General features: G+C 36.6%; 1 long non-coding RNA gene across 1 annotated transcript; it reads left to right on the top strand.

Annotated features, from left to right (window-relative positions):
* The first annotated feature begins 48,948 nt into the window (after window positions 1–48,948).
* Window positions 48,949–52,321, top strand: LOC136200789 (uncharacterized). Its single transcript, XR_010673513.1, has 3 exons — window positions 48,949–49,229; window positions 51,475–51,576; window positions 51,668–52,321. It is a non-coding gene; the product is annotated as an uncharacterized lncRNA (long non-coding RNA).
* The last annotated feature ends 19,768 nt before the right edge of the window (window positions 52,322–72,089 follow it).

Below are 72,089 nucleotides of genomic sequence, written 5' to 3'. Positions count from 1 at the left end.
TTGTTGGAGTGCTGTCACTATTCACCCTTCCTACAAGAACATTTTAATTGGGTCCCACCCATTAAGCTGTTAGAGTTAAAAAAAAATGGAACGGCGTAGTAATAGGGTCTAGTTTCCAAGAAAGCTTAAATTTATTTTTGCTATTAATAATGGAGTTTGGGGCAAACTCCAAAAATAAAAATTTATGTACATATAGTTTTATACCTTCCAAATTTCAGTGGGGCAAATGCCACTATTACAGATCCATTCCTAACCATACCATACATGTATATTAAGCAAATATTAATGTTTAACACATGGCCATACCATACATGTATATTAAGCAAATACTGATGTTTAACACATGGTTGAACATATCGTATAAGGTTATTATATGCTTTTTTATTTGTCAAATGTGACGCATTAATTTGGAGGAATTGGCTTTTCACTTTAAATATTAGGTTAGGTGGCTTTTATCTTTTTACTAGTAATATATTTGTATATTCTATTACAGGTCCTTTTCATTTCTAATATTTTTTGTTTTACAGTACATCCTTATCTTCATCACTCACTACTTCCAAAACAATTTATGGTAAAATGGAATCATAATAATGGTATTATTAATGCTTCACCAACATCATAGCTGGACAAATCCGTAGAGAATGGTTTTACTGCAGAAAAGAGAAGTTATTCAATTGGGGTAGATATGAGAATTGATTATATATAGGGGTAGATATGAGAATTGATTGCGATGGAAGAGATGGCAGAAGAGAATTGATTGTATATAGCAATAAAATAAGTATTTTCTTTCCAAGACAATAAAGAAAGAAAATCTCTCATTAAATGAATGTTGTTTGGTCAAATCTCAAGGTTCAATTGATTTTATATACCAGACTTATCAAAATAGTATCCGCTCCCACTCTTCCCTCTTCTTATCTTTTTCTTTCTTCTTATCTTTTTCTTTGAATCATTCCCGTTTCTTTCTTATCTATTTGATTTCCCCTGCTTCTTGTTTTTTGGTTGAATTAAGAGATTAGTTTAAAGCAGAGCCGTCTTAAAGATTTTCGGGGCCCTGTGCAACACTTGAATTTTTTGAATACAAGTGCAATAAAAGAATACAAATTTTAAATGCAAGTTCAATGAATACAAATTTTGAATATGAATAAATACAAATTTTGAATATGAATAAATATAAATTTTGAATAAATGTGCAATGAATAACGCTATGTTAACCAAATTTTATGTTCAAAATTGATTTTTTTAGTCATCAAGGACTTAATGTGATAAAAAAAATAAAAAATCGGAGACTTAATATATCTAAATAAAAGATCAAAGACTTAATGAACTAAAAAATAAAAGATTAGGGATCTAATGATGTTTTTTTGTCTTAATACAAATATGCAAAATCTTATATACTCAATTAAATCAAAGAAAGTACAATAAAATATTATTAAAAAAATAAAATTGGAGGCCCTCTCAGATTATGGGCCCTGTGTAGTTGAGCACCTTGCACATGCTCAACTACGGGCTTGGTTTAAAGCTTTATTTTCACAAGTAGTATACTTGAGGATACGATTTCTGGAAAAAAAAGTTCTGTTTTCACAAGTAAGTTAGGAAACAATTTCTGAGAAAAAAAATTTCTTCTACTTCTTATAGATTATTATTTTTATTCTTCATTCTTTGTTTCCTCGGACACATTTTCATTTCTTTATTTTTCGTCATCTTTTCATCAAATAATTATTTTTACTTTTATTTTATTTTTACTCTGTTCTTCTGTTTCTCATTTCTTGATTCATTTTTTTTAGCTTATAAAAAAAATGAAAAGAGTTGTACGTAGTTTTTCGGATTGTAGTAATTAGAATGTAAATAAGTTATATTCTATTTTAAAATCTAGGAAAACGAAATTATTGGCAACTCAAATCATTGAGTCAGATCCTACAATTCAACTAGATTTATTAAAACCTGAATATATAGATAACAAACCAACTCCAGACCCTCTGTACGTATTTAAAGTAAAGTATAATAAACAAAAAAAAATCTTTTATATTGGGTAGAACATTTTGAATATATTGAAATGATAAGTGATGAAAACTTCAGGAACCCGATTTCTGATGTATTCAGAGATATATTGCTGTTATCAAGGGGGATGAGAGTCAAATAAATTGATTTGAAATCCCAAGCTTGTAAAAAAATTAAACCTGAATACGTGGAACTATTTTTGAATTATTGTCAAGGTTTTACTCCAACATCTGTCGAACATACGCATTCTGAAAATCAGGAACATCAGATGCAATGTGTTGGCTTGAACTCTTTCATTTGCAAGCCATAAGACGAGAAATCGAAAACTTGAAAATTTGGTAATTTAATTTCTACTATTATATATTTATTCTTATTATATGTCATTATTATATGTATACTAAGTTTCTTTTTTCTTTTTGTTTGTAATAGTTGTTTCCACCTGATTGAAGATCAAGAAAGTAAGAAAGGTACCTCCATCTATTTGATAACAACATCCAATCTGAATATCTTTGTATATTGGACATGCTTCTTATCTTTTTCTTTCTTCTTATCTTTTTCTTTGAATCATTCCCGTTTCTTTCTTATCTATTTGATTTCCTCTACTTCTTGTTTTTTGGTTGAACTAAAAGATTAGTTTAAAGCAGGGTCGTCTTAAAGATTTTCGGGGCCCTGTGCAACACTTGAATTTTTTGAATACAAGTGAAATGAAAGAATACAAATTTTAAATGCAAGTGCAATGAATACAAATTTTGAATATGAATAAATACAAAATTTGAATATGAATAAATAAAAATTTTGAATGAATGTGCAATGAATAACGCTATGTTAACCAAATTTTATGTTCAAAATTGATTTTTTAAGTCATCCAGGACTTAATGTGACAAAAAAATAAAAAATCGGAGACTTAATATATCTAAATAAAAAATCAAAGACTTAATGAACTAAAAAATAAAAGATTAGGGATGTAATGATGTTTTTTTTTGTCTTAATACAAATATGCATAATCTTATATAGTCAATTAAATCAAAGAAAGTATAATAAAATATTATTAAAAAAAATAAATCTGGAGGCCCTCTCAGATTATGGGCCCTGTGTAGTTTAGCACCTTGCACATGTTAAACTACGGGCCTGGTTTAAAGCTTTGTTTTCACAAGTAGTATACTTGAGGATACGATTTCTAGAAAAAAAAGTTATGTTTTCACAAGTAAGTTAGGATAAAATTTCTGAGAAAAAAAATTTCTTCTACTTCTCATAGATATTATTTTTATTCTCCATTTTTTGTTTCCTCGGACACATTTTCATTTCTTTATTTTTCGTCATCTTTTCATCAAATAATTATTTTTACTTTTACTTTATTTTTACTCTGTTCTTCTGTTTCTAATTTCTTGATTCATTTTTTTTAGCTTATAAAAAAAATGAAAAGAGTTGTACGTAGTTTTTCGGATTGTAGTAATTAGAATGTAAATAAGTTATATTCTATTTTAAAATCTAGGAAAACGAAATTGTTGGCAACTCAAATCATTGAGTCAGATCCTACAATTCCACTAGATTTATTAAAACCTGAATATATAGATAACAAACCAACTCCAGACCCTCTGTACGTATTTAAAGTAAAGTATAATAAACAAAAAAATCTTTTATATTGGGTAGAACATTTTGAATATATTGATATGATAAATGATGAAAACTTCAGGAACCCGATTTCTGATGTATTCAGAGATATATTGCTGTTATCAGGGGGGATGGGAGTCAAACAAATTGATTTGAAATCCCAAGCTTGTAAAAAAATTAAACCTGAATACGTGGAACTATTTTTGAATTATTGTCAAGGTTTTACTCCAACATCTTGTCGAACATACGCATTCCGAAAATCAGGAACATCAGATGCAATGTGTTGGCTTGAACCCTTTCATTTGCAAGCCATAAGACGGGAAATCAAAAACCTGAAAATTGGGTAATTTAATTTCTACTATTATATATTTATTCTTATTATATGTCATTATTATATGTATACTAAGTTTCTTTTTTCCTTTTGTTTGTAATAGTTGTTTCCACCTGATTGAAGATCAAGAAAGTAAGAAAGGTAACTTCTGGATACCTCCATCTTCTGGTTGCATAAAAATTAATGGTGATAGCTCTTTCATTCAAGACAGAACCGGTCAAATAAGATGCACAACAACTGGAATCGTTCGTGATGAAAATGGTAAATTGTCCGAACGCTTTGAAAAAACAATTTTTATTCGACAAACTGATCTATTTGATAACAACATCCAATCTGAATATCTTTGTATATTGGACATGCTTCTTATCTTTTTCTTTCTTCTTATCTTTTTCTTTGAATCATTCCCGTTTCTTTCTTATCTATTTGATTTCCTCTACTTCTTGTTTTTTGGTTGAACTAAAAGATTAGTTTAAAGCAGGGTCGTCTTAAAGATTTTCGGGGCCCTGTGCAACACTTGAATTTTTTGAATACAAGTGAAATGAAAGAATACAAATTTTAAATGCAAGTGCAATGAATACAAATTTTGAATATGAATAAATACAAAATTTGAATATGAATAAATACAAATTTTGAATGAATGTGCAATGAATAACGCTATTTTAACCAAATTTTATGTTCAAAATTGATTTTTTAAGTCATCCAGGACTTAATGTGACAAAAAAATAAAAAATCGAAGACTTAATATATCTAAATAAAAGATCAAAGACTTAATGAACTAAAAAATAAAAGATTAGGGATCTAATGATGTTTTTTTTTGTCTTAATACAAATATGCAAAATCTTATATACTCAATTAAATCAAAGAAAGTACAATAAAATATCATTAAAAAAAATAAAATTGGAGGCTCTCTCAGATTATGGGCCATGTGTAGTTGAGCACCTTGCACATGTTCAACTACTGGCTTGGTTTAAAGCTTTGTTTTCACAAGTAGTATACTTGAGGATACGATTTCTGGAAAAAAAGTTTTGTTTTCACAAGTAAGTTAGGATAAAATTTTTGAGAAAAAAAATTTATTCTACTTCTTATAGATATTATTTTTATTCTCCATTTTTTGTTTTCTCGGACACATTTTCATTTCTTGGTTTGAGACAAAAAAGAAGAAGGTGACAGCTGGGCTGGGCATAATTTGTTTTTAAATTTGTTCAAGCTAAAATTACATCGTTTGGCCTGGAGTCCAATTCGAAAAACAAATTAAATCAGACAAGCCCACTTTGGTACATAAGCAATAAAAAAATAGAAGAAATTACACACAACCTCATTTTACTATTAAAATAGTTAGTTTTCTTTTTTTATCAATAAAACATCTATACTATATATAATTACGGAAACAGAGAGAAATGAGAAAAAGTGTTTTAGAGGTATTTTTGATGAGTTGTCAACGTAGTAAAAAATCAGATTAAAAATATTTAATTAATTAAAAATAACAAATTTATATTTATAATATATTAAATAATTACTAGCATATTAATTAAAATAATAAAAGCAAGCAACAGTTACGGAAAGATGAAAAAACACAAAGCAAAGGAAATCCAAAAGTCACAAATAAACTTCTATATAAAACATGATAGATAGTATTGCACCATTATATTCATTGGTCACGATAGATAGTATTATATTTCTGAAGGTAAATATTCGATTTTTTTCATATGTTGTAGTTATTTTGTTCTCAATTATGTTGTTGTTTTATTTTTATTAAAAATAGTTGTTATATTATTTCAATATAAATTATGTTATATTATTATTATTATTATCAAGAAGTTGTTTTTTTCTCAATTTTCTAGACAAGGAGATTGTAAGCGTCTAATACACTTGATAAGATGTTTATTCTTGAAGAATGTGGATTATGCTAGATACGAATTCAAAATCAAGGTAAACAAAAATAAATTTTGATGCTCAAAATCCTAATAATGTACATTAATTATGGATATTGAGATAATTGCTTTTGCAACATTGGCTTATATAATTTTTAACTATTATATTATGGTTCGTACAAAATTGTTAGTATTTCAAGAGTTTTTAACAGATGAAAATGAAATATGATCATAGGACAAATTATTGAAAAATATTAATTAAGAAAATATTATTATTTGAATCTCTTCAAATTCTCAAATGTTGAGCATAATGATTCTAATTAATATAATTAATTTCACATATTAATTATAAAACATTTTTTTTTGTTACTGAGTGATTACAATTGCGATTTAATTCTATTTAACTAAAATTATTTTATGGACTTAATACTTCATTAAGAAAAAATAAAATGTTTAATTAATGGGCAAAAAATATTTTCACTCTCCTCTTTATACGCTTATGTCTCGACATTCTCTCTTATTTAAAAAAAAAATCGAGAGGAAGATGGTTCTCTCCTAATTATCTTTTTCGTCCCTTCATTTTTTTTTCAATTCTTTTGTTTGTTTTTCTTACTTACAAAATTCAAGAATATATAATTATTAAAAAATATTAATGAAGTCAAATAAGTGATATCTGCGAGTATGGCTGATATTCTATATAGTGAAAGAATGAAGAACAAATTGATCGAATGTCTTGATGAGATATTACGAGATGAAAATAGGAGAAATCATCATCTTAAACTGATTCAATTAGATATATTGGGTTATTGTAGCAGAATGAATAATTGAATTCGAAAACATGGTGATCATGAAATTCCATCAACCAAAATAATTATCATCAAGATGAATTTGTGACTAATTCTTACGAATTTTATTTTTTTATATGTAACATATTGAATTGATAAAGTTTCTTCATGTGCAACATTAGAAAGTATTGATTGTAATAGTTTATAAAATAATATATTGATGTTGCTTCCATTTTAACATAGATTGTAATTCTTTTGTATCGTAGATATAATATTTAATTTTAATTGTAGTTTAATTCAATTTTTGTTTAACCTATATTGTAATTCTTTTGTATCGTAAATATAATATTTAATTTTAATTATAGTTTAATTCAATTTTTTATTTTTTTATTATATTCTAATATATTTCTTAATTAATCTGCTATTTTATTATTATTGTTTTACAAAATATTTGGAATATGAAAATATATTAAAATTCCTAAAAACTACAAATCATTGAATTTTGTAAAAATAAATAAATCATTCATCTTTAGTTAAAATTCTATAAAAAAGTAGTCAATTATTTTTAAAATTAATTTAATTTGAATTTTCATTAAAATATATATATTAATTTCAAATATACATAATATAATTTTTTTTCATAGCATGATATAAAATTATTTAAAAGTACATATGTCAATTTATTTATTTATCTAAATTATATAAAAGTTTCATACCCTGTGCATCGCACGGGTTTTCGACTAGTTTTTTTATAATAATATTATCAATAACCTACACAATATATTGCTTTTGTCAGATTCAAACAGTTATAATAATAAATATTCAAAATTAAATATTAGATAATTAGTATTTCTAGATTCACGTTCCACTTTCTTTTCTTCTGGTTTTTCATAGACATAATCAGGATCTGTTTTTTTCCACTTTCTCTTAATTTCATTCTTCCTTAATTTATTTTTGGGTAATTAATTTATTAGTCCCTATATTTTGATAAAACACATTGTTTAGTCCTTATATTTTCAAAAACACACGGTAAGGTCCCTAACCTTTTTTTCAGTGGACTGTTTAGTTATTCCGTCTGTTTGTTAGATTTTTTACCGTTTATAAATTCGTTAATGACTAAATTACCCTTTACTATTAATCAGTCAAAAGCAATTCACACCTCTATGTCTTTCTCTCACAACTCGCGCTCACAAAAAAATGGAGAAAGGATTGAATCCCTAACCCATAATCGAATCACTCATACTCACTCTTTGAATTCAAGGTAGAAATCGACTCAAATCTCTCTCGCTTACTCTTCCTGTTAGGATTGAATCCCTAATCCATAATCGAATCACTCATGCTTATTCTCAATGGTGAGTTTAATTTGACTCAAATCCAAATTGACTAACAGAATCTTCATGAGAGTCTAACGATAGGGACTAAACAGTTCATCGAGAAAAAAGTTAGGGACCTTACCGTATGTTTTTGAAAACATAGGGATTAAACAGTATGTTTTGTCAAAATATAGGGACTAATAAATTAATTAGTCTTTGTTTTTTACTCTCATTTTTTCAGTTCTTTTTCAGCTCTTATTTTATAGTTTGCTAATTTCTTCCATTTCTGACTTGTGTAATCATTTATGTTTGCAATATTTTCTACTAATCCGCTTAATCAATCTTTCTATTCTTTCTGTATCTTCTCTTTGATGGCTTTTTTTAATAGAATGGAATAAAAAGTATATTGTGCAGTAACAGAGAATACAAAAAAAAAAGATACAACTCCAATCTAATATATAAAAGTACGTTTTAACAATCTGAAACTTTAAAAAATGTTTAATTTAGTAGGAATATGAGAATGAAAAATAAGCTAAAACATCTTAAGATTTGTTAATTTTAAAGACCATCTACCTGCCATCAGATGGTATAATATAGTTAATTAACTAATAAGATTCATAAAGGTTGAAGACTATGAATTTCTACTATAAACAAAATTTCCAAATCTTTTCAAAGAAAATCTATGGTGAGGTTTATGCATAAGTGAATGGATTTGAATTTCAAGAGATCAACCATGGAGAGAAAGACAACCATGGAGTATTGTCTAGTCTTCTGTGGATTTTTTAGTCACAGGTTTCTCTTTTTTTAAGCATATTTTAATATTTATCTAAAACCTATTAACAAATAATTCTCATCCTAATTTCCAGGAAACGTGTTGCTTGACATTTTGAATATTAAGTTAGCAATGTTTGACAAGATAAGTATTAATCTTATTGGTGTGAGATAAATATATTTATTTAAAGGTATTGTGAGTTATATGCAATTTTACCCCTTATGCTATCGAAAATATCATAGACATTTTGACGAAAAAAAATTGTGATTAACTTATATGTATCAGATTTAGTTTTTAGCATTTTAACATAACTTTTGTAATTTTGTTAGTAAAACACTAAATATTTTAGCCCATGAATTTATCCAAAATTTTTTATTAGCCTCATGAACTTTTAAAGTGTCCCGATAGTCTCCTAAATTTGCATAAAATGTTCAATTAGCCTCCTGAACTTGTGTAAAATGTAATCAACCATACAATTTTAATAAGTCTAGATCTAACGGTGACTAACCATATTACAGTTTTTTATGCAATATATACATATTTGATAATATATATATATATATATTGCTGATGTATTCAGAGATATATTGCTGTTATCAGGGGGGTGAGAGTCAAACAAATTGATTTGAAATCCCAAGCTTGTAAAAAAATTAAACCTGAATACGTGGAACTGTTTTTGAATTATTGTCAAGGTTTTACTCCAACATCTTATCGAACGTACTTATTTCGAAAATCAGGAACATCAGATGCAGTGTTTTGGCTTGAACCCTTTCATTTGCAAGCCATAAGATGGGAAATCGAAAACCTGAAAATTGGGTAATTTAATTTCTACTATTATATATTTATTCTTATTATATGTCATTATCATATGTATACTAAGTTTCTTTTTTCCTTTTGTTTGTAATAGTTGTTTCCACGTGATTGAAGATCAAGAAAGTAAGAAAGGTAACTTCTGGATACCTCCATATTCTGGTTGGATAAAAATTAATGGTGATAGCTCTTTCAATCAAGACAGAACCAGTCAAATAAAATGCACAACAACTGGAGTTGTTCGTGATGAAAATGGTAAATTGTCCGAACGCTTTGAAAAAGCAATTTTTATTCGACAAACTGATGTATTTGATAACAACATCCAATCTGAATGTCTTTGTATATTGGACATGCTTAATTTTATGCTGTTGAATCATGCAACTCGTTTTATTATCGAGTCTGATTGTCTAACAGTTATAAAGACTATTACATGTCTAGAATCCCAAGTAAGTGATGATCGATTAATGATCACACTTAGCATTCTTCTTTTACTCCACCAAGAACAATGTGAAGTAATTTTTTCTTGGATTGATAGTTCTGCCAATAAACTTGCTAATAAAATATCAAAGTATGGCCAACATCTTGAAAGAGGAATCTATGAGTTTAAGGAAGCTCCAACTTCAGATATCAATGGTCTTCTCAGCTGTGAAATGAAAGTGAAGAAAGATAGATTCAATGCCAGGACATTGAAGTATCTATTCAGAGGAAATAAATAGCTTTGTACAACTTTTAGTTTTTTCATTAGTTTTATTATTTTTCTTAATTTTGTAAAATTTGAATTTTATATATATAGTCGACTTTTAGTTTTTGTATGTGTTGTGGTTTTATTTGTTTCCAGAATGGATCTCGGATTCTCAATTAGAGGGGTAAAGTATTTATTGTTGGTCCCTTATAATGTGACAAGTTAGTTCCAAGGGGGGGGGGATAGGAACTATTTAAAAAAATTTGTCCGTTGAGGCTGACTTCTTTTCTTATGAAAAGGTTTACACAGCGTCACTAAGTAGATTCAAGACACAAGCTTAGTCAACTTGTGACTAAGTCTGCTTCTTTACTTGAGTCAGGAAATAGCACTTAGAGTCTATTCCCGAACTCAGCTTCTTAGTAAACTTAACTCAGTGTGAGTTCTTTACTTAGTCAGTTTTATAGCAAGCAATATATATTAAAGGAGTTTAAGGGTTAGAAAGATGTTACTCAACAGACTTATCCTGGTTCGGCCTCTCCGCCTACGTCTAGTCCCCGGAACTCGTTCTGAGCTTTTTGAATTCTCTACTGAGCTCTTTAAAGGTAGAGCACGAAACCTTTTACAGATAGAAGCTGAGTATAACAAGAGTACCTTCCTCTATACCTCTACTCACTCCTATATCTACGCTGAGTACTATAACCGAGTACTCAACCTCTCCTTTCTATTCTTCTAGAAATGATAAAGTGTTTGTCCTAAACAACGATTGCTAAGACACTTTAGATGATTGGAAATCACTCTAGACTTTTACACAAAGATGAAGAATTGGTGTAAGGTATTTGCTTTGCTTTTCTCACAGAAACTTCAAGTATGAATTTGGTCAGCGTTTCGACTAGTTGAAGATCTGGATCGATTGAAGCAAATGGATGGCCTTTATATAGTGACACTTGAGGCACCTGGTCATTTCGAATTTCGAAATAACTGTTGGAGGGAAACGGCTTCCTGTCGTTATCACTTTGGGCGTGCTCAGCGTCGTTGGCCAATAGGATTCACGCATCTTCTGTCTTCGTCAGTCTTCGGCAGAATGTTTCGACATTTAAGGAAAAGTCCACGAGACAGCTTCCTGCGCCTTCTAAACTTTTCCCAAAGTAGAAATACTTTGTCTAGAAGTTGAACATTGTCTGCCGCTATCCAGACTGCATTGTCGTCCAACTCAGCAGCTTCCACTTGAAGCTTTTGCCTCGAAGGCTTCTCGATCCTTCTCTTGTTAAGTCGTCGTTTTACTTGATACGGCTTCGTTTTGAACTCTTGAGCCGAATGGTCTTGATGTGTTGATTTGGGCTTGACTTCCACTTTATGGGCCTTTGGGCTTTTTAATCTCAATGTCTTATAAACAATTAAACTCAACATTGAACAAACACATTAGTGTAATAAATCAAAGCATTTAAATTTAATGTGTTAGAATATTTTTATCATCATTTAAATAATTTTGTCAAATCAAAATCATGTGGAAAGGTGTTTCAACAAACTCCCCCATTTTGATGTTGGCAAAAATATTCAGTTGAAGAACTCAGTGTTGAGCTCCCCCATGATAGTTGACCTAATTTTATCAAATAACTCCCCCCGTAAGGGTTGAGCGGCTGACTTAGTTTTACTCTAAACATTTTAAGGTTTAATCGAGTAAGTCTAAGGTCAGTTTTCAGAAATAGGTCAGCTCATGGAACATATTCTATTTAACTCAGTTTTATGCGGAAGATTTATATATCAGAGAGCGTTGAGTATTTCTTTGTTCAATGTGTTTAAGAAGACATGTAAAAGCGGTCAACACAGCATGCAGTCATAAAGCAATGTAGACAGGGTTGATTTAGTGAAGATGCGATTTACTATTCAATACAAAACATAAGTAAGCATCACATAAGATTGGTTAATTTAAAAGGATAGATGCATCAAGGTTTTGTATTCAGGTCAGCACAAAAAAATACACAAGGAAAGGACTAGCAAAAAGAAATCTAGTCAGTCCTAGTAAGTAAAGCTAAAGCTATTTCTTCTTGTAGTTGAGTTGGGCTTCATGCTCTTTTAGCTTACCCTTTCCCTTGTGTCTTTGCTGACTTCCTGAAGCTTCTTCAGATTGCTGAGTTCTTCGGGCTTGTTCTTTCTCCCCCGTTTTGCCAGCATCATTTTTGGCAATGAAGGTTTCTTCAATGGCAGCTTGAGTTAGGCGTCTAGAAAAAGCCTTTAGCCTTCTTGTGCTTTCATTCATTCCGTCAAAGATTGGGACTCCCTCATCCACAATAGCTCGAGGAATTCTGACAGATGCAACACTCAGCATACTCAAAACATAGGCTTGAGACTTGCCAACCCAGTGTATGGTTTCAGTGAGCATTGCAAAAGCTTGATGAAACATCTTTAGCAAAGATGAATCAAAATACTCATGTTGAGCGTTGATTTGGTGCACATGGTTGAAAGTTACTCAAGAATACTTCAGAATCTCGTTGGTTTTAAGCTCGTCAGTTGCCATCTCTTGCCTGTTTAAGTTCAGCAGACGCACAGCCTCGCTAATTTGCTCAATGGAGCATTGAGAGGAGGTGGAAAGTTGGTGATTTGTTTTCTCCTGCTCAGAATGAAGCTGGCTGAAGAGATGATGGACTTTGGCAGAAGTGGCATATGCTGAGTTCGCAGTTGACAATTGATGAATCTGCCCTTGCATTGAGTTCATGTGGTTTACCATGGTCAGCTGGAGTTCGGCCAGCTTTGTTATAGAGTCCTGCCTGGGCTGTTGAGATTGCAATGAAGTCATGACACTCAGAAGATCCTTCAGACCTTTGATCTCAGTTAGAAGCTGAGTGACAGACGAAAGTGGAGTTGTCTCAACATTAGTAGACCCAGCGGCATTGGTACCGGTTTGATGGAGGTCCTGGATAAGAGCTTGGGCTGAGTCAACGATTCTTCGACCAGACTCAGAGGCATTCAAATAGCTTAAGGATCCATCATTTGTTGACCCAGATGCCGGAGGAGGAGTAGAATTGAATGAAGGCGGTGTTTGGTTCTGCTCATCATTAGAAGGCCCATTATTGTCAGCGGCTGGCCTGGAATTTGGATTGTTAGTAGAAACTGACTGGATTTGATTCTGCACATTGAGTTATAGAAGTGGAGGATCGGCAGAAAGTGTTGCTTGCTCAGGGTCAGGCTGAAGCTGACTAGGTGTTGGAAGTTAAGGAAGTTCAGTGTTCACCTGAGCAGGTAATTCCGTAGCTTGCTCAACATGTTGAGGAGCGGAATCTTCGAGCACTTGCTCAACATTACTTTGGCTGGCAGAAGCATTTAAGTCGGCATGTTCCTTCGGTTGAGAAACAGAGGCTTGATTTTCTTGTTGCTCTAGTTGAGACTCAAGAGGGATTGAGAAGTACCGAAGATGTACATCTGTAAGGTCAGAGATCTCATCCCTTAGCGGTGAGTCACCCATGAGGTCAATGACGGGTGCTTGAAAAGCCTTCTTCTTCCTCAGTCTCTTTAGCTTTGGAGGAGTAGGGTCACAAGGAATGGACTCAATAGAGTCAGTGGGTGAAGCTTCCCTTTGAACAGCGGGAGCATTTGATGTGTGCTCAGTTTCTTCTTCGTCAACTGATAGGGGTCAAAAACCCCTATCTTTGGGTACGGTTTTAGGACGGGTTTTAGCTTTATTTAGTCAATAAGCGAGCAATTCTCGCATCTAAATGCTTTTGTGTGAGTTAGTTAGAAATTGGAAACGTTTAATTTACTTTTCGTTGTTTAGGCTCGTTTTATGATCAATTTGGGCAAATACGGCCAAAATGGCATGCGTGTTATAATTCCGTTATCTTTTGAAGCTAATTGATCCGTCAAAAGTCGCACCGAATGAAGCGTTTGCTCAAAATAAGCGATTGGCGGGTCAATTTAGCCTTTGGACTAATGTTATCTGGAGTTTTTGTGCATGCACAGGGATAAGTTTGGGCGAAGAAACACATGTTTGGCATTCGGCGACCGCACGGGGGCGTATCGGGCAAGACTGCTCGACGAACTGGCCTTCGTAGGCCAGCTCGCCGAGCAGGGCCTCAGAGGCCTGCTCGGGCGAGCAGGCCATGCCCGCTCGCTGAGCAGGCCCTCAGAGGCCTGCTCGCGACGAGCAGTGCCTGCTCGGCGAGCAGACCTGCGGGAATTGGTCAAAAAGACCAATTCCGCCCCCACGACTCCACGACCGGTCCCACGACTTCCCACCTGCATAAGGACACGAAATAGGTCAAGAAGAGGGCCCGAACCGCGTCTATAAATAGGATTTTTCCAATGTAAATTAGGTATCTTTTATCTTTGTAATTTCCTTAGCTTTCACCTTGAGAAATCCTCTCCACCTCCTCCATATCCTTCAAACCTCCATTGAAGACACCTCCGAAGCTCCGTTCACCGAGGATTGCTCAAGCTCCATCCTTAAGTCCTAGGAAGACACCTGCATTGGTAGACAGGTTCCCTAAAAGGGATTTTTCTTCTTTTATACTCTGTCTAGCCTCTGATACATGTTATGAATCCTAGGCTCATTGTAACTTCGTGACAATACTTTTCATCTTTGATATATATTATAGTTTTGTTTCTTCAATTGTTTTATTGCTTTAATCTTTGTCTTACGCTTTGTCTGATTGGTTTAACTCATTCGATAATCCCAAAATTAAGTTGGCACATATTACGAGCTGAATCTGACCTAGTCAGTGCCTATAGGATTGACGACCCTATAGAAGATTAAGCCCAAATTGCTGAGCCTTAGAGCTAGTTTCGGCCTTACAAGGGAATCACGAACTAGGGACTTTAGGAGGATAGGTCGGGTTAATCGCCTCGGACATAAGTGACTTAGATTAGGTTTTAAATCTGTTGTCTAAACAACCTATTTTCATTATCATCGTATCCTTTCATGTTCCTTCGGGTAATTGCATTAGTAAAAGATCACTTAGGAGTAGTTTAACTTAATTAGGGGTAGAGTAACTTAATTAGGCGTAGAATAACTTAGTTAGAATCAGATAACTTAGCTAGGAATAGTATAATTCAACCTAGGAGTAGATTAATTTAAGAAAAACAAACTCAAACCCCCCTAAGCCTAGATAACACCTGAAACCAAGTAGCTCGATACTTGCAGAAATAAATCCTGTGGACGATACCTGGACTTTCCAGAATTTTATTACTTGATAACGACGGGGTACACTTACCCTAAGATCGGCCTCATTCGCGTGAGGCCGCGTCAAGTTTTTGGCACCGTTGCCGGGGATTTATTTCTTCTGCAATATCGAACCAAAGGTCGATTTGTTAGTTTAGGCATTCATTGTAGATATCCTTTGTTTATATCATCTATACTTGTTTATATTATTCATACTTGCATATACAAATACTTGTTTATTCATCTATACCTAAGTATATATGACCTTTCTATACTTGTTTATATCTACCGTGTTTTCGCATAACATGCGTAGTTGTACATACCCATTCTTATTCATACTTGTTTATATAAACGTATATTTGTATCTGTTAAATTCATCTATACTTGTCTGTCTGTACCTGTTTATACCTTTTATACTTGCTCATTCTTATAGTTATGTTTGTTCATATTCTGATTCATACTTATACATACTTGTTATCTCTACTAGTCTGTACCATGTACATCAATCTATATCTGTCAATATAAACCAATAGGAATACTTGTATAAAACTGTGCGACCTTGTATGATGTGTATAATTTTCTTTCATAGGAAAAATTTCTGTTTTCATTTATTTCTTGTATTTATTTCTTCTCAGCATATGCCTACAAGATCAGCAAGAATACTGTGTGTCCCTCTTAACCCTGAACTTGAACGTACTCTTCGCAGGAGCAAACAGATTAGAAAACTGTAGCAAGACGAGATCATTGAGCCTATCAAGATGACTGACAATGAACGGAACACTGAGAACACCGGGCCAGAAAATGACACTCGTCTGATGAGTGAGATCCTGGCACCACACCGACACCAGCACTTGTCCGACATTGCCGCTCTGAATATTCCGGCCAATACATACGAAATCAAGTCCGGTATAATTCACTTGATCCAACAGACCGGATTGTTTGGAGGGGAAGCACATGAGAGCCCAAATGATCATCTGGATCGCTTCCTAATGTGCGCAGACACCGCGAGAACAAATGGGGTTCCCCAAGATGCTGCTAGACTGAAGTTGTTCCCGTTTTCTCTAACTGGGCAAGCTTTGGAATGGCTAAGAACACTGGAGCCCGGATCAATCACGACTTGGGCAGGATTGGAGAAGGAATTCTTGTCCTACTACTTTCCTCCCTCGAAGACAGCAATGCTCAGGGGTGAGATCACATCCTTCCACCAACCCGAGCACGAAGCGCTCCACACATCTTGGACCCGATTCAGGAAAATGCCGCGCATGTGCCCTCATCATGACATACCCAAGCATCAATTGGTGAGCGTCTTCTATCACGGATTGACACCCACCAACAGGGCTATTGTAGACTCCGCAGCGGGTGGAGATTTGTTCAGGAAGACAGCAACAGAGGCGTATGATATGATTAACGAGCTGGCTAGGAAGAGCGTGCAGTGGCAAGAGGAGAAACTCGCTGGCCCCACAAGGCAGCGGGTGTTTGCTGTGGAAGAACAAGAACAAAATCCAAGTGTTGCGGATATAAGTAGGAAGATGGACGTCCTGTTGGCTAAATTCAGCCAACCTCCCACCAGTGTGCACTGTGGCGGTGACCACCATGGAAAGGACTGTCAGGCAGGGAGCCCTTTCGCTGGAGATGGGGTGGAAATGGTCAATTATGTTGGGGGGAAACCGAGGTACAAACAGAACTATAACAACTACAACCCCAACAACCACAACTCCTACAACAACAACAACAACTATAGGAGGCCTCAGCACCCGAACCTATCCTACGGGAATTCAAATCAGAATGTGCTTCGACCTCCCAGCGGCTTTGTTCAGGAACATAGAGAGCAGGGGCTTGGCATGCCCCCATATCAACAGCAGAACCAAGGGCCAATGCAACCTCCTAAGAAATCTGACGAGGTGGTTACTCTCTTAAAGGAGATCTCGGTTAGGCTTGCCAACAATGAAGCTTTCTGCAAGGATCTGAGCAATCAGGTAGCCCAAATCAATAGGGACAGGCAGGAAAGGCCACAGGGTTCTCTCCCAAGCACAACGGAGAAGAATCCAAAGATCCTGAGAAAGGATTGAGTAAGGGGGAGAAATCGAGTTCTCCTCGGTTTAAATTCAAAGCTTGAACAATTATTTCTGCATTTTTCTTTTCTTTTTGTTTTGGTTAAATTTGGTTGTTAGTTTTTAATTTGTATTTTTATTATATTGTCAAGCTTTGCACCCCATACTCGTTCTAAAAAAAAAACGCCCCAGCTCGGGCGAGCAGGGCACTGACGCCCTGCTCGCCAAGCTGGTCGGCCGAGCCAGCTGCTCGGCCGACACAGGCTGTTCGGGATTTTAATTTCAAACTATATATATATATATATATATATATATACATAAAATTAAGATAAGGATAGGGGATGACTCATCATCCCCTTCCTTACCTTCTTCTTTCTTTCTTTCTTTCTTTTTATTCTCTTCTTTCTTTCTTTCTCTCTTTTTTTCTTTTTTCACAAAACCTAAAACCTCAAATCCTCCATACTAACCCGAATTCAACAACTAAGGTATGTATTCTTACCTATTTTTGATTTCTAACATGTTTCTAGGTTTAGATTTTAGTTTAGGGTGTTAATTTTTGAGATTTGGGACAAAACCTAAGTTTTGGATTTTTATCTTTTTTCTCAAATAACCTTTTACTTGCTTTTTAATTCTTGATATTCTTGCAATATATAGTTACATTATGATCAATATGTGGTTTGGGTATGATTTTTGTTCTTAATTTGTGAATATTTGGAGAAATTGCTCAATTTGGGTAAAATCTCCATTTTAGCTCAAAGTTCAACTATTCAGTTTATAGTTGACAACTTGCCAATAGAATTCTATATCACATTCTTAACACATTTTAGTCACTGGGCATCTCTAATTTTGCACGAATTTAGAATTACGGGTAAATTACTTAGGGACTGAAAGCTTATGGTTTTAGTCCCTAAGTTTCTAAACTATGGTTTTACCTATTTATTGGTTATTTGGAGGTTTATGTTTATGTTTGTGAAGAAATTCTGACTAGTCCGTTTGGTCTATCTCTCAGGCACTATGGGAAGGAAAGGCAAGGCCAAGATCACAGTTGACAATGAAGCCGACTCTGACATCGAATTCAGTGACGCTCTGCAAGCTAAGTATAACCCACCTTTTGGGCTAGTCGATGAGAGAGAGGGGCTGTTGTATCATTGGTTTTCTAGGCAAGAACTTGCCACTCTAATCATTGTTGACCAGAAATATCTAGCATCTATAGGTCTGGAAAAGGATTTCAATGAAATCCTAAAATTCCACGGTTGGCATAGACTGGCCACAAAAAGGACCCTAGTATATTACAACTTCACTGTAGAATCTCTGACCACTTTGAAAAAGGAGTTGCCTGTGGGGTGTGGTAAGCATTCTTTCAGACTGAACGGTGTACCCTATCGTCTCAGTGACACTACGTTAGCAGCCTTGATGGGAGTCTATAACCATCCAGAGGCAGTCTCGGGTTTTGAGGAACCCATGACAAAAGATAAAGCTTGGGAACAATTAACAGGCTTATCAGAATTTGACTCCCGCACTGCTAGCCCAATCCACCTCTTAGACCCAGTGTTGAACCTTGTACACAAGTTTGTGGCTCATAACTTGTTAGGCAAAAATGAGAGCAATAAGATATCAAAGACATAATTGCTCATACTGTGGTGTGTGGCCAACCATAAACCCGTTAATAGTATCAAAGCCATCTTTGAAGGCTTTTCAAGCCAAACAAGTAGAAAACGCGGGTCCATTGGCCTTGGACATTTGGTTACCAACTTCCTTGATAGCCAATTCAAAGATTTGGACATTCAGGAAGATGGTTTCCACCCCACCTTGCTTAACTCCACATTTCTGGGAAAATCTACTTTCCATTCAGTTTTGAACAGGAACTCATCTGGAGGAGCAAGCTCAAGTGGGAGGGTAAGAAAATGGGCAAGAAACCCACCACGAAAAAGAGAGGGAGAGCACGACGAACCTGAGGAAGAAGAAGATACAGCAGCAGATGACCAAATGGAACACCAAGGGCCGGGGACGGAGGCCCAATTCCAAGCCATTAACACCATGATGGCAGAAATGAGAGACCTTAACCTTCGGACCTTCAATACTGTTCAGCAAATGGACCAACAGTTCACTACCTTCGAACAGAACATGGACCGGAGGCTCACGGGCCTTGAATATGTAGCGGCAGACTACTACAAGCGCTACAACATGCCGTGGCCACCTCCCCCGGTCGATCAGTAAGTTGTCTTCTCCACCCTAACTTTTTGCACTTGTACTTTATGGTTTGTGATGCAATGTTGGAACTTATTGCATATTTTTAGTGTGAGGAGGAGGGGTAGACAAACTTACAAAAATTGTATAAATTTTTTAATTTTTGTTGCGTCGTGTCTAGTTTAGTTTAGCGTTTTTCAGGTGTTATTTATGTTTTGCATGTTTAGGACCTAAAACCGTGAACCTCCTTCGAATCTAAACTTCGTTATTTGTCCTTGAGGGCTGAGAACCGAATCTAAGATTGCATGACAACTAGTTTAGGTGTAGGACACAATCCTTGTATCTGTAAAAGCATGAGCTAAAGTTTGCATTTAGACCCTACTTTTGAAGAAATGCTAAAATCATTACTTAGGTAGATAACTTAAGAATTGAAGGCATGTGATATTAAACTTGAGTTTGGGGAGAACTAGTAAACACAAAATTGAAACCCAAAGAATTGTGAGTTGAATTTGAGCCCAAGAGCGAACATCAAAAAGCTCTTTTTCTTGACATTTTTGTGTGAATGCTTTGACTTGTGGAAAGATTACAGATTTTGCACCTAATACTGTGTTGAACCTACATGCAATGATTTGAGATGGTAGACCAGCCTCATTAGAATTAACCCTTTTCTTTACCTTATTTTCTCTTTTTCATCCACTCTAGGAAGCCCCTTTGAGCCTATATTTTTGTAGTTTATAGATTTTTCTTTCGTTCTAACCCAATTTTTGCAAACCATCACTTGGTTTGCTACTTAACCCTAAGTTTTTGCAAAGCTCACATCGAGCCTTTGTCGTTTCTAGTTCTTTATCTTTGTCTATGGCATCATAGTAGCAAGCCAAAAGGCTAAAAAGTGAATGAGCATCACTATCCCGAAAAGAAAAAAAAAAGAAAAACAGAAAAACAGAAAAAGAAAAGAGACGAACAAAAAGGGGCGAACTTCATTCCCCAGTTCTTAAAATCAAAATGTCTCAAGAAAACGTCCTAAAAAGAGAATAATGAATGAATAAAAAGCTCAGTCACTTCATATTTGCTAAAGTCATTTGAACTTTGTTTTTCTAGCGCTAGAACTATTAACCCTTGTTGTACCTTTAACCCTCTAACCACATTACAACCCCAATTCGAGGCTGTTTTTGATATCATCGGAGTCATATAGCATAGTAGAGGAACTCGGATGAACGTGCAAAATCAACGTAATCCTAAGCAAGAACATAAGCCGAGAGTAAACACTTTAGCCACCAAAATTGTGTGAAATGAGTGAACTACCTATGGTGAGGTGTTTTACTTAGCGATCCCCTCAAGCTCGTTTAATTGAACATGTGTCCTTTTTCTTAAAACATATGACCTATGATAATTGAAATGCGGCTTTTAGATATCGTGTCTCTACTTTGTATTTCCGAATGCATGTGATTACAGATGCTCGAAATTGTGTCAAGCACCTAGTCAAACCGGGAGGTTTTCTAGCTTGCTTGTGATTGCGGGTTTAGTTTTTTAGTTTACTTGAGGATAAGTAAAGTTTTAAGTGCGAGGAGGTTTGATAGGGGTCAAAAACCCCTATCTTTGGGTACGGTTTTAGGACGGGTTTTAGCGTTATTTAGTCAATAAGCGAGCAATTCTCGCATCTAAATGCTTTTGTGTGAGTTAGTTAGAAATTGGAAACGTTTTATTTACTTTTCATTGTTTAGGCTCGTTTTATGATCAATTTGGGCATATACGGCTAAAATGGCATGCGTGTTATAATTCCGTTATCTTTTGAAGCTAATTGATCCGTCAAAAGTCGCATCGAATGAAGCGTTTGCTTAAAATAAGCGATTGGTGGGTCAATTTAGCCTTTGGACTAATGTTATCTGGAGTTTTTGTGCATGCGCAGGGATAAGTTTGGGCGAAGAAACGCATGTTTGGCATTCGGCGACCGCGCGGGGGCGTATCGGGCAAGACTGCTCGACGAACTGGCCTTCGTAGGCCAGCTCGCCGAGCAGGCCCTCAGAGGCCTGCTCGCCGAGCAGACTGTGCCTGCTCGGGCGAGCAGGGAGCCTGCTCGCGACGAGCAGTGCCTGCTCGCCGAGCAGCTCGCTCTGCTCGGCGAGCAGACCTGCGGGAATTGGTCAAAAAGACCAATTCCGCCCCCACGACTCCACGACCGGTCCCACGATTTCCCACCTGCATAAGGACACGAAATAGGTCAAGAAGAGGGGCCGAACCGCGTCTATAAATAGGATTTTTCCAATGTAAATTAGGTATCTTTTATCTTTGTAATTTCCTTAGCTTTCACCTTGAGAAATCCTCTCCACCTCCTCCATATCCTTCAAACCTCCATTGAAGACACCTCCGAAGCTCCGTTCACCGAGGATTGCTCAAGCTCCATCCTTAAGTCCTAGGAAGACGCCTGCATTGGTAGACAGGTTCTCTGAAAGGGACTTTTCTTCTTTTATACTCTGTCTAGCCTCTGATACATGTTATAAATCCTAGGCTCATTGTAACTTCGTGACAATACTTTTCATCTTTGATATATATTATAGTTTTGTTTCTTCAATTGTTTTATTGCTTTAATCTTTGTCTTACGCTTTGTCTGATTGGTTTAACTCATTCGATAATCCCAAAATTAAGTTGGCACATATTGCGAGCTGAATCTGACCTAGTCAGTGCCTATAGGATTGACGACCCTATAGAAGATTAAGCCCAAATTGCTGAGCCTTAGAGCTAGTTTCGGCCTTACAAGGGAATCACGAACTAGGGACTTTAGGAGGATAGGTCGGGTTAATCGCCTCGGACACAAGTGACTTAGATTAGGTTTTAAATCCGTTGTCTAAACAACCTATTTTCATTATCATCGTATCCTTTCATGTTCCTTCGGGTAATTGCATTGGTAAAAGATCACTTAGGAGTAGTTTAACTTAATTAGGGGTAGAGTAACTTAATTAGGCATAGAATAACTTAGTTAGAATCAGATAACTTAGCTAGGAATAGTATAATTCAACCTAGGAGTAGATTAATTTAAGAAAAACAAACTCAAACCCCCCCTAAGCCTAGATAACACCTGAAACCAAGTAGCTCGATACTTGCAGAAATAAATCCTGTGGACGATACCTGGACTTTCCAGAATTTTATTACTTGATAACAACGGGGTACACTTATCCCTAAGATCAGCCTCATTCGCGTGAGGCCGCGTCATCAACCAACTCAGTGTTGATTGGTTCAAGGTGCTCATCATCAGCTGTTTCTTCATTGTCATCCTGACCACTTTCTTCTTCTTCAAACTCATCATCCAGTTCTTCTTCCTCAAACTGTTCCTCCAATTCTTCCTCGACAAACTGACCACCCAGTTGGTCTTGTTCTTCCTGATCATCTATCTATTGCTCAGCGTCAACGTCTTGACTTTGTACATAGTGTGAGTTAGGAGGAACGATGACATCAGTTGGTAGTGCATCGATAGGTCTTAACTCAAAATTGAGCTGCTTCTTCCTCTTCCTTAATGGTTGGTCACCAACCTCTCTTTCTTCTGTCTCAGGCTCAGCTTGCCTAGGTCTTTTCTCAGCTGACCTAGATCCACCCTGTCCTTGTTGAATCTGAGGCTTAGTTCCTACACATACAAATTTAACCTTCTTTGGGGCAGAAGCAGTAGCTTTAGAGGTGCTCTGGACAACCTTCCTCTTTCTTTGAGTTCTTCCCTTTCGAGTCACCGCCCCCTCAGCGTTCTGGACAGCTTCCCCTTTTCCTTTTTTCGGCACAATAGGTTGATCATATGCCAAACCGAATAGGGCACCAGCTGTAATCTCGGTTCCCCGAGTGCTGATTTCCGCAACCATGTCCACATTGTGATCCTTGAGGATTCGGGTGATAAAAGAGCCTAACCTAAGGGTTCCTGTACTTCGTAGAAACCCATCGATTATGAATACGGGCATGTTTATCGGTGTGTAGGTCAGCATGTGCCATATAAAACACTGCTCAAAATTGGTTGCTGAGTTGGTGCAGTTGATTTTAGGGAAAAGGAAATTGGTCAGTATGTAATGGGCCATATTTTGATGCCGACCCATGGAAGTGCTCGAGATTTCACCTATATGACCCTCAAGTTTACAGAAGGTCTGAACGTAGTTGGTTTTCTCATGGTCACCAGATTTACGAAGTATAGCTCCTTCATTTTTCAGCTTGAACAGTGAGGCAAGATATGCAGGGTTGATGAATATGTCCTTTCCTCGAACATGAGAAGATAGGTAGTTCCGGTCATCATTGGCGATCTTTAGGTTGGCGTAGAATTCTCTTACCAACTCAGGGTAAGTAGCATCACGAACTGAGAACAGCTCGGTCCAACCATTATTCTTGATCCACTCACAAAAAGGTTGCTCGGCGTCCATGAATCCCCTTGAAAACCATCGTGAGTGATCAATCTTCCACCCCCTCACACTCTCGAAAACTTGAGAGTAGGTGGTTCCACAACTTTCTTGCCCTTGTCCTTTTGCTGTTGGTTTCCCTTCGAAGAGGTGGCTTGGACAGCTTGAGCTTTCTTGCTCAGTGTTGTGACCTTGGCGTGGTCACGCTGGGTAAGAGATTTGGGGTTTGCATCGGAGCGGTTGTTGGGTAAACCGGCACCGAAGATATTTAGAGAACCGTTCCTCATATTCTCAGAGAAGTTTTTGGGAAGTTTGGGAATTTTTAGAGAGAGAGTATGAATGCCAAATATTTCTAAGTGTAAAGAAATAAAAGTGGGAATTCATCCACTATTTATAGAGATGTTGAGTTAATCCAAGGCGTTGGGTTGTCCGTTTTACCTCGAGATTCTCAATCGACAAAGATTCTGGCATTTATGACACATACGCGCGTGTATTTTCTAATTATAGCCTATACGTCATCCTAGGTGGCTATTTAATTCGCGTGCTTTGTATTAAAGTTTGCAATGGCTCTTCACTCAGTGTTAAGAATTTCAAGCGTTTAAAATTCTAAGTAGTCAGTGTTATACAAAGGAATAATTCTTATGCTTAGTTGCTCAGCTTAAGATAAACACACAGCATGTAATAGCATAAATCATTCTGCATGGTAATTCACTCAGCATGCATACTATACTTGAAATTTATTGAAGAGGATTAAACATACCAATGGCTTCTCTAAGTATGTTGAATTGCTCATGAGCCAGTGGCTTTGTGAAGATATCAGCAAGCTGCTCATCCATTGGGACATAGGTCAACTTGATCTCTCCCTTGAGTACGTGATCTCTGATGAAGTGATGTCTTATGCTAACATGCTTCATCCTGCTGTGCTGGATTGGGTTCTTTGATAAGTCAATGGCACTTTTGTTGTCACATTTGACTTCAATTGTTTTGGTTCGAATGCCATAATCTTCAAGCTGTTGCTTAATCCATAGGACTTGAGCAACACAGCTTCCAGCAGCAACATACTCAGCTTCAGTGGTTGACAGGGCTACTGACGCCTGCTTCTTGCTGAACCAGGACACAAGACTGCTCCCAAGGAAGTGGCATCCTCCTGAGGTGCTTTTTCGTTCAAGCTTGTCTCATCCGTAGTCAGCGTCAGTGTATCCAATGAGTGTGAAGTCATGAGTATTGGGATACCACAAACCTGCATTCACTGAGCCTTGCAAATATCTAAGGATTCTTTTTACAGCTATGTAATGAGATTCCTTAGGGTTAGATTGATATCTAGCACAATAACATACCGAGAACTGAATGTCCGGCCTACTAGCAGTTAAGTAAAGTAGAGAACCAATCATACCTCGGTACAATCTACTATTTACTGACTTACCATTCTCATCAGCGCAGAGGACAGTGTCAGTGCCCATTGGGGTAGATATTGACTTACAATTCTCAAGTTCATACTTCTTCAATATCTCCTTAGCATACTTAGTTTGACTGATGAAGATGCCATTTTTCCCTTGTTTGATTTGAAGTCCAAGGAAGAAATTGAGTTCTCCCATCATTGACATTTCAAACTCAGTCTGCATCTGCTTACTAAATTCCTTACACATTGACTCATCAGTGGCACCAAAAATAATGTCATCAACATATATTTGAGCCAGCAGGGTATCTTTACCCTTCCTCTTAATGAATAAGGTTGTATCAGCTTTACCTCTGACATAATTTCTAGTCAGCAGGAAACTGGTCAGCCTCTCATACCAAGCACGTGGTGCTTGCTTGAGGCCATACAGAGCCTTTTTGAGCTTATAAACGTGGTTTGGAAATTTGGGATCCTCAAACCCTAGAGGCTGATTAACATAAACTTCCTCGTTTATAACTCCATTAAGGAATGCACTCTTAACATCCATTTGAAACAGTTTAAAGTTCATATAGCTTGCATATGCACATAAAATTCTAATAGCCTCTAGCCTTGCCACTGGGGCAAAGTCTCACCGTAGTCAATACCTTCTTGCTGACTGTAGCCCTGAGCTACAAGTCTTGCTTTGTTTCTGACCACATTCCCTTGTTCATCTAGTTTGTTGCGGAAGACCCATCTTGTTCCTATGGTCTTCTGGCTTCTTGGTTTTGGCACTAGATCCCATACTTCATTTCGTCTGAACTGATCAAGTTCTTCTTGCATTGCATTCATCCAGAATTCATCATACTCAGCTTCAGCGAAATTCTTTGGCTCCTGGATAGAGACGAATGCTACGTTGCTGAGGTATCTCCTGAGTTGATTCCTCGTCATCAGGGTATTCTCAGCGGCATCAAGAATGGCACTCTCTGAGTGACCTCTTGGTATTCTAATCTCCTTTGGTAGATTGATGTCTTGCGCTGGTTGTGTTTCAACAATATCTGCAGGTGTAGATTGGTCAGTGAAAGTAATTTGAGTTTCACTTTTACCTTTGGTCAGCCCTTGAGGAAATGACTCAGCGGTAGTTTCTTGGTCAGTGGGTGCTGAGTGTGGATCATCTTCGGTCAGTGGCTGGTATCTTCCTGCAGGGTTAGTTTCATCGAACTCAACATGTACTGACTCTTCTAAGACTTGAGTTCGTTTATTGAAAACTCTGTATGCTTTGCTGTTTGTTGAGTAGCCTAAAAAGATAGCCTCATCAGCTTTTGAGTCAAACTTAGCTAGGCTGTCTTTAGTATTCAAGATAAAGCATTTACAACCAAAGGCACGAAAGTATCCAATGTTGGGCTTTCGTCCTTTCCAAAGTTTGTAGGGGGTTTTCTTTAGTATAGGTCTAACTAGAGCCCTATTAAGAATATAACACGCTGTGTTGACAGCTTCTCCCCAAAAGTACTTTGGAAGCCTATGCTCACTCAGCATTGTCCTGGCTATTTCAACCAAGGTTCTGTTTTTCCTTTCAACAACCCCATTTTGTTGAGGCATTCTAGGGGCAGAGAAATTATGGTCAATGCCGTTGGTTTCACAGAATTCAACAAACTGTTGGTTCTTGAATTCTCCACCATTATCACTTCGGATGTGAGCTAACTTAAGGTCTTTATCATTTTCAAGTTTTCTTACTAAATTTGAAAACGTCTCAAATGTTTCATCCTTGCTACTCAGCAAGATGATCCAAGTGTATTGAGAAAAGTCATCTACAATGACCAAGGAAAATCTTCTTCCACCCAAGCTCAGCGGCTGGACTGGACCGAAGAGATCCAAGTGTAGTAACTCTAATGGACGCTTAGTTGAGACAATGTTTTTACTATGAAAAGATTGTTTGGTTTGTTTTCCAGCTTGGCAAACGTGGCATAATTGATCTTTTTCAAACTTAAGTTCTGGCAGTCCCTCAACCAATTGCTTTCTTGCTAGTTTGGCCAAGAGGTCCATGCTTACATGACCAAGTCTCATGTGCCATAGCCGGGAATTTTCTTCCTTTGACACTAAGCATACAGTTTTTGAAAACTTCTTTTTTAAGTTCAGCATAAAGACATTATCAATACGAGGGGCAGTTAAAATTAACTCATTTGTTTTACCCTCGAATATTTTACATCCAGTGTCATCAATATAACGTTTCTCCCATTGTCACATAGCTGAGCTACGCTGAGTAAGTTATATTTGAGTCCGCTGACTAGGGAGACTGACTCAATAGTAGGATTACCACCAATGGTTCCTGACCCTACTATCTTACCCTTCTTGTTGTCTCCAAAACTTACACTTCTTCCTCGTTTACCCACAAACGTGATGAACTGAGTTTCATCACCAGTCATATGCCTCGAGCATGCGCTGTCAATGTACCACATCTTTGACTTCTCAGCACACCGCAGGCTGACTTGCAATATAGCTAGTTGCTTTTAGGTACCCAATTCTTTTTGGGTCCTTGCTTGTTAGGTTCAACAGGTAAAGCATCATATTTCATTTTATGACGACATACTTGGACAGTGTGTCCATTCTTTCCACAGAAGTCACAGCTGACCTTCCGTTTAGGATGTCTCACTGACTGGTCAGCACCCTAGTGCTGAGCGTGCCAGCACACCTTTGTGGTGTGTCCTTTCTTCCCACATAAGTCACACTGGATATTCCGCTGAGGATTCCATCTCTGCTGACTAGTACTTCGGTACTCAGTGTTCAGAGGAATATTTCTTTTATTCGGAACCTTAAGTTGGTTCTGAATTGATGTGACATCCTTTCTCAGTTTCTTAGAATCTGATTGGACCTCAGAGACAAATTTTTGCATAATTTCTACATTACTATGCAAAATTGAAGTGTCCTGGAGAATATATCGAATGTCACTCAGTTTGACCTCCTCAACCTCGTCACATCGCCTGCTGAGTGCTCTAACCTTTTTATTACACTTTTTGACAAGTGTGTAGAGGTCACTCAGGGCATTAACCATTTCATTTCTGAGCAAGGGTAGTGACATTACCTCAGTTGAGTGTTCCTCATCGTCAGATGCAATGGAGGGGTCAGCATGCTCAGAAACGCATGGCTCAGCAAGTTTGTCAGCCATGAAACAAATCTTTGCTGACTCAGTGTCATCAGCTTCTGATGATGAAGACTCATCACTGTCGCTCCAAGTTGCCACCATTGCCTTCTTGCTGTTCTTTCTTTCTTTCCTCAGCGTGGGACAGCTTGACTTGATATGGCCAGTTTGATGACATTCAAAGCATGTAATGGGCTTTGAGCTATCCTTCTTGTACTTGCTGTCGCTGGACTCAGCTTTGTACTTATCAAACTTCTTGTAAGGCTTCTTAGAATATTTGTCATTCTTTCTGAACAGCCTCTTCATCTTTCTAGTGAACATAGCCATTTCTTCATCGTCTATTGAGCTCCCATCAGTGGAGTCAGCTTTCATGACAAAAGACTTTTGCTTCTTGTCTTCAGACTTCTCCTTCACCTCGAAGTTCTTCATTGATATCTCGTGGGTCAGCAGCGAGCCAATGAGTTCATCATACTTGTAGGTGGTTAAGTCTTGATCTTCCTCAACAACAGTTTTCTTTGCTTGCCAGCTTTTAGGAAGACTCCTAAGAATCTTCTTGACTTGCTCTTCCTCAGTGAAGATCTTTCCAAGTCTCTTGAGCTCGTTGATGATGTTTGTGAACCTTGCGTTCATGTCAGAAATTCCTTCATCATCATTCATTTCAAACAGCTCGTACAACCTCATGTGCTGGTTGACCTTGGATTCCTTCACCTTGTTGGTTCCATCATAGGTGACCTCCAGCTTCTTCCAAATCTCCTGCGCTGACTCACAACCTGAAATCTTGTTGTATTCTGCAGCATCTAAAGCACAGTGAAGCATGTTTATAGCTGAAGCATGATTTTGTAGCTTCTTGAGATCATCCTCTGTCCATCTAGTCTCAGCTTTGACAACCGTTTGGCCATCAATAGTTTCAACAGGAACAAATGGGCCTTGGACTATAGATAGCCATGCACTCATATTTGTTGCCTGAATGAAATTTTTCATTCTATTCTTCCAAAAGGTATAGTTAGACCCAAAGAATAGAGGATGTCGAGTTATGGACAGACCCTCAGGCAAAATCTGAGTTGTCAGATTTCCTGGGAGAAACCGATTGCTGTTCTCAGCTATAGTGGGGATCAGCTCAAGGTAGTTAAACCTTGCACAGTGAGCTTTTAAGCTCTGATACCACTTGTTGGTCCCTTATAACGTGACAAGTTAGTTCCAAGGGGGGGGATAGGAACTATTTAAAAAAATTTGTCCATTGAGGCTGACTTCTTTTCTTATGAAAAGGTTTACACAGCGTCACTAAGTAGATTCAAGACACAAGCTTAGTCAACTTGTGACTAAGTCTGCTTCTTTACTTGAGTCAGGAAATATCACTTAGAGTCTATTCCTGAACTCAGCTTCTTAGTAAACTTAACTCAGCGTGAGTTCTTTACTTAGTCAGTTTTATAGCAAGCAATATATATTAAAGGAGTTTAAGGGTTAGAAAGATGTTACTCAGCAGACTTATCCTAGTTCGGCCTCTCCGCCTACGTCTAGTCCCCGGAACTCGTTCCGAGCTTTTTGAATTCTCTACTGAGCTCTTTAAAGGTAGAGCACAAAACCTTTTACAGATAGAAGCTGAGTATAACAAGAGTACCTTCCTCTATACCTCTACTCACTCCTATATCTACGCTGAGTACTATAACCGAGTACTCAACATCTCCTTTCTATTCTTCTAGAAATGATAAAGTGTTTGTCCTAAACAACGATTGCTAAGACACTTTAGATGATTGGAAATCACTCTAGACTTTTACACAAAGATTAAGAATTGGTGTAAGGTATTTCCTTTGCTTTTCTCACAGAAACTTCAAGTATGAATTTGGTCAGCGTTTTGACTAGTTGAAGATCTGCATCGATTGAAGCAAATGGATGGCCTTTATATAGTGACATTTGAGGCACCTGGTCATTTCGAATTTCGAAATAACCGTTGGAGGGAAACGGCTTCCTGTCGTTATCACTCTGGGCGTGCTCAGCGTCGTTGGCCAATAGGATTCACGCATCTTTTGTCTTCGTCAGTCTTCGGCAGAATGTTTCGACATTTAAGGAAAAGTCCACGAGAAAGCTTCCTGCGCCTTCTGAACTTTTCCCAAAGTAGAAATACTTTGTCTAGAAGTTGAACATTATCTGCCGCTGTCCAGACTGCATTGTCGTCCAACTCAGCAGCTTCCACTTGAAGCTTTTGCCTCGAAGGCTTCTCGATCCTTCGCTTGCTGAGTCGTCGTTTTACTTGATACGTTTTCGTTTTGAACTCTTGAGCCGAATGGTCTTGATGTGTTGATTTGGGCTTGACTTCCACTTTATGGGCCTTTGGGATTTTTAATCTCAATATCTTATAAACAATTAAACTCAACATGGCTCAGGAAGAAATTAACGAAGAGATAATAGCTAAGGAAGCTGAATTAGATGAAATCAACGAGACTGAAATTCCTGAGAAACCTGGGAAGGAATCCGGCAACAGTCCAAAGCAATACGATGGAGAGGAAGAGCTGGAGAAAGGGCCATCGCCTGGACATCAAAATATCAGAGACACAGAAAGCTCCAACCTCTCAGCAAACGAAAAATGTATCAGTTGGGCAGATGAGATGGAATCTGAAAATTGGGAAACTGTCACCTCAAAGAAGAAGGGTAGTCTAACCACGAGCCAGAAATCCCGAGCAAAGCGGGTCAGCAAAATCCCAGTTCGTTTTAAATGACTGTGTTATTCTAGAACTGCAGAGGTATCTCCAATTCAGGTACCCAAAGCTATTTATACAATTTATGTAAGATACATAAACCGGACTTCTTATGTTTAGCAGAACCAATGATTGAATTGGAAGCTATTAATCAGAGATTTTGGGAAAGTTTGGGCATGATTTTTATTGGGGCAAATCTCCGGGAAAAGAAAACGTTATGGCTATTCAAGGCTGTAACGACAACATATCCAATATCTATTCTCTCTTGTCATGAACAATTCATTCTGATCACTTGCTTAATAGGGAATGAAATGCAATTCTTATGTTTTGTGTATGGGAGTGTCTGGGCAAACAGAAGAGTTAATTTATTTGAGGAAATCAACAAGCTCCACACGGATAATCCTGGCAAGTGGATGATCGTAGGAGATTTCAATGCTGTCCTGGGGGCACATGAAAAAATGGGTAACCCACCGGCTAGTCGTCCGTGCAGAGAGTTTTAGACTTTTTATGATACGGGAGAGTGGAGAGAGACTCAGACAACAGGGCCTTTCTACACTTGGACTAACGGCAGGCAAGCACAGGCTAGGTTTGACAGTCGACTTGATAGAACGCTTGTCTCCGGGGAATTTGAAGAATTCTGGTCAGTCAGCTGCACGGTTCTGAGCAGACACAAATCAGACCATCACCCGCTGCTTGTGCGCTTTAATCAGAATGATTCAGTGGGAGGCAGATTCCGTTTTCAATCAATGTGGACCACTCACAGAGATCTCAGGGAGGTAATTCGTCAGTACTGGACAGACTCTCATCCGGATTTGGGGGCTATGCAAACACTGAGTTACAAGCTCAAAGGTCTGCGGTCAATTCTAAGAAAGTGGAATAAAGACGTTTTTGGTCACTTGGACAAGAATATTGCAGAAAGTGAATCGGTTCTGGCAGCGATACAAATGGAAATCTCGTTGAATGGTATCTCCAATGAACGGCATGATCAGGAATTACAGGCTCACGCGATGCTAGACACACATTTAGGCCAAAAGGAGATGTTCCTAAAAGAGAAAAGCAGGGTAAACTGGCTGGCTTTGGGTGATAGAAACTCCAATTTCTTTCATCGGATAGCGAATCAAAGGAAATCAACCACCGGTATTAAGGCTTTGACCATTGACGGTAACCTTTGCACGAAAGAGACAGAGATGGCGGAGCATATTATCTCTTACTATAAGAACCTCTTCACCAACCCCTGCACCGCACCCGCAGATTTATCAGAGGTACACAGGATAATCCTGCAGCTGGTCACAGAGGAAATGAACAACTCGTTGACCTGCGTCCTAAATTCGATGGAGATAAAACATGTGGTCATGACCATGAACCCCACAAGTGCGCCGGGCCCTGACGGTTTCACAGGAATTTTCTTCCAAACATTTTGGGACTTGGTAGGAGACGATGTCTGCAGAGCAGTACTGAGCTTCTTTCATTCGGGTCAGATCTCCACGGGGTTGAACTCAAGCATTATGGCGCTAATTCCAAAAGTAGAGGGGGCGGAGAGAATTGAATAATACAGGCCAATCATAATGAGTAATTTTGTTTTCAAAATTATCTCTAAGATACTGGCTGACAGACTTTCTGTGGTAGCCAGCAAAATTGTTTCTCCTAATCAATTTGGTTTCATAAAAGGCCGTAGCATCCACCAATGCATAGCTATAGCGTCAGAAGGTGTGAACGCCCTACAAAAAAAATGTTTCGGAGGCAACATGAGCATGAAAATAGATATGACAAAGGCCTTTGATACCATGGACTGGAACTTTCTCCTCGAAGTTCTCGAGTCTTTTGGTTTTTCATTGCAATTTCGTGACTGGATTCTGAGCATTTTGTCCTCGGCGCGAATCTCTATTATGACACCGGTGGGAATCTCAGGATACTTTGGCTGTTCCCGTGGCGTCCGATAAGGAGACCCTCTCTCTCCGCTGTTATTCAGCATTGCTGAAGACTATCTGAGCCGTTCATTGACTAAGCTACAGGAGGATGGGACAATCAGGCCTGTAACCTACTCGGCAACTCACCACTTGCCTACCCACCTACTATATGCAGATGATATCCTCTTATTCTGCAGAGCTACTCTTGCAAATGTCAAAAGCATATCCACGGCGTTCGACAAATATGGCTGTCTGTCAGGTCAACGTGTAAATTGGAGCAAATCTGAGCTTTTTGTGGGGAAACACATCACGCAGCGTAGAAGTGGAAGATTGGTGGAGGGTACTGGCATCCGTCTGGGTCAACTTCCGTTCAATTATCTGGGAATTCCTTTGTTCTGGGGTGCACCGAGATCATCCCACCTTAAGGGGCTTGCAGACAAAACAGCTGATAAGTTTGCGCGTTGGAAAGGCACAGCTCTTTCAATGGCGGGTAGAATGACTCTTGTAAAGACGGTCATTAGCAGTTCCCTCATTCACTCGTTCATCGCCTATAGATGGCCCTGGGCTCTTTTAAAAGATCTCTCCCGTAAGATAAAGAACTTCATCTGGTCAGGATCAACAGCAACCCGGAAACTGGTAACCCCTCCCTGGGAGCTTTGCACGAAAGATTTATCGGATGGAGGTCTGGGGATGAAAAACTTAGAAACTATGAACATGGCGCTAAAAGGCAAGCTCGCTTGGGGCCTGATATCGGATTCTTCGTTATGCTTCAAGCTCTTGAGATCGAGATTCATTAATAGAGCGGATATGGTTCATCCAATAACATGCTCCTCTATATGGTGTTCGATCAAATTGGCCTACACAAAGCTGCGCAATAACTGTCAATGGCTGATGGGAGAGGGCTCAGTTTTTAATTTTTGGAATTCAGAATGGATTATGCCAACAGTGGCAGACAGTATTGGTTTAGAACTGACAGATCGCATGCAGCGGCATGATTCAATTCAGAAGTTCCGGAATCACTCGGACGGGTTTGAGATACCGCCACTACCTCCAGAAATCAGAGAGTTAATTCAGAAAATCCGTTTCCTAAAGCAGGGCTCTGATGTCTGTATCTGGAAACCTTCTCTAGATGGAACCTTCTCTGTCAAGCTTTTTTACAGATGGCTATCGCCATTACCGTCAAAGCATACAATTAGACATATATGGAAGCCCTATATTCCCCCATCTCACTCATTAATAGCTTGGAGGGCCTTCCATCACAAACTACCGACTCACGAAGAACTCCAGAAACGTGGGATTGTCCTGGCATCTCAATGTTACTTCTGCAAGGCCTACTCTGAAAGTTCTGATCATATCTTCGTGAGCTGTGGATTTGCGGACTCGTTATGGGAGGCTATCGAGAATTTATTTGGCAGAAGATTGTCGCCGACGGGAGGTTTAAGAGAAAGAATTTTGCAGAGTGCTATAGTTCATGTTATTTGGGTGATTTGGAGGATGAGAAACGAGTGTATACATGAGGGAATCAACCCCTCCATCTTTGTCGCTTTACGCCACCTCTGGAATCAGGTAGGACAGGCTGATAGACTTAATAAAGGCTCTATTTGGAACTCTAAGATTGAACTGCAGATTCTCTCTAATCTGAAGGTCGCTCCACGCTACTCTAATTCGCCTAAAATTATTCCGGTTTTATGGCAACGCCCTACGGAGGGATGGATTAAGTGTAACACTGATGCGTCAGTGATGAATGGCTCGGCGGGTTACGGGGGTATTTTTCGTGATTACACGGGCTGGATGGTGGGAGCATTTGCTGCGCCTGTTACACTACCTTTAGCTCACCTTGCGGAACTGAAAGCAGCAATGGTAGCTATAAGCTATGCACACGGGAAGGGATGGAATCGAGTTTGGCTGGAAAGTGACTCTACGTTCGTGGTGGGGATGATGAGAACCCGCTCAAGACAGGTTCCATGGGATTTAAAATGGGACTGGGAAGACTGTTTGGATCAGATGGATCAGATGCAGGTCTTAGTTACGCACATATTCAGAGAGGGAAACAAGGTTGCGGATTGCTTAGCCAACTTGGGTCGTCTGAGCTCAGAAGCATCTTGGTGGGAGGTGCCGCCAACCCCCTGCTTGGAATTTATTAGCGAAAATCTGAATAGAAGAAGTGTTTACAGGTTCTGTTAGAATCTTTGCTGGTTTCTCAATTGTATTCATACTCTTCCTTATTCTTTTTAATAAAGCAGGCTCGGGAGTTTTAGTTTGCGGTAGGTGCCAACCTAGTTGGGATGTACGGCTCTAATTCGCCCTCCCTAGTTTAAAAAAAAAACATTAGTGTAATAAATCAAAGCATTTAAATTTAATGTGTTAGAATATTTTTATCATCACTTAAATAATTTTGTCAAATCAAAATCATGTGGAAAGGTGTTTCAACATTTATGTACAAAAATAAATTTACAAAAAAGAAATAATAACAATATAAATAAACCATTTCATTTACAATATATTAAAATAACCAAATTATATTTTTCATAATTGTTATCTATAAATATAATATCTAAAGCCAACCCTCTGTAATTATTTCGCCGCCCCCTGATCTGGTTATTAGGGTTAATTGTTCTTGGTTTGAGACAAAAAAAAAGAAGGTGCCAGTAATTTGTTTTCAAATTTGTTCCAGCTAAAATTACATCGTTTGGCCTGGAGTCCAATTCGAAAAACAAATTAAATCAGACAAGCCCACTTTGGTCCATAAGCAATAAAAAAAATAGAAGAAATTACACACAATCTCACTTTTCATTTTAATTTTACAATTAAAATAGTTAGTTTTCTTTTTTTATCAATAAAACATTTTTTTATAATAATATTATCAATAACCTACACAATAGTTGTCAAAAAAAAAACCTACACAATATATTGCTTTTGTCAGATTCAAACAGTTATAATAATAAATATTCAAAATTAAATATTAGATAATTAGTATTTCTAGATTCACGTTCCACTTTCCTTTCTTCTGGTTTTTCATAAACATAATCACGATCTGTTGTTTTCCACTTTCTCTTAATTTCCTTCTTCCTCAATTTATTTTTGGGTAATTAATTTATTAGTCCCTATATTTTGATAAAACACATTGTTTAGTCCTTATATTTTTAAAAACACACGATAATGTCTCTAACCTTTTTCTCAGTGAACTGTTTAGTCATTCCGTCTGTTTGTTAGATTTTTTACCGTTTATAAATTCGGGAATGACTAAATTACCCTTTACTATTAATCAGTCAAAAGCAATTCACACCTCTATGTCTTTCTCCCACAACTCGCGCTCACAAAAAAAATGGAGAAAAGATTGAATCCCTAACCCATAATCGAATCACTCATACTCACTCTTTGAATTGAAGGTAGAAATCGACTCAAATCTCTCTCGCTTACTCTTCCTGTTAGGATTGAATCCCTAATCCATAATCGAATCACGCATGCTTATTCTCAATGGTGAGTTTAATTTGACTCAAATCCAAATTGACTAACAGAATCTTCATGAGAGTCTAACGACAGGGACTAAACAGTTCATCGAGAAAAAAGTTAGGGACCTTACCGTATGTTTTTGAAAATATAGGGATTAAACAGTATGTTTTGTCAAAATATAGGGACTAATAAATTAATTAGTCTTTATTTTTTTACTCTCATTTTTTCAGTTCTTTTTCTGCTCTTATTTTATAGTTTGCTAATTTCTTCCATTTCTGACTTGTGTAATCATTTATGTTTGCAATATTTTCTACTAATCCGCTTAATCAATCTTTCTATTCTTTCTATATCTTCTCTTTGATGGCTTTTTTTAATAGAATGGAATAAAAAGTATATTGTGCAGTAACAGAGAATACAAAAAAGAAAAAGAAAAAGAAAAGATACAACTCCAATCCAATATATAAAAGTACGTTTTAACAATCTGAAACTTTAAAAAATGTTTAATTTAGTAGGAATATGAGAATGAGAAATAAGCTAAAACATCTTAAGATTTGTTAATTTTAAAGACCATCTACCTGCCATCAGATGGTATAATATAGTTAATCAATTAATAAGATTCATAAAGGTTGAAGACTATGAATTTCTACTATAAACAAAATTTCCAAATCTTTTCAAAGAAAATCTATGGTGAGGTTTATGCATAAGTGAATGGATTTGAATTTCAAGATATCAACCATGGAGAGAAAGACAACCATGGAGTATTGTCTAGTCTTTTGTGGATTTCTTAGTCACGGGTTTCTCTTTTTTTAAGCATATTTTAATATTTATCTAAAACCTATTAACAAATAATTCTCATCCTAATTTCCAGGAAACGTGTTGCTTGACATTTTGAATATTAAGTTAGCAATGTTTGACAAGATAAGTATTAATCTTATTGGTGTGAGATAAATATATTTATTTAAAGGTATTGTGACTTATATGCAATTTTACCCCTTATGCTATCGAAAATATCATAGACATTTTGACGAAAAAAAATTGTGATTAACTTATATGTATCAGATTTAGTTTTTAGCATTTTAACATAATTTTTGTAATTTTGTTAGTAAAACACTAAATATTTTAGCCCATGAATTTATCCAAAATTTTTTTATTACCCTCATGAACTTTTAAAGTGTCCCGATAGTCTCCTAAATTTACATAAAATGTTCAATTAGCCTCCTGAACTTGTGTAAAATGTAATCAACCATACAATTTTAATAAGTCTAGATCTAACGGTGACTAACCATATTACAGTTTTTGATGCAATATATACATATTTGATAATATATATATATATATATATATATATTCCTGATGTATTCAGAGATATATTGCTGTTATCAGGGGGGGTGAGAGTCAAACAAATTGATTTGAAATCCCAAGCTTGTAAAAAAATTAAACCTGAATACGTGGAACTGTTTTTGAATTATTGTCAAGGTTTTACTCCAACATCTTGTCGAACGTGTTGGTCCAGTGTAACTTAATATGATTAGTTCCAAGGGGGGGGGGGTTAGGAACTAATACAACTTTTTCTTAATAATGCTGACTTAATTAAATGTTTGATAATTTAACTCAGCTTTAGGTCAGCAAGGCTGAGTGAAATGTAAAACAGCTTTAATCAGACACTGACTAGAGCTGTTTCGATTGTGAGTTGGGAGAAAACACTTTAGGTCAGCTTCCAACTCAACACTCTGATTACTCAGCGTCGGCTTATGCAAATTATATACTGAGTAATTTAAGCAAGCAACACATACATATATATCAAGAGAAAGGGTTAGAGATTACTCAGCAGTCTTATCCTGGTTCGGCCTCACCGCCTACGTCCAGTCCCCAGAGCACAAACCGTTTACAAAGCAAATGAGTATGCAAGAGTACCGTCCTCTATTCGTCTACTCAATCCTACTGAGCGCTATAATCGAACACTCAGATTTTCTCTACCACTGAGTACTAAAACCGAGTACTCAGCTTCACTCTTCTAACCTTTACAATTGATACAAGATTTTTCTCTCTAAATAAAGAACACTTTAGATGAATACAAATTCACTCTAGACTTTTACACAAAGATTGAAATTGGGTGTAAGAGTTTGCTTTCTTTTCAGACAGCTTCTATTTTGGATTTTCACTCTTGTGAAGATTTTCTTTTCTGTTTGTATTTTCTTGTATGTGTCGTACAGATCCAAGTGATGAACTTGTCCTTTTATAGTGAATTTCGAAGCTTCAAATCATTTGAATTCCGACATATCCGTTGGGAGTAACGGTCTTCAATCGTCATTCATTGGTCAGCTTCCAGAATCGCAGGCCAATCCTGTCGTCTGATTTTAGCAGGCGTCAAGCTTGCCAGTTTCGTCTTCTTCCACCAGGTTCATCTTCTAGTGCCAGTTTTGTCTTCTTGCCAAATGCCAGTTGATCCATGCGTCTCGAAAAGGTCTCTAGGCGGATTTTCGAGGCTTCTGAATTGTTGCAGACCTGTGTCGGACTTTGTCTTCTAGTCAACGGATCATTGGCACTGTCCTGACGACTACTCAGCATGACTTGATCGACTTTGCCTTTAATCCTTTTCTTTATCTATGCTGAGTTGCATTCTACTCAGCTTCTTCAGTCGGCTTCGCCTTCAAGCGTTATTCTAAAGAAGACTTCTTTTAACAAGGCTGAGTTACATTTTACTCAGCTTCTGCTGTGTGACTTTGCTCATGCAGACTTTGTTCTTCCTTTCTTTTTATTGAACACTTAGTTCCTGTTCTCGTTAGTAAACTTACTCAACATTAAACAAACTCATTAGTATAATTAAATCAAAGCACTTAAATTTAATTGTCTTAATCATGGAATTAACTTAAATAATTTTGTCAAATCAAAATCATGTAGAAAGGTGTTTCAAGAAACTCCCCCATTTTGATGTTGGTAAAAATATTTAATTATGGAACTCAGCGTTGAGGTTCCCCATGATAGTTGACCTTTCTTATTCTTTTGAAATTACTCCCCTGTAAGGGTTGCATCTATTGACTTAATTCAACTCTAAACCTTCTAAGATCTAATCGAGTGAAACTAAGGCATGCCTTTACTGACTTAGTTCAATTTTAGACCTTCCAAGATCTAATTCAGATGAGCCTAAGGTCAGTTTTCAGAAGTGGGTCAATGCTTGGAATATTTAGTCATTACTCAGTTTTCAAATATAGGTATCAGAGTTGGAAGTGTGCTGAGTATCTTAACTTGTTTAATTTTTGAGTTCACAAGCTTTGTTTGTTTGTTGTTCAATGGATAATTATATAATTATATTAGTCAGTTCAGCATAATGAACACAGCATCGCATAAATATAGACAATTTAGATAAAAGATGTTTATATATAAGATTACTCAGCTTAACATGAACATGCCATAAAATATAAGTTACAAGCAAAGACTATAGACTATTGCTAGTTCTACTTCTTAATATTGGCTTGAACTTGATTTGACTTGGGTTTGGTTTGGGTAGTTCGTTGTTGCTGAGTGTGGGTGCTCGGGACAGCATGAGTTGAACCAGGCTTCTGCTGAGTTTCGGCAGCTGGCATTTTGGCTTTACCTTTCTCCCCCGTTTTCTGCTGAGTTCCAGCAGCTTGCTTTGTTTGATCTTTCTCCCCCATTTTTCCAGCATCATGAGATGGAGGAGGAGGAGCATAGAATGTCCCTTGATGAACAGCACGAGTCAGTATCAAGGAATACTGTTGCATTTGACTCGTACTCTCCCTTAGACCTTTAAAGACCTACACGCCATCGGCCATACTTGAGGCGGGCATTTTTTATGTTGGCACTGAGCATACTGAGTAAATACTCTAGAGATTTCCCGATCCAATTTATTGATTCAGTCATCCGTGCATAGGATTGATAGTACATCCTGAGCAGCGCAGTATCATATGACTGATGTTGAACATTCGTGTGCCGGACATGCGCAAGTGTCGATTGAGTGCATTGCAGAATCTCGTTGGTATTGATTTGGTCAGTGTCCATTTCCTCTTTGCTTAGGTTGAGTAGGCGAATGGCTTCACCAATCTGTTCTATGGAGCATTGAGAAGAGGAGGAGATAAGGTCACGAGCTCCGGTCAGCTTAGAGGACAGCTGGGAGAAAAGGTGATTGACCTCCACAGAGGTTGCAGATGTTGAGTTCGCAGCTGATAAGGCATTAAGTTGACCATGGATGGAGTTCATGTGATTCACCATCATCAGGTGGAGTTCAGCCAGCTTCACTATGGATTCTTGCTTGGGCTGTTGAGAGACAAAATATGTCATGACACTCATCAGTTCTTTGAGACCCTTAAGTTCAGTCAGAAGTTGAGTGACAGAGGATATTTGGGTTGGCTCAGCAGGAATAGACCCAGCAGCATCGGCGTGAGACTGATGAATATCTTGAAGTAGAGCTTGAGCTGAGTCAATGATTTTCCTTCCAGACTCAGAAGCATTCAGATAAGTGTAGGAGTCATCAGTGTTATGCTCAGGGGCCGTGATGTTGTCAGCACTAGATGGAGGAGGTGTTTGGTGCTGCCCGGAAGCGAAGGTGCCAGCTTGTTCAATAGCTGCACTTTTATTTAGGTCAGCAGCAGGTGCTGACTGGTTTTCTGTCTGCTTGGTAGGAGTAGGAAGAGTTTGATCAGCAGAGTTATTAACCTGCTCAGTGTCAGTCTGAGGTTGAGTAGAGTTTTGTGGTTGAGGCAACTCAGAGCTGGCTTGAGCAGGAGGAGTTTCCTTTGCTAACTCGTTGGATTGAGCAGCATAGACTTCGAGCACTTGCTTAGTGGAAGGATGAGCAGAAGTGTCGGCAGAGATTGGACCCTTAGAAGCTTTTGGGTCGGCTTGTTCCTCAGCTTGAGAAACAGAGGCTTGTTTTTCCTTCACTTGGTCGGGAGTGGGTTTAATGATGTCTGTTAAAAACTAGAATTGAAGCCCAGTGAGATCAGTGATTGGGTCCCTCAGTGGAGATTCATCCAATAAGTCTATGACTTTGGGTTTCAGAGCCTTGCGTTTGAACCGCTTTTCTGTGCTGTCCTTTTGAGTGTTGGTTTGAGGAGAAGGATCAGCAGTAATGGAGTCAAGGGACTCAGAGGAAGAGTTGAGTCCAAGGTCAGCATCAAGGCCTTCCACAACCTTGTTCTTCACTGGTGACTCGGCTTGGTTCTCAGCAGTTTGCTCAGCAGCACCTATGTTACTTGGCTCAGCAGAACCCATTCTGTCTGCTTGAGGATTGGTCAGCTTTCCTCTTTCTGTCCTGCCTAGTGCGCTCAGCGAGTGCTTTTTCAACCCTTACTTCCTTTCCTTTCTTGATCAGCTTATCCTGTGCTCCTTCAACCATATTATCCCCTTCAACCATATTATCCCCTTCCATATCTTCCTCAGCGGGTTCTATAGCCCCCTTTCCTTTCTTGGGTTTGATGGGTTGGCTGTGAGCTAAGCCGAACAGTACTACTGAGGTGATCTTAGTGCCCTCGATCTCAATCTCTTCTACTAGACTGACCTGGTGATCCTGAAGTATTCTGGTGATGAGAGAGCCCATCCTAAGGATCCCGGTGCTTCTTTGAAATGCTCCGATGAGAAATACGGGCAGATTGAGCGGCTTGTAGTTCAGTATGTGCCAGATGAAGCACTGCTCAAAGTTGGAAGCTGAGGAGGAGGAGTTGACCTTGGGGAAAAGGAAGTTGGTCAGGATATAGTGGGCTTGTTTTTTAGGCTGACCCATGTAGGTGCTGGCGATTTCTCCTTTGTGGTTCTTAGGTTTACAGAACTTAATAGCATAATTTACGCGCAGGTAGTCGTTCGTGCATCTGAGTTCAGATCCTTTTTCCCTCAGCTTCAGCAGTTTAGCTAGATAAGACAGATTGATGATGATATCCTTGTTTTTGACCTTTCTAATCATGTAGTCGTTGTCATCATCGGCTACTCTGAGATTAGTGTAGAACTCCCTCACTAACTGTGGATAAGTAGTTCCAGGACGAGAGAAGAGGTCGGTCCAGCCATTTTTTGAAATCCACTCATAAAAGGGTTTCTCAGCTTCTATGAATCCTTTGGAGAACCAGCGGGAACGAAAGACTTTAAGATTTTTGACGTTTTTGAAGACTGGGGAGAACGTCCTTTCCTTAGGTTTTTCGGTTTTTTTCTCCTTTTTCTTTTTCGATGGAGTTTCTTAGTCAGCTTGAGGGTTTTTACGAGGCATGCTGACCTTGGGAACAGATTGGTCATGCTGATCATGGGTTTCTCCCTAAGACTCTGTGGAGGTATCCGAATATTCCTACTCAGCAGGAGATGGAGGATTGATGTCAGAGTGATTGTCGTCGTATTCTTTGCCGGAATTGTTCTGGGAATCGCTAGACATGGTGTTCTTGAGAATTTAGTACAGAAGATTTGGGAATTTAGAGAGAGAGAAATCGAATTCCAAAGATTTCAAGTGTAAAGAGAAGTCAGTGGGAAATCGTCCACTATTTATAGTCGTTTTGAGTTGATCTGATAGGTCGGAATGGCGGTTTGTCCTCGAGTTGATCAATCGACAGTTATCTCTGGCATTAGTGACACATTCGATGCATGGTTTTCTAATTATTATGCTTACGTCATCCTAGGTGGCTACTTAAATGCACGTGCCAACATTAATTGTGCAAGTGGCTTTACTCAGTATCTAGAATACTAAACGTTTGAAGTTCTGAGTGCTCAGTTTTGCATAGAAGGGATTTTTAGCATGCTTAGTAACTCAGTACATAGTAATCACTCAATATGTATGTCTACTCAGTATATGGTGATTTTATGCCATTCATGTTAGCTCAACATATGATAGTTACTCATTAAGCAATAATCACTCGGCATATTATAATCACTCAACATTCATTTAGCGCAGAAAACTTATTGAAGAGGATTAGACATACCGATAGCTTCCCTTAGTATGTTAAACTGCTCACGAGCCAAGGGCTTCGTAAAGATATCCGCAAGCTGTTCATCTATTGGAACATAGGTCAGCTTGATCTCACCCTTGAGTACATGGTCTCTGATGAAGTGATGCCTAATGCTGACATGCTTCATCATGCTGTGTTGGATTGGATTTTTGGATAAGTCAATGGCACTTTTGTTGTCGCATTTGACTTTGATTGTCTTTGTCTGTACTCTATAATCCTCCAGCTGTTGCTTAATCCATAGGACTTGAGCCACACAGCTTCCAGCAGTAATGTACTCAACTTCAGTGGTTGACAGGGCAACTGACGACTGCTTCTTGTTGAACCAAGACACTAGACAGGTTCCAAGGAAGTGACATCCTCCTGAAGTGCTTTTACACTCCAGCTTGTCTCGTCCGTAGTCAGCGTCAGTGTATCCAATGAGTGTGAAGTCATTTGTGTTTGGATACCACAAACCTGCATTTATTGAGCTCTGCAAATATCTAAAGATTCTTTTCACAGCTATATAGTGAGATTCCCTGGGGTCAGCTTGATATCTCGCACAGTAACATACTGAGTACTGAATGTCTGGCCTACTAGCAGTTAGATAAAGTAGAGAGCCAATCATACCTCGATATAACTTGATGTCTACTGACTTACCTTTCTCATCAGCACAAAGCACAGTGTCAGTAGCCATTGGGGTAGATATGGGCTTACATCCTTCCATATCAAATTTCTTCAATATCTCCTTAGCATACTTGGTCTGACTAATGAAGATGTCATTTTTACCTTGTTTGATTTGAAGTCCAAGGAAGAAGTTGAGTTCTCCCATCATTGACATCTCAAACTCAGTTTGCATCTGTTTGCTAAACTCCTTGCACATAGTTTCGTTAGTAGCACCAAAGATAATATCATATATATATATTTGTGCCAATAGGGTACCTTTACCCTTTTTCTTAATGAATAAGGTTGTGTCAGCTTTTCCTCTGACATAGTTCCTGGTCAGCCTTTCGTACCAAGCACGTGGTGCTTGCTTCAGGCCGTACAGAGCCTTTTTGAGTTTATAAACATGGTTTGGGAATTTTGAATCCTCAAACCCTAGAGGCTGACTAACATAAACCTCTTCATTTGTAACTCCATTAAGAAATGCATTCTTAACATCCATTTGGAACAATTTAAAGTTCATAAAGCTAGCATATGCACACAATATTCTTATTGCCTCTAACCTAGATATGGTTGCAAAGGTCTCACCATAGTCAATACCTTCCTGCTGACTGTAACCTTGAGCTACATGTCTGGCTTTGTTTCTGACTACGTTACCTTGTTCGTCTAGCTTGTTGCAAAATACCCACTTCGTTCCAATGGTCTTTTGATTCTTTGGGTTAGGCACTAAATCCCACACTTTGTTTCTCTTGAATTGATCAAGTTCTTCTTGCATCGCATTAATCCAGAATTCATCGTGCTCAGCTTCGGAAAAGTTCTTTGGTTCATGAACTGAGACGAAGGCAACATTACTAAGATATCTCCTGAGTTGATTTCTTGTCATCAGGTTGTTCTCAGTAGCATCAAGAATGGACTTCTCTGAGTGTCCTCTTGGAATTTTGATCTGTTTTGGTAGTGTTGAGTTTTCAGGAGTTGGTGTTTCAACAATCTCTGCAGGATTATATTGGTCATCAAAGATAATTTCAGGTTCATTTTTACCTTTGGTCAGCCCTTGAGGTGGTGACTCAGTGGCTCCAGTTTGATCAGCGGAAGCTGAGCATGGGTCATCTTCGGTAGGCTGACTTGTCTTCTCTGCAGGGTCAGTTTCATCGAACTCAATATGTACAGACTCTTCTACGACCCGAGTTCGTTTATTAAACACCCTATATGCTTTGCTGTTTGTTGAGTAGCCTAAGAAGATAGCTTCATCAGCTTTAGAATCAAATTTAGCAAGGTTGTCTTTAGTATTTAAAATAAAACATTTACAACCAAATAAAACATTTAAAATAAATCATTTGTTTTACCCTCGAGTATCCGACACTCAGTGGAATCAAATACAACCTTTCTACCGCTGTCACACAGCTGAGCCACGCTCAATAGGTTATATTTGAGACCCCTGACTAGGGAGACTGACTCAATAGTAGGATTTCCTCCGATAGTACCTGATCCCACTATCTTACCCTTTTTGTTGTCTCCGAAACTTACATTTCCTCCTCGTTTATGCACAAGTGTGATGAACTGAGTTTCATCACCAGTCATATGCCTCGAGCATGCGCTGTCAATATACCATAGCTTTGACTTCTCAGCACATCTCAGGCTCACCTACAATTGAACTAGTTATCTTTAGGTACCCAATTCTTTTTGGGTCCTCGTTTGTTAGAATGAGCAGGTGAAGCATCATATTTTATTTTGTGACGGCATATATTTATGGTGTGGCCATCTTTCCCACAAAAGTCACAATAAACTACCCTTTGAGGGTGTTTCCATTTTTTGTCAGCACGATGGTGCTGAGCATACCAACACACTTACAGTGTGTCCTCTCTTTCCACAATAGTCACACTGACTGTTCTGCTGAGTGTACCATCTTTGCTGACTAGTACCTGAATACTCAGCATTTGGGTAGAACCTTTTCTTAGTCGATGAACTCAGCTGGTTCTGTATTGAAGTGATGTCGTTTCTCAGTTTCTTAGAATCTGATTGGACTTCCGAGACAAACCGATGCATGATTTTTAGATTTTCATCTTGCCTGGTATTGTCTTGGAGCAGATGTCGGAGGTCACTGAGTTTGACCTCTTCAATATCATCACACCGCTTGCTGAGTGCTCTTATTTTCTTGTTACACTTTTTGGTCAGTGTATAGAGATCACTCAGAGCATTAACCATTTCATTTCTGAGCAAGGATATAGATGTTACCTCATTAGAATGTTCCTCATGATCAGACTCATCGGAGAGGTCAGCTTGCTCAAATCAGCAGTCATCAGCAGCTTCGTCAGCCATAAAACAGATGTTTGCTGACTCAGTGGCATCAGCTTCTGATGAGGTTAACTCATCACTGTCACTCCATATGGCCACCATTGCCTTTCTGCTTCCTTTCTTGTCCTTCTTTAAGGTAGGGCAGTTTGATGGCATTCGAAACACGTAACAGGCTTGGAGCTGTCCTTTTTATGTCTGCTGTCGCTTGACGCAGCTCTGTATTTATCGCTTCTTTTAAATGGCCTTTTGCTGTTCTTGTCATTTTTCCTAAACAGCTTCTTCATCTTCCTTGTGAACATGGATATTTCCTCATCATCTGATGAGTCAGCTTCTGTTGAGTCAGCTTTCATGACAAGAGATTTTTGTTTCTTGTATTCAGACTTTTCTTTAGCCTCAAAATTCTTCATGGAGATCTCGTGGGTCAGCAGAGATCCGATGAGCTCATCGTATTTATATGTGGTCAGGTCCTGAGCTTCTTCCACAGCTGCCTTCTTAGCTTGCCAGCTCTTGGGGAGACTTCTCAAGATTTTCTTCACCTGTTCTTCTTATGTGAAGTTCTTGCCGAGTCTCTTAAGCTCATTTATGATGTTGGTGAACCTTGAGTTCATCTCAGAGATGTCTTCATTTTAATGTCTTCATTTTCGTTCATCTCAAATAGCTCGTATAGTCTCATGTGTTGATTCACCTTGGACTCCTTGACCTTGCTGGTTCCTTCATAGGTCACCTCCAGCTTCTTCCAGATTTCCTGTGCTGACTCACAACCTGAAATTTCGTTGTACTCTGCAGCATCTAACGCACAGTGAAGCATATTGATAGCCGAAGCATTATTTTGTAATTTTTTAAGGTCATCTTCTGACCACTTAGACTCACTCTTGACAGATTTTACTCCGTCAACAATTTCATAGGGAACAAACGGGCCTTGGACTATGGCCATCCATGCACTCATGTTTGTTGCCTGAATGAAGTTTTTCATTCTGTTCTTCCAAGAGGGGGGGGGGTTAGGAACTAATATAACTTTTTCTTAATAATGCTGACTTAATTAAATGTTTGATAATTTAACTCAGCTTTAGGTCAGCAAGGCTGAGTGAAATGTGAGACAGCTTTAATCAGACACTGACTAGAGCTGCTTCGATTGTGAGTTAGGAGAAAACAATTTAGGTCAGCTTCCAACTCAGCACTCTGATTACTCAGCGTCGGCTTATGCAAATTATATACTGAGTAATTTAAGCAAGCAACACATACATATATATCAAGAGAAAGGGTTAAAGATTACTCAGCAGTCTTATCCTGGTTCAGCCTCACCGCCTACGTCCAGTCCCCAGAATCCCTCCGGGCTTTTTCAATCCACTACTGAGCTCTTTAAAGGTAGAGCAAAAACTGTTTACAAAGCAATTGAGTATGCAAGAGTACCGTCCTCTATTCGTCTACTCAATCCTACTGAGTGCTATAACCGAACACTCAGATTTTCTTTACCACTGAGTACTAAAACCGAGTACTCAGCTTCACTCTTCTAACCTTTACAATTGATACAGGATTCTTCTCTCTAAATAAAGAACACTTTAGATGAATACAAATTCACTCTAGACTTTTACACAAAGATTGAAATTGGGTGTAAGAGTTTAGAGTTTGCTTTCTTTTCAGACAGCTTCTATTTTGGATTTTCACTCTTGTGAAGATTTTCTTTTCTGTCTGTATTTTCTTGTATGTGTCGTACAGATCCAAGTGATGAACTTGTCCTTTTATAGTGAATTCTGAACCTTCAAATCATTTGAATTCCGACATATCCGTTGGGAGTAACGGTCTTCAATCGTCATTCATTGGTCAGCTTCCAGAATCGCAGGCCAATCATGTCGTCTGATTTTAGCAGGCGTCAGGCTTGCCAGTTTCGTCTTCTTCCGCCAGGTTCGTCTTCTAGCGCCAGTTTTGTCTTCTTGCCAAATGCCAGTTGATCCATGCGTCTCGAAAAGGTCTCTAGGCGGATTTTCGAGGCTTCTGAATTGTTGCAGACCTGTGTCGGACTTTGTCTTCTAGTCAACGGATTATTAGCGCTGTCCTGACGACTACTCAGCATGACTTGATCGGCTTTGTAACGCCCGTGTCTAAAATCTCTAATATTTATTTTTTGAAATATATAGTATTAATTGATTATGAATATATGTATATTATTAGATATAATTTAATGTTTAAAAGTTTTGGTAAGTTTTATAAAAAGATAAAATTAAAAGGACTGAAATTGATAATTCATTACTAAATCATATATGTATACACGTAAATAAGAAAGAAGGGTATGATGGGTTTGTTTCCATTAATTTTATATTAATTTATTAAATAAATAAATCAAACAAATGTAGTAAACAAATAAATAAATAAATAAATAAGAAACCTGATGTGTCATTTGGTGAGTCATCATGATAACATGTGTCATTAGATGAGTTTTTATAAGGTTACGTGTCATTTGCATGCACAAAATTGGTAATTGTGAAGAGAGGTGATATAGGTATTATTTGTATTAATCAAAGTGTCATATGTAGAGGGATATAAGTAGATGTAGGGAGGAGGGAACATTTTTACATAAATGGATACTTTAAATACGGTGAAGAAGAGATCACAAAAAAAAAAAAAAAAGGAGAGAAAAGAAAAGAAAAAAAAATAAGGGAGATGAATCAAATTGAAAGAAAGTTGGTTTGTGAGGGATAATAAATAAAAACGAAAGAATGAAAATTTGAGAGAGAGGGAGAGGAAAAAGTAAATTGAAAATAGAAAGAAACTTCCGACATTATATCGTTAGGTTGCGATAATTATTCTAGGTACGAGGTACGAGTTCAGGGTTTAGTATATTCAATAATTATTCGAGGCGAAGAAGTTCGAGGTACGTCCGACTTTTCAACGTTAGGTTTCGATAATTATTTTGGGTACGGGTTAAGAATTTAGTAAATGTTTTACGGTTAATTTGATTGATGGTAGTCTAAGTTTTGGTGAACTGAAATATCTGATTTAAGAAAAATGTTTTAACTTTAAGATGTATTAATATTTTCTCTTTAAGTACGGTTCTTGTTAGACAGTTATATATGAAAATAGACGATTATTTGGAGATTTCGGTTACGGAAGAAATTAACGCGAGTAAATTATTAAATTGTCATAGTCTAGATTTTTATATATTGAAAAATAATAATAAAATAAAGAAATTGAAAATAAAAATTTGTACGGATAGACTCGTAGCAGTGTCACGAGTCTAACTGAACCTTCGATCGGAATTAACGAGATCACTTTAGTTTACATGTTACGATTTCGATGACAAACGAGAATAGTCCGATAAAAGTGTTGGGTTTAAAATTTAGTTGTAGTTATTTGTATAATATTTAAGTGACTTTAATTTATCGAATTAAAATAAATTATCAAGTTAGAAGGATTAATACTGATATTTGTCAAATTAGAATGACTAATATCGATATTTGCCAATTAGAGTCGGTGTAAAGTTGAATAATAGAAATTAGTAGAATAATTTGAATATAAAATTAGTACGAATAAGACATCTAGCAATTTAACGAGTCTAAGAGTATTCATAGTTCAAATTAATTATTCCGTTTAGAATTTTGTTTCGGTGATCGGAACTAGTCCGATAACAATATTTATTTTTAAGCGATATTAAATTTTTATCGATATAATATCTTGAGCTATTTAATTTTTGAATTTTGATTAAATTATAAATCGGTGATTTTATACGAGTTTTTAATAATTTTACTCATATTAAAAGAATATGTACTTTTAAAGGGTTTTGGTATCTTGTTTATAAACTATTTCGAATAATTGTGATTATTTGTGAAATAGTTAATTGAAGGGAAATGGTTTTGTAGTTGTGGAATTATTTGGAAATTTGATTTTGGAAAGAGATTTGAGTATATTGTGATTTATGATTTTATATATATCCATCTAGAGTAATCCGGACGGGTGGTTTTTGATATTTGAAGACTATGTTCAGTGAGGGACATGGCTTGTGTACACAGTCTAAATACCTAGTCGGGTATTGGCAGCGAAGTGTTTGGTCTTACCCGACAGCGAAGTGTTGGGTAAGACCAATACGGGATTAGGCAAGGTTAAAGAGACGTCTCGACTATGTGATTATTGAATTGATATGTGTGGTTATGGATTGGTACATAAGGGGAGAAACTATAAGGACATAAGGTTTTTATGTTTTCGGTTATGAATTGATTATGATATAAGATTTTACGTTTGATTAATTACGATTTGATTGATTACGAGTTTGCATGATTACGAATTTTGGTTTGATAAAGTGTTTATTTGATTACGGATTTGGTTTGGTAAAACATTTGATTGGTTACGAGTTGTTTTGATAAAATGCTGATATAAAGATATCGATATTTATTTGTTATTTGATTTAATTTGATAACGTGATTTATTTTAATATAAAGTTTCGTATTGTTGAATCGATAAGTATTCATCTAGATATAATAGATAAATTTACGATGGTCTAAAAAAGCGTTTTTGGTCTATTTTTAAATTAAATTAAGTTGAGAGAACTACCTAAAATAAGTAGAACTACGTGGCTTTGATTCCTGATTTAAAAATTAAAAGATGTTCGGGATACGTAGGAAGCTTGATAGAATTATCAAGTCCAAGCCAAATAATTAATAAAACTTTAGGTAGTCCAAATTAATTTTTATCTATTAGAAAATAGTTTCGTCTTTGAGTCTGTGAAAAATTCGTTATCCTGTTTTCCCTTCATACCCGATGCCCTTTTGGGTCGGGTGTGACAGGCTTTGCCTTTAATCTTTTTCTTTATCTATGCTGAGCTGCATTCTACTCAGCTTCTTCGGCCGGCTTCGCCTTCAAGCGTTATTCTGAAGAAGACTTCTTTTAACAAGGTTGAGTTACATTTTACTCAGCTTCTGCTGTGTGACTTTGCTTATGCAGACTTTGTTCTGCCTTTCTTTTTATTGAACACTTAGTTCCTATTCTCGTTAGTAAACTTACTCAACATTGAACAAACTCATTAGTAAAATTAAATCAAAGCACTTAAATTTAATTGTCTTAATCATGAGATTAACTTAAATAATTTTGTGAAATCAAAATCATGTGGAAAGGTGTTTCAACAGAACGTACGCATTCCGAAAATCAGGAACATCAGATGCAGTGTTTTGGCTTGAATCCTTTCATTTGCAAGCCATAAGATGGGAAATTTAAAACCTGAAAATTGGGTAATTTAATTTCTACTATTATATATTTATTCTTATTATATGTCATTATTATATGTATACTAAGTTTCTTTTTTCCTTTTGTTTGTAATAGTTGTTTCCACCTGATTGAAGATCAAGAAAGTAAGAAAGGTAACTTCTGGATACCTCCATCTTCTGGTTGGATAAAAATTAATAGTGATAGCTCTTTCATTCAAGACAGAACCGGTCAAATAAGATGCACAACAACTGGAGTTGTTCGTGATGAAAATAGTAAATTGTCGGAACGCTTTGAAAAAGCAATTTTTATTCGACAAACTGATCTATTTGATAACAACATCCAATCTGAATGTCTTTGTATATTGGACATGCTTAATTTTATGTTGTTGAATCATGCAACTCGTTTTATTATCGAGTCTGATTGTCTAACAGTTATGAAGACTATTACATATCCAGAATCCCAAGTAAGTGATGATCGATTAATGATCACACTTAGCATTCTTCTTTTACTCCACCAAGAACAATGTGAAGTAATTTTTTCCTGGATTGATAGTTCTGCCAATAAACTTGCTGATAAAATATCAAAGTATGGCCAACATCTTGAAAGAGGAATCTATGAGTTTAAGGAAGCTCCAACTCGGCCGTGAAATGAAAGTGAAGAAAGATAGATGACATTGAAGTATCTATTCAGAGGAAATAAATAGCTTTGTACAACTTTTAGTTTTTTCATTAGTTTTATTGTTTTTCTTAATTTTGTAACATTTGAATTTTATATATATAGTCGACTTTTAGTTTTTGTATGTGTTGTGGTTTTATTTGTTTCCAGAATGGATCTTGGATTCTCAATTAGTGGGGTAAAGTATTTATGTATAAAAATAAATTTACAAAAAAGTAATAATAACAATATAAATAAACCATTTTAATTACAATATATTAAAATAATTAAATTATATTTTTCATAATTGTTATTTATAAATATAATATCTAAAGTCAACCCTCTGTAATTATTTCGCCACCCCTTGATCTGGTTATTAGGGTTACTTGTTCTTCGTTTGAGACAAAAAAAAAAGATGCCAGCTGGACTGGGCATAATTTGTTTTTAAATTTGCCCCAGCTAAAATTACATCGTTTGGCCTGGAGTCCAATTCGAAAAACAAATTAAATCAGACAAGCCCACTTTGGTACATAAGCAATAAGAAATAGAAGAAATTACACACCACCTCACTTTTCATTTTAATTTTACAATTAAAATAGTTTGTTTTCTTTTTTTTTATCAATAAAACATTTTTTTATAATAATATTATCAATAACCTACACAATCTATTGCTTTTGTCAGATTCAAACAGTTATAACAATAAATATTCAAAATTAAATATTAGATAATTAGTATTTCTATATTCAAAATTAAATATTAGATAATTAGTATTTCTAGATTCACGTTCCACTTTCTTTTCTTCTGGTTTTTTATAGACATAATCAGGATCTATTTTTTTCCACTTTCTCTTAATTTCCTTCTTCCTCAATTTATTTTTAGGTAATTAATTTATTAGTCCATATATTTTGATAAAACACATTGTTTAGTCCTTATATTTTTAAAAACACACGGTAAGGTCCCTAACCTTTTTCTCAGTGAACTGTTTAGTCATTCCGTCTGTTTGTTAGATTTTTTACCGTTTATAAATTCGGGAATGACTAAATTACCCTTTACTATTAATCAGTCAAAAGCAATTCACACCTCTATGTCTTTCTCTCACAACTCGCGCTCACAAAAAATGGAGAAAGGATTGAATCCCTAACCCATAATCGAATCACTCATACTCACTCTTTGAATTGAAGGTAGAAATCGACTCAAATCTCTCTCGCTTACTCTTCCTATTAGGATTGAATCCCTAATCCATAATCGAATCACTCATGCTTATTCTCAATGGTGAGTTTAATTTGACTCAAATCCAAATTGACTAACAGAATCTTCATGAGAGTCTAACGGTAGGGACTAAACAGTTCATCGAGAAAAAAGTTAGGGACCTTACCGTATGTTTTTAAAAATATAGGGATTAAACAGTATGTTTTGTCAAAATATAGGGACTAATAAATTAATTAGTCTTTATTTTTTTACTCTCATTTTTTCAGTTCTTTTTCTGCTCTTATTTTATAGTTTGTTAATTTCTTCCATTTCTGACTTGTGTAATCATTTATGTTTGCAATATTTTCTACTAATCCGCTTAATCAATCTTTCTATTCTTTCTGTATCTTCTCTTTGATGGCGTTTTTTAATAGAATGGAATAAAAAGTATATTATGCAGTAACAGAGAATACAGAAAAAGAAAAAGAAAAGATACAACTTCAATCCAATATATAAAAGTACGTTTTAACAATCTGAAACTTTCAAAAATGTTTAATTTAGTAGGAATATGAGAATGGGAAATAAGCTAAAACATCTTAAGATTTGTTAATTTTAAAGACCATCTACCTGCCATCAGATGGTATAATATAGTTAATCAACTAATAAGATTCATAAAGGTTGAAGACTATGAATTTCTACTATAAACAAAATTTCCAAATCTTTTCAAAGAAAATCTATGGTGAGATTTATGCATAAGTGAATGGATTTGAATTTCAAGAGATCAACCATGGAGAGAAAGACAACCATGGAGTATTGTCTAGTCTTTTGTGGATTTATTAGTCACAGTTTTCTCTCTTTTTAAGCATATTTTAATATTTATCTAAAACCTATTAACAAATAATTCTCATCCTAATTTCCAGGAAACGTGTTGCTTGACATTTTGAATATTAAGTTAGCAATGTTTGACAAGATAAGTATTAATCTTATTGGTGTGAGATAAATATATTTATTTAAAGGTATTGTGAGTTATATGCAATTTTACCCCTTATGCTATCGAAAATATCATAGACATTTTGACGAAAAAAAATTGTGATGAACTTATATGTATCAGATTCAGTTTTTAGCATTTTAACATAATTTTTGTAATTTTGTTAGTAAAACACTAAATATTTTAGCCCATGAATTTATCCAAATTTTTTTATTAGCCTCATGAACTTTTAAAGTGTCCCGATAGTCTCCTAAATTTACATAAAATGTTCAATTAGCCTCCTCAACTTGTGTAAAATGTAATCAACCATACAATTTTAATAAGTCTAGAACTAACGGTGACTAACCATATTACAGTTTTTTATGCAATATATACATATTTGATAATACAGTAAAATCTCTATATATGAATACACTTGGGACCGGGCTATTTGTATAACAATTGGGAGGTTATTACTAAATAGAGTTTGGTCATCGAGATTATTACCAAGTTGGGATTGAGTTTTTTTATAACAATATATATATATATATAGGAGAGGGCTCTTTTGAGAACCCTTTCTTAGGTGAGAACACTCCTTAGGTGCGAACCACTCAAAACTACGTAGTTTTGAGTGTAAAAATTAATAAAAAACGCTGATGCTGCTGGGGTTCGAACCCTGGCCTCCTAACTTACACTCCACACTCCTTACCACTGAGCCATTTGCTTTCCTTGTGTATTATGTTGCGCACTGCTTAATATACCAATGCCCTTGTAGCTTCTATTGTTTAATATTTGATGCATGCACTTATTAATATTGATTAAATTTGCATAATAATAAATTATTAATAGAAAAAAAAGAAATTTGGATAATAATGAATTATTAATAGAAAGAAAATGTCAAAAAAAAGAAGAAAGAAAATGTCCATAATAATGAATTATTAATAGAAAAAAATCCAAAAACATGCTCCAATTTCTTATTTATTTAATTTTTTTATATTTTTGTAATTTATGTTATATAAGAAAATATATTTTTTAAAACATACGTTAGAACATATATTTTAACTTTTAAAACACGAATATGAAGTTTAGAACGTACGACATATTTTTTAGAACATACGTTATGTTTGTTAGAACATGTGTTATGTTTTTTCGAACATGAGTTATAAATTATATTATAGAACAAATGAAAAAACGATCGAGATATCTACTGATTTTTTAGAACATTATACTTAATTTTTAGAACACAAACTATATATTTTTTAAAACATACGTTATAACATATATTTTAACTTTTAAAACACGAACTATGAAGTTAGAACGTACGACATATTTTTTAGAACATACGTTATGTTTTTTAGAACACATGTTATGTTTTTTCGAACATGAGTTATAAGTTATATTATAGAACAAGTGAAAAAACGATCCAGATATCTACTGCTTTTTTTAGAAAATTATACTTAATTTTTGGAACACAAACTATAAACTTTAGAACATATGTTATGTTTTTTAGAACATACGTTATGTTATTTAGAATGTGAGTTTTTTTTAACAAAAAAAATGGCCCATATATTTACTATTTTTTTTAAAACATTATCTTAATTTTTAGAACACAAATTATAAAGTTTAGAACATATGTAACAATATTTAGAACATCGTCCTTAACAATTTAAAACATAAATTACAAAAATATAGAGGAATTAAATAAATAAGAAATTTCTATTAATAATTAATTATTATGCACATTTATTTTTTCTATTAATAATTATTATGCGAATTTAATCAATATTAATAAGTGCATGCATCAAATATTAAACAATAGAAGCTACAAGGGCATTGGTATATTAATCAGCGCGCGGCAGAATACACAAGGAAAGTAAATGACTTAGTGGTAAGTAGTGTGGAGTGTAAATGAGAAGGCCAGGATTCGAACCCCAGCAGCATCAGTGTTTTTTTATTAAAATTTCCACTCAAAACTACGTAGTTTTAGGTGGTTCTCACCTAAGGAGTCCTAAGGGAGGGTTCTCACTTGTGAGAACCCTCCCTTAGGTGTATATAGGGGAGGGATCAAGTGAGAACCCTCCCTTAGGTGATGACACTCCTTAGGTGAGAACAAGATGAAACGACGTAGTTTTGATACCTTTAATTAAAGATTAAATAAAAAAATGATGATGGAGGGATTCAAACTTGGGACTTGGACATGGAAGTAGTGACACGCGCGCACCATCTACCACTGGACCACTTACTTTAGTTTGTTTATTATTTAATTCTTTTATTTATATAGTTTTAAGTGGTTCTGATACTAAAAAAAATCTAATATTATATTTTTTTAAATAAAAATACACTTGTTTTAGTTTGTTCATTATACAATTCTTTTATTTATATATTATTAAATGCTTCTAATGCTAAAAAAATCTAATACTATATTTTTTAAATAAAAATACGCTTGCTTTAGTTTGTTCATTATACAATTCTTATTTATATATTATTAAGTACATTTTATGTTAAAAAAAATTCAATATTATATTTTTTAAATAAAAATATATTAGGTAAATGCTATGCTTACTTTGTTTTTAACAAAGTAAGCCTTACTTTGTGTGTTTTCACCATTGGATTAATTTTCTAATCCATCATCCAATGGTGAAAACATACCAAGTAATGGTACTTTGTCAAAAACAAAGTAACCATAGAAGGCACCAAATATATTATATATTTTAATAAAATTTCATATTAATATTTTATTTATATAAGAAAATATATTTTTTAAAACATACGTTAGAACATATATTTTAACTTTTAAAACATGAACTATGAAGTTTAGAACATACGACATATTTTTTAGAACATATGTTATGTTTTTTAGAACATTCGTTATGTTTTTTCGAACATGAGTTATAAATTATATTATAGAATAAATGCAAAAATGATCCAGATATCTACTGATTTTTTTAGAACATTATACTTAATTTTTAGAACACAAACTATAAACTTTAGAATATAAGTTATGTTATTTAGAATATGAGTTATAAATTATATTATAGAACAAATGTAAAAATGATCCATATAATATTTTTTAAGTAAAAATATATTATATATTTTAATAAAATTTCATATTAATATTTTATTTATATAAGAAAATATATTTTTTAAAACAAACGTTAGAACATATATTTCAACTTTTAAAACACGAACTATGAAGTTTAGAACGTACGACATATTTTTTAGAACATACGTTATGTTTTTTAGAACATGTGTTATGTTTTTTCGAACATGGGTTATAAATTATATTATAGAACAAATGAAAAAACGATCGAGATATCTACTGATTTTTTTAGAACATTATACTTAATTTTTGAAACACAAACTATATATTTTTTAAAACAAACGTTAGAACATATATTTTAACTTTTAAAACACGAACTATGAAGTTTAGAACGTACGGCATATTTTTTAGAACATACGTTATGTTTTTTAGAACATGTGTTATGTTTTTTGGAACATGAGTTATAAATTATATTATAGAACAAATGAAAAACCGATCGAGATATCTACTGATTTTTTTAGAACATTATATTTAATTTTTGGAACACAAACTATAAACTTTAGAACATGCGTTATGTTTTTTCGAACATACGTTATGTTATTTAGAATATGAGTTATAAATTATATTATAGAACAAATGTAAAAATGGTCCATATATTTACTATTTTTTTAAAACATTATACTTAATTTTTAGAACACAAATTATAAAGTTTAGAATATATGTAACAATATTTAGAACATCGTCCTTAATATTTTAAAATATAAATTACAAAAATATAGAGGAATTAAATAAATAAGAAATTAGAGCATGTTTTTGAATTTTTTTTCTATTAATAATTCATTATTATGCATATTTATTTTTTTATTAATAATTTATTATTAGGCACATTTAATTGATATTAATAAGTGCATGCATCAAATATTAAACAATAGAAGCTAAAAGGGTCGTAGTATATTAAACAGCGGGCAACATAATACAAAAGAAAAGTAATTGGCTCAGTGGTAAGTAGTGTGGAGTGTAAATGCAGAGTCCCTGGTTTGATCCCCATAGGCAGCAGCGTTTTTTGTTTAATTTTTCTATTCAAAACTACGTAGTTTTGAGTGTTCTCACCTAAGGAAGTGTCCTCACCTAAGAAGGGGTTCTCACAAGAGCCCTCTCATATATATATATATATATATATATATATATATATATATATGGGAAAGTCCTCAATGGTTTCAACCCATCCCATGGAACAAAAAAAATATAGCCCCTCAATAAATGCAAATCATATTTCTCTCTCTTCAATTAATTCTTGGACTTTCTCTCTCATTTTCCTTTACAATTCGCCATTTTTACAGAAAATAGGATGTAAGGTTTCCAGATTCCGGCAACAAGTTTCCAGATTCCGGCCACCGCGATATAATTTTTCGGCCACTGCAAAAAAAGTTCTGATATGTTTGGAATTTTTTTTTTTAATTTTTCGTTGAGGGACACTTTTCCGTTGACACCAAACCAAAACCTCAATTACGTCTCCTGGGCAATCGTTTTCATCGTCCAGGGACAAGTTTTAATGTAACCAAAGAATAATAGGTTTCCATTTGACTATTAATTGGACTATAGAAAAAATTTCAAGGAAGAATGATATTGGCAATTTATTCGGTTTTTCATTGAGGGACAGTCGTTTTTATCATTCAAGGACAAGTTTTACTGTAACCAAACAATAATCCGTTTTCATATGACTATTAATTGGACTATAGTAAAGGGACACGTTCAATTCATGTAATCAATCAATAGATTCTGCAGAAGACATCTGGTTGCTGCATTTACCACAAAATCATTCATCCACAGAATTATATATAGTAGCCTTTTGGTACGATGTAATGTAATGCAATGAAACGTAATAAATGTTGTAATGCAATTGTGAATAAAAAAAATCCCATTCGTAAGCTTCAGCTAAAATTTATGATATTATAAAAAATTTGAAGATTTACCATGTTGAAGATGAAATGGAATCGTAAGATTCTATTTTAATTTAGATACGACTGTAGTTTCAGATCTAAATAAAGCTGAATTGAATCTCCAGCATTAGTGGTTGTAATGCAATGGAATGTAATAATGGTTCCATTTTAGTAATTGGTGTGAAATTTTAGAAAAATTTGTCAAAAATAATTATTATTAAAATATTTCCGTTGTAATTTAATCGAAATTTCAACTATTCTCTAATTTTCATATGCATGGGAACATCATCCACATATGATGATTATTACAATATTTGTGTTCATTTTGTTGGTCCCTTATAACGTTACAAGTATAGTTCCAAGGGGGGGGGTTAGGAACTATTCAAAAAATTTTAAGCTAGGGCAGACTTCTTTTTCGTGAGAAAAAGGTTTGGACAGCGGCGCTGAGTGAATAGCAAGATACTGGCTTAGTCAACTAGTGACTAGGTCAGTTTCTTTACTTGAGTCAGGAGATAGCACTTAGAGTCTATTCCTGAGCTCGGATATTCAACGCGCACAACTCAGCTTGACCTCTTTACTTGGTCAGTTTTTGTTTAAGCAAGCAATAAATATATAAAGGAGTTAAAGGTTAGAAAAATGTTACTCAGCAGATTTATCCAGGTTTGGCCTCCAAGCCTACGTCCTGTCCCCGGAACACGTTCCGAGATTTCGAATTCTCTACTGAGCTCTTTAACGGTAGAGCATCAAACCTTTTACAATCTTAGCAACTGAGTATAACAAGAGTACCTTCCTCTATACCTCTACTCAATCCTAATCTCTCGCTGAGTACTATAACCGAGTACTCAGCCTCTCTTTTCTAATCTCTAGAAATGATAAGTGTTTGTCCTAAACAATGATTGCTAAGACACCTTAGATGATTTAATAATCACTCTAGACTTTTACACAAAAGATATGAAATATAGTGTAAGATTGCTTTGCTTTTGCTTGGAGAACTTTGCGTAGAAATTTGGTCAGCGTAATGGCTTGATCAAGTTCTCTGTTGAATGAAGCAACTGATGGCACTATTTATAGAGACGTCTGAGGCATCGGTCATTTCGAATTTCGAAATAACCGTTGGAGGGAAACGACTTCCTGTCGTTGTCATCCTGACTTGCTCAGAGCTCTCGGCCAATCAGATTTGTGTATCTTCTGTCCTCGGTCAGCTTTTGGTCAACTCGACAGAGTGTCTCTCCATTTATGGTAATGTCAACTAGACAGCATACTGTGTCTTCTGAACTTTACCCAAAGTAGAAATACTTTATCTGGAAGTTGTTCTTAGCCAGCTGCTGTCTTGTACTGTTTGTCGAATCAACTCAGCAGTTTCATTCCGAAGTTGTTCCTTGAAGGTCTTCTAGATCCTTCTCTTGCTGAGCTGCGTTTTGTACATAACGACAGCGTTTTGACATAAGCGGGCCGAGTTGCCTTAAACTGTTTGACTTGGGCCTTTTAATCTTGTGTCTTATAAACAATTTAACTCAACATTGAACAAACACATTAGTAGAATAAATCAAAGCATTTAAACTTAGTGTGTTTAGAATATATTTTAATTATACTTAAACAATTTTGTCAAATCAAAATTATGTGGAAAGGTGTTTCAACACATTTTTCCTGTTTCCCCGTTTTTCTATTTTCTGCATTTTTCTTGTTTTTAATGATTTTAGTTTTCACGTATTTTTATTATTCTGTTTCTTGCATTTTCACATTTTCCCCATATGTTGCCTTTCTTTTTCAATTTTTTCGTTTTTCACATATTTCAAATTCATTCAAATTCATTAAGAAGTGATTTGCATCTTGGGCAAGCGTAAGCCATAGTGAATTGTGAATGTGAAACTGTGAAGGATAAGCATCTTGGGCAAGAGTAATCCAGACTTCATATGTTAACAAGACTAACACGAACAAAGTAAAAATTATAACGTAGTTTGCCATAAAGTAATTTTAAATTGTTCAAATACAAAACGGATAATCAAGTAAAAACTTGAAAACTAACACGAGATTCTCTTAAATCTACTTCTACCCATACAATATTTCCCTTATTCGATCAAGTTCGGCAAAAGCCCTATTAAAACATGCTCTGATTTCAGTTTTCTTTTCTTTGTATGCTAGCCTACGGTTCGTACTTGATTCATCTAATCCTCTTATCAATTGGGTTATGTTACTCTTCTTCTGCTCATATTCAGCATAATTGTAGTCCATAATCTCAACTCCTTTATGAATACAGAGATATCTCAGACATTCTATTGCAGCCTTCTCTATTGCTACACTCTGTGAAATACAGCTTTCACCCGTGAATCTAATCTGAGTTGGGTGCACATCGAAGAAGAGGGTTGTTCCACATATGTGTTTGTGTGGAAAATCAAAATTCTCAGTATTCTCCATAGCGAGATCGTTTACTGGCTCTCTCAAAGAGAGTTGCCGAACTGCCTCCTTCAATATATCCGCTTTTCGGAATGTAACAACGGTATTCATCTAAATAATCGGTTATATAACAAACCAAAAGGTCAAATATTAATACAAGACATAAAGTAAACATAAAAAGAGAACAAGAAAATATGATTTATATTAATAGTTACTATTTTCATCAAACAACAACCAACTCCTAGTCATAAAAAAAGCCCTAATACATGTCTATTCGAGTGAATCTATTGCAGCACTGTATATTTGGTCTAGCCGACTAAGGACTGTAATGTTTTTCTTCATTACATACTTGGATAATTTTTTCTTTATTTCAAAATCTCTCCTTTCTTCATACATTTGCATTGCAAAGATTGCATCATTAATGCTATCAACCCTCTCTAGTTCAATGTGGCTGTAGTCTTCATAAATCAATTTGTACTGTACCTTAAGAAAGTCCAGTGCCTTCTTACAAGCATCCTAAAGAGCTTTTGGTTCAGATGCTGATGGCTCACTTATGGTATGATAGTTGACCTAATATATCTTAGCAAACTCCCCCGTAAGGGTTGAGCTACTGACTTAGTTTTACTCTAAACATTTGAAGGTTTAATCGAGTAAGTCTGAGGTCAGTTTTCAGATATAGGCCAGCTCATGAAACATATTTTATTTTACTCAGTGTTTAAGCGGAAGTTATAGCATTCAGAGGGCGCTGAGTAATTTGTTGTTCAATGAGCTTTATAAGACAATGTTATATAACCATATAAGTCAATGTCAAACATGTTATCAGCATTAGGTACGATCAACAAGTTTTATAAGCATTAAACAAGGTTGATGTAATTGAAGATACATAATAACTTAATACTTAGCATCATAGATAATAACTCATAACTCAGTTTTTGGATAAAAAGATGCAAGTATTGATATTACTAGAAGTAGTCAGTATATACAGCAAAAGAAGGAAAAACATAACACATAGAGACTACAAACATAGCATAACTGAGCTAGCCTAATTTCTATTTCTTTCTCTTTTTCTTGGACTGACTATGCTCATGCTGTGTTCTAGCTTGTTCTTTCTCCCCCGTTTTGTCAGCATCGGGAGGAGGAATCCTAAAGGCGTCGGTTAAGACGGCTCTGGTCAGTTCTGTGGACAGCTCCTTAAGTCTATCGGCACTTTCATTGACACCATAAAAAATAGCAACTCCATTATTTGAGACCTCGGAAGGTATATTAAGTTCAGCAGCGCTGATCATGCTTACTATGAAAGCTTGAGATTTTCCTACCCAGGTAAGTGCATCAGTCAGACCAGCAATGACTTGATGAAAAGTCTTCAGTAAGGATGTGTCATAGTATTGACGCTGAATATTTGTGTGACGTATGTGATTGAAGGTTTGTCTGGTGATAGACAGCATTTCATTTTGCTTCATAGCGCCAGTATCCATCTCTTGCTTGTTCAAGTTCAGCAATCGAACGGCCTCACCAATTTGCTCCACTGAGCACTGAGAATAGGAGACCATTTGCTCGTTGGTTTTGATTTGCTCGGTGTGAAGCTGAGCAAAGAGCATTTTTACTTCATCAGAAGTTGCATAGCGCGTGTTCGCAGCTGACAAAGTCTGAACTTGTTCCTGAAGAGCATTGAGATGTTGAACTATTGTCAGCTGGATCTCAGCCAGCTTTGCGATGGAATCCTACTTAGCTTGCTGTGCTTGAAAGGTAACGATGACACTCATCAAGTCCTTGAATCCCTTAACTTCATTGAGAAGCTGGGTTACATAAGAGAGTTGAGTTGTCTCAGTAGTAGAAGACCCAGCAGCAGGTTGAGTGTTTTGATGAAGGTCTTTGATCAGTGTTTGCACCGAGTCGATGATTCTTTTTCCAGACTCGGTAGCATGCAAGTAGCTAAGAGGGCCTTCATTAACTTGCCTTGTTGCCTCAGTATGACCGATTGGAAGAGGAGTAAGTGGAATCACATGGTCAGTGACTGGAAGTGTGGTTCCAATCTGCACTTGAGTTTCTGGTAGAGGTGATTGATCGGCAGATGTGTTGATTGGAGAATAGGTAATTCTAATGCTGTCTGTGCTGACTGGGGCAGGAATGTTTTGAGTCAGCACAATTCTTGGATTGACAGCATTTACAGGAATTGACTCAACTTGACTTGTTGAGTTTGCAGAAGCATTTAAGTCGGCGTGTTCCTTTGGTGAAGAAGCAGAGGCTTTCTTTTCAAGGGAAGCCGATGGAGTAGAAGTTGGTTGTTTTCTGAAAAATTTCAGCTTGAGTTTAGAAGGGTCTTGGGTCGGTTTCTGGATAACAAAGTCAGGGACAGTTGGAGGAGGAGTGTCAATGACAGACTTCTGACTTGCCTTGATTAATCTTCTTCTTGGAGGAGGAGCGTCAGCTTATATAGATTCTCCTGAGTGAGAGGGAGAAGTTTCCTCTTGATCAGCATTAAGCTGGTCAGCTGGTTCTTGTCCTTGATCAACATTGTGTTGGTCAGGTTCTTGTTCAGCAGCCAGCCCAGTATTGGTTGGCTCAGCATCAACCTCATTAGCTGTTTCCTCAGTGTCCTCAGCGTCATCCTGACCGCCTTCTACTTCTTGTTCTTCATCTTCTTCACTATCACCATCTAACTCTTCCTCAACTTGTGCAATGAACTGATTGTCCAGATGCACCTCATCTTCTTGATGCTCAGCTATAGTTCCTAGACACTGTGTGTAGTGAGAATCACCAGGAACAATTACGTCAGTAGGAATAGCATCAATGGGAGTCAGTGTAGAAGACTTCTGCTTCTTTTGAGGTTGCTCATCAGCATTTGTTCTTTCCTCAATTTCAGGCTCTTCTTGCCTGCTCCTTTTCTCAGCTGACTTAGGTCTTTCCTGACCTGGTTCAGCAGCTGACTTTGACTTCTTGGTCTGAGGCTCAGCCTTCTTAGAAGAGGTCACAACAGCTTTCCTCTTGCGGGCAGCTGGAGCCTTTGTCATTTGGCTTTGCTTTGGAGCTGTTTCCTCAGCTTGTTGTTCAGCAGAAACTTTTCCTTTCTTTAGTGGCTGATTGAACTTCAAAGCCCTCAGCGAAGCAGCTGTTATTTTAGATCCTCTAGCTTTAACTTCATCAGTTAGGTCTATTTGATGATCAATGAGGATCCTGGTGATGAGCGATCCCAGCCTGAGAGTTCCAGTGCTCCTTATGAACCCAGCAATCAAGAATACTAGCATGTTGATAGGTGTATATGTCAGCATATGCCATATAAAGCATTGCTCGAAATTTGTCGCTGAGCTGGTGCAGTTTATCTTTGGGTAAATAAAGTAGGTCAGCAGGTAATGAGCCATCTTTTGGTGCTGACCCATGGATGAACTTGAGACTTCTCCAGAATGACCAGGGGACTTGCAAAAGTTGAATTCGTAGTTAGTGTCATCCTGATCTCCAGTTCTTCTCAGTTTTGCTCCCTCATTTTTCAACTTTAGCAAATTCGCCAAATAGGTGGGATTGATGAAAATCGTTTTCCCCTTTACCACTGTTGTTAAGTAGTCCTGGTTATCGTCAGCGACTAAGAGATTGTGGTAGAACTCCCTTACTAGGTCAGGATAGGTGTGATCCCTAATGGAGAACAGCTCGGTCCATCCATTTTGCGATATCCATTCGTAGAAGGGTTGTTCGGATGTCACGAAGGCCTCAGAAACCCATCGCGAGAAGTCTACTTTCCATTCGCTAATGTTATCAAATACCTTGGTATAGGTTCTGATTTTGGTCGGTGTTCCTTTGGAGTGTTAGGGATTATTGCCAGTTAATCAACTGTAGCGCAGCAGAATTGCGGTTTAAAATTTATTTCTAATCCCTTATAGCTTGATCTTTGTCCGTTAACCATTTATTGAATAAAACCTTTTTATCCGATTAAGGATATAAACATACCCGGACTGTCTCTTCTAGAGACGGCTGAAGAATCCACAAGGTAGTAAGATCTCCGTAGTCAGGTGCACGAACAGCTATTGAGTCAGAACCGGTGCTAGCCGAAGAACGGATGATGAACTGGAGAGAAAAGAAACTTTGCCAAAATCCCACTATTTCCAATTGTATTGATTTTGGCGAATTCCTTTGCCAAAAATTATGGTGGCCGAAATATGTGTCTAGGTTAATAGGGTTAGGAGTTTAATTTATATATATAGTGTATTTCTAAACCTAGTTGGTTTAGGATTAATTGGTTAATTACAAAACTAATCCTATCCTAACCTAATCACTTAATAAATACCAATAGTATTTATTTTATGCAATTAGTTATGATTGGATTAAATTTAGTTACCCTAATTAAATAAACAACACTAGTTAATAAATTAATGTATCAGTTTAATTAATTATTCACCGAATGTAATTTTATTATTTTACAAATTAATTAATTACATCCCGCGAACTAATTAATCAATTAAACACTTAACTCCTAAGATCATTAATCAATTACCTTGATACAAAGTATCAATTAATCAATTAATTAACCACCAATTAATTACCTTGACATTTTACTGTCAATCAATCAATTAATTCTATCTCTCCAATGTACCGTTCTATAAGTTCCAACTCAGATGTTCGATGTGCACGATCCTATGGGACTGTCCTTAGCTAGTAGTGGGCTTATGGCTCACAGACAGTAAGTGGGTTCTAGCAAACCATTACTGCCCCTAACTAAGACAGAGTTTCAGCAGCCTAAAGATGCAGAGACCCTGTAGTTATCTCTCAACGTCTTTTACCATTTGATATCGATATTATAAACTAGAGGCATGGCGGCTGTCATCCTCTCTGGTGTTTATGATATTTCTTGATCTTAAGTAGATTAATGAATCAGATAAGTAAACTACTTATCAGGGTGTGGCCACACACTTATCAATCTCACTTATCAAGTGGCCTGTGATATCATCTCACTGTTATGTGAGTGGTAATTCCATCACTTCACTATCAATACTAATGTGTTCACCTATTCACCCAATCATACCCGTATTTGGCATCCTGTTACAGACCTGTTAGGCGTATATCAAAGTGAACCGGATCCCACATTGATATTATAATGAAATCTGGTCTGAAGACAGTTAGAGACCTACTTAAGAAAACTAATGACACAACCACCATGTAGTTTTCTCGGGCGGATCGATCCAGTCACATGTATACAACATGTACCCATATTCACAACTGACTTATCAAGTGCTATGGCTAGTATCAATTACTACCATACAGTCATCGAATATACAAGTCTGTGGTCCTAATCATTCCCATGATAGAATAGACTTGGGATATGGTTTTACGATTATCAATCAATGGATTCTCTATTCATATTATAGCACAAGATATAAATGAACTAGATTAATGCCTTTATTAATGTGACACAAATACATTTTATAAGAACCAATGCCTATGAACTAGGGCACACCAACAATCTCCCACTTGAACTAGTTCCAAGCGGGTATTGCCCTAAACACTATAGATCTAGTACTACCAATTGCCTTGGTAAACTGACCAGCAACATTGTTCTCAGTGCCAACCCTCTACAATGTAATGTCACCGGGTAAGGTGTTACTATCTAAGTACGCGTTTGGATCTCTTGTGTGACATGGGATCCAGTGCTTGTGCTATTGTCCCATTATTGTCACAGAAAACATCAACTGATCTTAGGAGAGTTTGACCTACTCCTAAATCAGTTATGAACTTCTTAATCCAAACTTCTTCCTCTGCATCATCGCATGCAATGATGTACTTAGCTTCCGTCATAGAATCGACAATGGTTGGCTACTTTAAGGATCTCCAACTAATGGCATCGCCATTCAGGAGAAATCCATACCCAGTATGTGACTGGTTATCATCCTTAAAACCTCGGTCAGTGTAACCTGATATTTCCATTCCTCCTACTCATCAAATACTAAGAAAAAACATCCTTGGTACGGTTGAGGTACTTCAGGATTGCCTTAACTATCTTCTAGTGTTCCTTATCGGGATCTGACTGGCACCGACTAGTCATATTTGGTGCAACACGCAACATTTGGCCTTGTACATAACATAGAGTACATGATGGATTCTTTTCTATGTACGATGCCTGACTCAAGCCTAGAAGTCGGTTGGATCTAACCTTGTAGATCTTAATCGACTTCTCCTAAGTCTTTCATTATGAAGCATTTACTCAACCACTGCTTGATCTTGCAGTGTTAATATATTGCCTCCAATAAGTAGTATGTCATCGACATACAATATTAGGAAAGTGGATATGCTCCCACTGAATTTCATATACACACAGGGTTCATCAGAATTCTGTATGAATCTACTTGAAACACCACTTGTATAACCGGTTTAGCCTCCTCAATGTTTTAAGGATCTATATCGGTTCCCAAAGCATCCTCAACATAAGCTGCAGGAGTTTGTGAGTCTTGAATCTCAACGAGATCAATATCACTCCCACTGTCTACTTTGGAAAGGAACTCCTTTTCCAAAAAGATTGCAAACCTAGCCACAAATTTTTATTCTCAGCTAGGTTGTAGAAGTAATAACCCTTAGTTTCCCTAGGGTAACCCACGAACTGGCATTTAACAGATTTGGACTCTAGTTTGCCACTCATCAATTTCTTAACATGTGCATCACAGCCCCAAATCTTCATGAAGGAAACGTTGGGCTTTCGGCCCGTCCATAATTCATATGGTGTTCCTTCAACTGCCTTGCTCGGTGTATTATTAATTATATGAGCAGCAGTTTCCAAAGCAAATCCCCAAAAGGAGATAGGGAGAGAAGCTTGACTCATCATTGAGCGGACCATGTCAAACAGGGTCCTGTTCCTCCTTTCTGACACTCCATTCCATTGGGGTGTACCAGGAGGAGTGAGTTGGGATACAATCCCACACTCTCTCAAGAATGAGACAAACTCTTAGCTCAAGTATTCGCCCCCTCTATCAGACCGAAGCGCTTTTACTTTCTTGCCAAGTTGATTTTCTACTTCATTTTTAAAATCTTTGAATCTCAGAAGAGTTTCAGATTTATGTTTCATCAGATACACATACCCGTATCGGCTATAGTCATCTGTGAAGGTAACAAAGTACAGAAAAACCAGATCTAGCACTGGTGCTCATTGGACCGCATACATCTGAGTGTATCAGCTCCAATAGCTCTGTGGCCCTTACACCGGTTTTGGTGAAAGGCGCCTTTTTCATCTTCCCTCTTAAACAAGATTCACACGTGTCATAAGACTGCATGTCAAATGACCCTAGCGCTCCACTAGAGTGAAGCCTAGTTATGCGTTTCTCATTTATGTGGCTAAGACGATAGTGCCAAATATATGTAGGATTTAGTTCATTAGTCTTAATCCTTTTAGCTTTTATGTTATAGATTGATTCACTACGTTTTAGATCAAGGATATACAAACCATTTTCTAGAAATGCGGTTCCATAAACAATATTGCCACGATGTATAGAAATCATACCACGTCCAATATTAAAATTAAAACCATGAATATCCAACATAGAAACTGAAATAATATTCCTGCGCATTGCAGGTACAAGATAGCAATTTCTAATTTCTAAAACTAATCCACTAGGTATCTCTAAGAATAATCTTCGATCTTTAAGGCCTCTATATGAGCACCATTGTCGACTCGAAGATCCACTTCACCAGATCCCAGCAATCTCCTATTTCTTGGTCCCTGCACATTTGAGCAAATATGAGTACCACATCTAGTGTTTACAACCCAAGATGTAGAAATAGCCAGATTAAATTCAACAACATAAATACCTGAACCAGAAGCTTCGTTCTTCTGTTTCTCCCTTAGCTTTGGACACGCATTTTTCCAGTGTCCCTTCTCATTACACTCATGGCAGATATCATCTGCTGAGGCCAACCTACCTTTAGAAGCTGCCGCCTTCCTAGCCTTGGGCTTGGCCTTTTGGGCCTTCGCTTTGGACTTGGACTTGGCCTTTCCCTTAGGTACGTTCCCTTTGTTAACCAGCAACACTTCTGGAGTCCTCTTGCAGGATTGCTCAGCAAGTTTCAACATGCCATGCAATTCTACTACAGACTTATCAACGCCCTGCATGTGGTAGTGCATGATAAACTGATTGTAGGATGCCGGAAGTGATCCAAGAATGATGTCAACTGCTAGTTGTGCAGGCACTGGTGAGCCAAGCCTTGACAATGTGTCAATAAAACCCTTCAACTTTAGCACATGTGTGCTAACAGAAGTCCCGACTTGCATCGTAGTGCTGCATAGCGCCTTTGTTGTCAAGTATATTTCCTGACGAGCTTGATCTTGGAACATCCTTTTGAGTTGATCCATGATCTCAAAGGCGTGCTGCTCCATGAACTGTTTCTGAAGATCAGGAACCATGGTACCCAGCATAATGCATGACACATCTCTATCATCCTTAACATGTCGGTCGTATTCCGCCATTTGATTAGCGGTTATGCCCCGACCTGTAGGACGAGCTGCTGGTAAGGCAGCAGTCAGCACATATTCCTTCGACTCGTGTCTAAGAACTATTTGCAAGTTCCTGGACCAGTCAAGGAAATTAGTCCCTGAAAGCTTTTCCTTTTCCAGGAGTGGTCTGAGTGAGTTGTTGCTTGTTGCAGCCATTTAATTTTCTTTTCGTGTAATTTTGATGTGGAGTTTAATCTACGTGGAAAAATTACATTAGAGTTAGAATAAAGGGCTTAAGCCAAAGATCAAATTAATAATCCATTTTAATTAGTTATTGGTGATATTTATTTGGCTGTCTTGGCCAAGATCCACAATCCATCAATAATCAACCGAGCTAGGGCTCCGCCGTCGACCATTGACGATTTGGTAGGATAAACTATCCAATCCTCCCTAAGGACTCTTGGTTTGATGGGCTTTGTGACACTTAGCCTATCTATGCTTAGGGCCCACTCTGAGCTAATGCTACCCATGTTGAGTCCAACCACCATACACGTGTTAGCCATACCGAAGTATCCTAACCCTCGACGGCCCACTAATTACTACAGTATACCTGCTAGGGCACGTCATACACTGTAGCACTACCTGGGAGGAAGAGGTGTGAATCTGGAAAGCACTTTTAAGCGACTCAATATTTCATTATCCGGATTAATTAAGTGATACGGCTTTAACATATAATTATCGCGGGTGATGATCTGGTGATCGTTGCTACTTATATTTCATGTTATACTAAGCAATTGTATAATAAAATAAACATAGAGACTCTATGGGCCTTATAATACATCCTAGTGAAACTAGATAAACTATCTAATCTTCACGGGCTTGCTTCAAGTCTCCTTGGGCTCCCACCATGGGCTTGGACCATCTGGGCTTCTTCACGATCAATTAGAATTTTATAAATAGAACCTATTCTAAAATTACATTAATAAAAGAATGGCACGCATGCCATATTTCCCAAAATAATTAAATTACAAACCGACTTTAATTTAGGGCCCATAGAACTCTATAACACGTTGCTGCATGGTAAGACATACAAATATAATGCATGATCATGGCATTCCAAAATCATCTAATAAAGTTAAGCCGAGTTACTTAGGGTGAAATCGCCAATTTTTCCATATGTGACTAAGGCCCATAAAGGCCCAAACGGTTAACATCCATTTGTATGCAAAATTACAATTTCGCTCCCACTGAATTTTTAGGGTCGTCACATATCTAAAATTTAGCCCTCCCAATTTAAACCGGTGTCACGACCTATTGGGCAAATTTCACAAATTAACCATATTCAATTTTATACAAATTATCAATTCGATTAAAATTAAATATGCATGCCAATCAAAAACATTTTAATACCAATTAGTTTTTATTAAAACACGTTTAATAAATTAAACGGTATTAGGGCCCTGATTTTATTAAATTACCCGTGAAAAATTTAAAGATTAAAATCAGTCCCGTTAAATCCAAAATTAGACTAATTCGGAATTTTTAACGGACCCGTGACAGTGACGGGGCTGCTGTCCGTGGACAGCAGCCCCATGGCTGCTGTCTAGCGGACAACAGTAGTGCTGTTGTCCGCCCAACAGCAGCCGCGGGGCTGCTGTTCGCGGACAGCAGTCCCGTGACCGCTGTTCCGTGTCCGAAACTATTTTTTTTTCTTTTATTGTTTAAAATGGCTGTTGTATCTGTTTTTATTTAATTTTCAATTATTTCAAAAATAATTTCAGAACCAAATAATACAAAATACAGACAGAAATAATAAATAGAAAACTTCCTAGAACAATTTCTACACGAGGAATTAATAGGAATTCTCAAAACTGATTTGGAAAAATAATAAAAACCAAATCTTATTAATTTTCAATCAATCAAAACGGACTAAACCTGGCTCTGATACC

Source organism: Euphorbia lathyris, chromosome 7, assembly GCF_963576675.1.
Source record: "Euphorbia lathyris chromosome 7, ddEupLath1.1, whole genome shotgun sequence".
NCBI classification, from domain to species: Eukaryota; Viridiplantae; Streptophyta; class Magnoliopsida; order Malpighiales; family Euphorbiaceae; genus Euphorbia; species Euphorbia lathyris.
The sequence above is the reverse complement of the archived record's forward strand: the minus strand, read 5'-3'. Positions and strand labels throughout refer to the sequence as shown.